A 60840-nucleotide genomic window follows, 5' to 3' on the forward strand; every position below is an offset into this window, starting at 1 on the left:
AGTTGACTGACCGGCGAGAAGACCGACCAAAGGAGGAGCCCGGGCTAAGCTTTGCCGAGATGCCGCCTAGCCCGGTCCTTCATTCGGTTATCCGGTCAGGCGCTTAAGGTATGAAGCATGGTATGACCGAGGTAGGGCAGCTCGGCTGCCGAGCTCCAGCTATGCTGGCAGGCAGTTGAGAGCAGGTGATGAACGGCATGGTTTATGCTGACAGATGGGATAGCAGAGCCACGTGTCAGGAGATAGCAGGGAGTGGATATGGGGCACAGAAGGTATATAAGCATGTCTGCGCCCCCCATACGCGACAGACGAACATCTCTGTAAGAAAATCCTTACACTAAAACACTCTCTCCCTTCTCTCTATTCCCTCTAAGGTGTGTGCTAGTTTGACCGTCGGAGGGTGTTTCCGGCCACACACCGCCGGATAGCTCACCGTTATTTGCTCGCAGGTGATCGGATATCGACGGAGCACGGAAGAAAGGAATACGGGCACGCCGAAATATTTGCTCCCCGTACAGACTCCAATTCAGTGCTTACTTTGGATTCCTCAAGAGATAAAGATAAACTCCCTAAGAGCTTTATCCTTATCTTAGCAAAGTCTTCTCTTTACTCTAGGACTCTTGCCCCTTATTCATTATCCGCTTATCTCGGATTCCGATATCTTCGGAGGCAACCTCGGCCTAGCCGAGATAACCTCGGCGTCACGACCAGGACACGTGGCACCTCGGCTGACACGTCGGCGTCACCTTGCCACGTGTTGGTATTCAGAAAATACATCCCCACAACTACCCCCTAGGTTCTATTACCTCGGCATTCTGAGGTGATAGAACCTATATCTGTATTGTCTTCTAGTACCTCGGCGTAAGAACTCTTCGGCTGAGATCATTCATGTCAAGCCGATATGTTTTGTTTTCAAGAACAAGAACTCAAATGAACTTTTCCCACGTGCATGAGCTGTCATGCATCACTTCTCAACCGTTTCCTGCACATGTTTCATCTTTATTGGCCCGTGCCTGTGACGGGCTTGTAAGCCGTCTTAATCTGTCTACGCCGTCTGACGCATGCGGTTTTTCAGGCGCAATAAATGCCTTATTTTGCCGCCGTTTCACGTTTTCAACGAAGACACTATCTTTGCTTTCGTCTTTTCACTTTTGTATCTAAGTTCTTTTGCTTTTTTCTCTCTCTAAAACTTTTTCTCTCGAATCCGCCATTGCTGAAGTTCCAAGCTCTGTATTTTTCTTCCTGGTGGAACTTTCGTCGTTCTGCCACATCTGTAACTACTGACTGACTTCGGAAGTCCTCACATCGGCTTCATTTTTCCTGGTAAGCAACTGTTCCTTCTGATTTCAATTCTTGACCATTTCTGGAATCTCCTGTTATTACTGCCTTGCTCAAATATCTATTTTATGAATCATACATCTGAATGTGTTTACTCCTGGATTTGGCCCTTGCCTATATCTTGAACACACGCACCGTTGCACCACTTCACTGTATTTTTGCCACTGATCTTGGTCCTTTATTTCTCGTATTCTTCATGTTCTTGATAGCCCATCCCTATTCTTGTTTCTGAAACTTCGCCTTTGTTTTCTGTTTTTTGTGTCTTCGCTAGATCTCTGCCTTCAATTTTTGCTTTCAATCTTTGCCTTCATAGATTTAGGTTTGGGATTTGTCTATAGAACCTATCAATTCTTAAGAAAAAACTGAAACAATCCTTACCAGCATATACCTAGGGTTTCGCCGAGGTCTTGATAACCCCTTAAGAGCATCTTTTTTCTGAAACCTAGCCCTCTGATTTTAGGCCGACGTTATGGGTATGTGGAGACATAGGGTAGACACCCCGACCAAACTTGAGTACTTTAGGCAAGAGTTCTCTATTCCTGCCGATGTCCATCTGAGGCTGGCTGAAGATAACGACTCCATCATGCCCACAGATGATTCAATGCCCTTTCCTATAGTAGCTTTTACTGAGTGCGGACTCCGGCTCCCACTTAACATTCTCTTTCGCGAAATTCTTCACTTTTACAAGTTGAACCCTATGCAACTGGCCATAAACTCTTATCGAGTGATCAATGGCATCATAGTTTTAGCTAGGCAGGAGAACGCTAGGATCACCCTTGCCGACATCCAGTACTGTTATACCATGTGCCCCCTTAACCTGAAGGAAAAAGGCTTCGTTTATTATCTTAATCCAAGGTCAACAAAATACAAAATTGTAGCCGACCTCCCAGACTCCAACAAGGGGGCTGGAGATGATTATGTTATTACTTCGGGAAATTGGGAGTTTGGCGCAGACAAGGACACCCATCTCTACCCTCTTCCCCGATCAGTTAAAGAGGGCAAGGGTAAGAGTCCAGCGTCAATACTTTAGTTGTTTCTGTTCAAGTCTTCAATATTTTATCTGTTTCTAATGTCTGTTTCTTCTTGCAGACGTTCGTAAGCCACCAAAAGACTTTCGCCAATCCTACGTCCCCAGCAAAGACTTAAAGAGGCTCCTAGATCTGCCAATCCAAAAGCGCAAGGCTTCACTAGTACTGAATTTTATTCCGACGTACAAGTCAACACTGCCCGACGTCCCGAAAAGAAAGAAGAAGAGCTTATCTCCTCCCTCTGCTACTACTCTACAAACCGCATCAACATCTCGGGCTGATCAAGGGTCAACCTCTGATCCAGCCGATCAACCATCAACTTCTGCCCCATACTTAATCCCAATACCAGAAAGAAAACGTCGGCGACGACTTGTCAAAACTGTTGAGATGGGGTTGCCCGAAGCCTGTTGCCTAAGATCTCCTAGCCGACCTTCCTACGGACGTTGATGCTCAGCCGACACAAACCATGCCCCAACCAAAGCCGAAGAGAACCAAGAAAGCCCAGCCAAAGGCTAAAGTGACTCAGGTTGATTCTGAGGACATTTTACCTATATCCAAACTGGCTGAGAGTGGGAAGACCGCTTCCGTTCCCACAAAAAGGTCTGCTGAAACACAGCCATCAGAGTCCACTCAATCAAAGAAGCCGAGGTCATCGTCTGCGACGACCTCGGGTTCCAAAATACCAAGAGTCCCCTAGGTGCCTGAAATCACCCTGGAAGATAAGTCTGTTCTAGCCTGTGACAGTGCCGATGAAATCAATGTCGGCGTGGCACTCAGTACTGCTGTTCTCCTTCCTGGCGATCTTGAGCGGAATGCCAAGATGAGCGAGTACGAGAACTACGCCCTCATGCTCCAACGTTCTATACAAGTAAGTTCCCCAATTTGGCAACTTGTCTTTCTGCCTCTTTTTCTATACTTGTAAAGTTTGTGTAATAACTTTTCCCTTGGGTTCTTTCAGGCCATTCAACATGCCCATTCTCTCTCCATGCAAGCTTTTGAAACAAGGGAGAAGTTGGCCGATATGAGGCGGGAGGTTTCTGCCCTAAAAAATGAAAACAAAACTTGTCTGGCAAAGATGAGGAAGCTTGAAGACCAGGCTGAGGCTGCCACCAAAGCCCAAACCCTAGCCGAAGAAAATGCCGAATCTGCCGAGGCTATTAAGAAGGTCACCGAGGCCGAGAAGAGAGAGGCCGAGGACAAAAAGGCCCAAGCGGAAAAGGAACTTCAAGACGCTTTATCTACTAAAGACGCCAAAATCAAAGCGGCCGATGAAAAGGCCTATGCTCAAGGAATGGCCGACGTTACAGAGGAATACAAACTACAGGTTAGGCAGGCGTGCAACAGGGGCTTCTCCCTTGGTTGGATGGCCCTTGCAAAAAAACTTAATCTTCCTGAGAATTCACCACTGCGCCAAGCCGACGCTATTCCTCTTCCGTTTCCTCCACCTCCATCTCCAAGCCAAGCTGAAGATGAATCTGAGTCTGAATCTGAGGATGAGGATAAGGATGATGATGAGGCTTTGGTAAGGAAGCCCAAGGATGCTAGTGAGACCAAGTCCCCTCCTCACGAAGATCAAGTCCTAGACTTGACTCATGAGGAGGATGAGGAGGTTATCAATGAGACCACTCCTGAGCAAGCATCATCTAATGTTCCTCCAGTTGATAGAAGTCTTGATCAAACACTTGCCGAAATTGACGCCGAGTTGGCTGCGGAAAAGATTGCCGAGGTGGTTCCACCAGAATCCTCCGAGGTTCCAGCCCATCCAGTTGTTGATGCTAAAGGAGCCTGACTCCAATGTCTTTCTTTGTTTGAACATTTTTACTTTTCTATTTTCTGGACAATGTAAGCTTCCTTTTGTGGCCGATGTGCCTATCTCTGTTACTGCCGAGCAATTTGCTTTTGGTTAGGCCATAGTGCCTTCTTTGTACACAACTGTAACTGTTTTTCTTTGAATGCTTTAGTCTTTATTTTCTCTTGATTGCTTCTGCATGGTTCTATACTTAGAATATTTGGCATGCCTTTCATACTTTGCCTCCTTTGTGCAATCTTCTCGGGGTTAAATACCTCGGGTATAGTAACTACAAGCTTTACTTCGGCAAGATACTGACCTGCAAACTTTTCATGAATTTTAACAAGTAGACACTATTCAATGCTATCTTTGAAAACATTTCTCAAGTTATAACAAGTGTTTAAACAATGATCTACTTGTAAATTGCTACAAATTTCAACAAGTGTTTAAACAATATACTTAGCTTTTATTTCAACCTGTAAATTGCTGCAAATTTCAACAGATGATCATATGTCGGCTTAACGTCATCTTGTAAATTACTACAAATTTCAACAAGTGTTAAGCATCTTCTTTAGGTTTAACCAACCCGTAGATTGCTATAAGGGTTTAAGCAACGACCTCGGCTTCACTTCAACTTGTAAATTGCTACAAATTTTAACAAGTGAAGAGAAACAGTAATATCTGCTTAGCTGCAACTTGTAAATTGCTACAAATTTTAACAAGTGAAGATAAGGAATAATCTCGGCTTAACTTCAACTTGTAAATTGCTACAAATTTCAACAAGTGAAGATAAGGAATCAGCTTAACTTCAACTTGTAAATTGCTACAAATTTTAACAAGTGAAGATAAGGAACCATCTCAGCTTAACTTCCAACTTGTAAATTGCTACAAATTTCAACAAGTGAAGATAAGGAATCATCTCAGCTTAACTTCCAACTTGTAAATTGCTACAAATTTCAACAAGTGAAGATAAGGAACCATCTCAGCTGAACTTCAACTTGTAAATTGCTACAAATTTCAATAAGTGAAGATAAGGAATCAGCTTAACTTCCACTTGTAAATTGCTACAAATTTCAACAAGTGAAGATAAGGAATCAGCTTAACTTCTACTTGTAAATTGCTACAAATTTCAACAAGTGAAGATAAGGAATCATCTCGGCTTAACTTCTAACTTGTAAATTGCTACAAATTTCAACAAGTGAATTAAGTGTCTCTGTCTTCTCTCTGCCCCCAATGTGAACCTGAGGTCTACTTGGGTTCTCATTATTCATGTCTCCAAAAACACCAATATGTAACTTTATCAATCATATGTGTTTAAAGAAAATGGAAAAGATTTTATTGATGACATCGGCCAAAAATAATGCACATCTAATGATAAAAGAATTTCAAATTACAAGTGTTCCAAGGTCTTGGCAGTGCTTTGCCCTCATTATCTTCAAGCCGATAAGCTCCATTGCCTAATACCGAAGTAATTCTGTAGGGTCCTTCCTAGTTTGGGCCAAGCTTGCCCTCTCTGGGATCTTTCTTGTTGCCGACGACTTTTCTCAAGACTAGGTCGCTGACTTGAAAATCTCTTGGATTGACCTTTTTGTTGTAAGTTCTGGCAAGCTGCTGCTGGTATATTGCGAGCCGAATTGCAGCTTTCTCTCTTCGTTCTTCCAAAAGATCCAGATCTCGGGCTAAGAGTATGTCATTTGTCCCGTTCTCAACTCCCTGGGTTTGGATCCCTGGGATGCCGACTTCCAGTAGAATGACTGCTTCTGTGCCATATGCCATGGCAAAGGGGGATTCCCCTGTTGATCTTCTCGGCGTAGTCCGATATGCCCAAAACACGTTGGGCAATTCGTCTACCCACTTTCCCTTTGCTGCCTGTAGCCTCTTCTTTATCCTTTCCAAAATTACTTTGTTGGATGCTTCTGCTTGCCCATTGCTTTGGGGAAAACTTGGTGTTGAAAAGTGATTCTTTATCTTGAATTTCACGCAGAAGTTCTTGATGAGTTTGCTGTCAAACTACGTTCCGTTGTTGACAACTATTGCTCTTGGAATGCCAAATCTGGTGATGATGTTTCTCCATATAAAGTTCTTGACGTCCACATCTCGGATTTTGGCAAGAGGTTCTGCCTCTATCCACTTCGTAAAGTAATTTGTTGCCACCAGCAAGTATTTTCTCTGCCCAGTTGCCTGGGGAAGTTGCCCAACAAGATCCATGCCCCATTAGGCAAACGGCCAAGGGCTGGATACTGGGTTTAGGTCAGCAGCTGGCTGATGTATCAAAGGTGCAAACTTTTGGCATTGTTCACACTTCTTCACGTAGGCTTCAGCATCCTTTTGCATGTAGGGCCACCAATACCCCTGGGTAATGGCCCTGTGAGCTAATGATCTGCCCCCAGCATGGCTTTCACAAATTCCTTCATAAATTTCATATAGGAAATCTTCAACCAGCAAAGGGTGTACGCACCTTAAAAGTGGTCCAGTGAAGGACCTTCTGTAGAGGTGTCCATCTGCTGTCAGACAAAATCTTGCCGATTTCAGTCTGACTTTGTGTGCCTCCTTACGATCTTCTGGAAGCTTTCCTTCTTTCAGGAATGCAACAATTGCATCCATCCAGCTTGGCCCCAAGTCCACACACATTGCTTCCTGTTCTGTGCTCCGTGGTTCTATGCTCGGGCCCGACATATAGTCGATCATAATTGTCCTTGTTTTTCCAGTCTGCATTGAACTTGCCAGGTTAGCCAACGCGTCGACGTGGGTGTTGTCATCTCGGCTAACTTGGAGTAGTCGGTAGTTCTGAAATAGGGCTGCCAATCTGATGACCTCTTTTGCATATGCCGACATCCTTTCGTCTCTGGCTGCAAATTCTCCTGTTGATTGGTTAACAATAAGTTGTGAATCACAAAAAACTATTACCTCATCTGCTTCTGCTGCTGCTGCCAGTTTTAGTCCTACAATTAATGCTTTGTATTCTGCTTCATTGTTTGAGGGCTAGAACCCCAAACGGATGGACTGTTCTATTATTTCTCCATCTGGAGATATCAGCAGTACTCCTGCCCCCGCTCCTTGTCGGTTCGAACTTCCATCGACAAACAGTCTGAATGAGTCGCCGATATAGATGCTGCAGGGTCTGAGTTTTTCCTTCATTTGCTCTTTTGCCTTGGGCTGGGATTCTCCTTGTTTGCTGGGACGATGCTCATCTTGGCTCAACGGAGCCTGATGTTCGATGGTTTTAGGCGTGAATTCTGCCACGAAGTCGGCCAAAACTTGGCCCTTTATTGCTGTTCTGGGCCTAAACTCCAGGTCATACTGGCCCAAGGCAACTGTCCATCTTGCTATTCTTCCTGTTAAGTCCCCTTGTTGCAACAGGGACTTCAGTGGGTGTTCTGTGAGTACCACAATCTTGTGTGCCTGAAAGTAATGGTTCAATTTTTTTGAGGCCATTACTAAGGCCAGCATTAATTTCTCTAGCAGTAGATACCTTATTTCTGCGTCGGCCAAGGTTTTACTTACATAATAAACAGCCTTTTGCTCCCCTTTTTCTTCTCGGATTAGTACTGCACTGACTGCGTGTTCTAAAACTGCCAAGTACAAAAACAGTTCTTCCCCTGGTTCTGGATTGGAAAGAACCGGAGTTGTGGTCAAGTACTTCTTCAGGTCGGTCAAAGCGGCTTCGCATTCTTCTGTCCACAGAAAGTTTGTGGCTTTTTTCACCAGGTTGAAGAAGGGTCTGCACTTATCTGAGCTTCTGCTAATGAATCTGTTTAGGGCTGCGGCCCTTCCAGTAAGCATCTGAACCTGTTTTGCTGATGTCGGGCTCTTCAGCTCTAGGATGGCCTTGATTTGGTCTGGGTTGGCCTCAATGCCCTTTCTTGTTACCAGATACCCTAAAAACTTACCTGATCCAACTCCAAACGCGCACTTTGATGCGTTGAGTCGGAGCCGGTATGTTTTGAGTATATCAAAGACCTCTTTTAGGTCGGCAAGATGACCCTTAGATTCCTTGGTCTTCACGACCATGTCATCGATGTAGACTTCTACCGTTTTGTCAATCAGGTGCTTGAACATCTTTATTACTAACCTTTGGTAAATTGCTCCTACGTTTTTCAACCCAAAAGGCATTACCTTGTAACAGTACAGGCCTTTAGGGGTGATGAACGTGGTCTTCTCCTCGTCTGGAGGGTACATGGCAATCTGGTGGTACCCCCTGTATGCATCCAGAAAACTCATCCTTTCATGCCCTGAAGTAGCATCTACTAGCTAGTCAATCTTGGGCAGAGGAAAGCTGTCTTTGGGGTAGGCTTTGTTGAGGCTGGTAAAGTCTACACAGACCCTCCATTTGCCGTTCTTCTTCTTCACCACTACTGTGTTGGACAGCCATGTTGGGTAGTGAACTTCTCGGATGGCGCTGGCCTCCAGAAGTCTGTCTACTTCTTCTTCTACTGCTTCGACGTGCATCAACGTCGGTCTTCTGGCTCGTTGAATCACAGGTTTTGCCAACCTGTCGACATTTAGTCTGTGGCAAGTGACCTCGGGGTCAATGCCAGGCATTTCGTAAGGTGTCCAGGCGAACACCTCAATGTTGGCTCTTAGAAAAGTTTCCAACTCTTTCTCCTCTTCTTCGGCTAAGCCTGAACCGAGAAGAAAGAAGCGTTCTTCATCCCTATCCTGGACGAGGATTTTCTTTAGCGCCTCTTCGCTCTTCTCGGGTGGTTCTTTGCCGACGTCTTCTAGGGCTTCCTCGTCCTCATCTTCAATTTCTGCCTTCTTTGGCTCTCGTACGTAGCAGTTAGACTTCATTGCTGCCATGGAGCAATTTTTTGCCTGCAGTTGATCTCCTCTGACTTCTTCAATCCCTTGCTCTGTTGGGAACCGCAGTAGTTGATGCAATGTTGAGGGAACTACCCCCATTGCATGCAACCATGGTCTTCCCAAGATGATTTTATATGGTGAAGGTGTGTCAATCACCATGAATTCTGTCCTGATCTTCTTAGTGCCAGCTTGTACTTCCAAGCTTGTGGCGTCCAGTGGCCACGTCGGCGTTCCATTGAAGCCGACCATCGGGCCATTAGATTGCTCCATGTCATCTGGGTGAAGGCCTAGCTCCCTGTAACATCTAACGTACATGATGTCACAAGAGCTGTCTTTGTAACGCCCTCAAAATAACAACATTAAACCCATCAATAAAGACATGCATTTATATATAAAAGTTCCACATTCTTCCATTTATCAGAATTTCATTACAAAAAGTATTACATGTTAACGACAAAAGCAAATGCCCTAAAGGCTTACAGCTTTCCAAGTTAACACTTGGTTACAACAAAAGAGTATTAACTCATTTACACATTAAGCCCTTGGCTTGAATTTACATGTAATACATCAAAATAAAACGACAAAGTGGGTCCGCCTCTAGCCTCCCAAGCTATGTCCTTGGAGGTGGCATGCTACCTGTACCTGAAAATGATATTCCCATATAGGGTGAGCCACAGCCCAGTAGAAACATACTAAACCAAAAATGAACAATGACTAAAAGATTAGCAGTTGATAGATGGTCAACACTGATACTTTCCCTTATCACATTTTACATTTTCATGACATACAAGTCCATATTACAACTCATTTTCCAATTCCTTTCAATGCTCAAATTACAACCATGGCTCAGAACCTGGCCAAACAACTCATATGAGACAATAACTCATATCAAACACTTCTCATTTCATATTAGATAAGCATACTAGCTATATCACACAACAACAGATAAGCATACAAGCTATATCATCACTTCCACAGATATGCATATGAGCACTATCACACTTCCAATGACAAGCATATGAGCTCTGTCAACACATTAATAGATAAGCATATGAGCTCTATCTATGGAGTCCATCCCCTATCTCCTCCCAACACATCCGGTTTAGAGGTCCATCCCCTATTCTCCCCTAAACCGTGGAGTACATCCCCTATCTCCTCCAACACAACACAATGCATATAAACAACAATTATACACATCATCACACAATACATAAATTTAATGTATTCTTTCAATCGTCAATCTCAATGACACATTCCAGTGATTAGTTACAGTTTGCCTAATCATCATGCATTGTCTACAACAATCACGACTATCCTCCACCGATAGCCCAAAGCAGTTATTTCTATACAGAAAATAAATGCAACAATGGATATATAATCAACATTTCAACTAGGTGAGTGATAAATAATCCAACTACACCCTTTAACCCCTTTCCTTTTCATTTTCCACATTCTCAATTCAATTCCTCATTCCCAACAATTAATTATACAAATTAATCAATCAATGTAATTAGGGCATTTTCCATAATTAACACTACAACCCTTAGGTTCCATTTTTATTAATGTTTTATCATTAATTTCACCTTTCCCATGCCAAACATGCATCTAGGCTTTCTTACGAATAAAACCCCAACCTTTGTAACTTTACACAAAAGCCCCAAACTTTCACCAAATTACCAAACCAACCCCAACATCTCAAAATACTAAAATTTAAAGACAAAGCTCGTAGAAAGGAGTAGGATATCCCTACCTCAAATCCGGAGCCCCAAGGGAGAAGATGACAAAACCCAACGTGCTCCAAATCCCAAAATTTTCAGATTAAAACGTAGCCCTTGACGATCAACAACTTTTTTGTAAAGGCCAAAGATGAGCAAATCACCCCTACTAGATCAAAACCTAGAGAGAAGGTAGAGTTCTAGAGTGAGAGGCTCAACAATGGTGTTTTTGGAAAAGTATGAGAGAGAAGAGAAAGTGAAAAAGTGATTTGAAAAGTCAAAACTCGGAACTTAAACCCAGTCGCCCCGCTCGAGCGTCAAACACCCCGCTCGAGCGTCACTCACAGACTCCCGCTCGAGCGTCAACAATCCCGCTCGAGCGGCGGATACACGCTCCCAGAACTTTTACAGAACCAGGTCTCCGCTCGAGCTTCCAACTCCCTGCTCGAGCGGCACTCACACAATCCCGCTCGAGCGGCCAATCCCACGCTCGAGCGTCCAACACTGCACAGGAAATACTGGATGGGTGAAAATCCCGCTCGAGCGCCAAAACCCCCGCTCGAGCGGATAGGTCAAAATCTGGGCAACTAGTTTTGGTTTCTAAATTCAACCAGCCTGCAACAAACCTGCCCAACACATCCTATAACCCAAACACGAAGTAAAAAGGATGTAAACAAGATAATATTCAACTACCAACATCCACGGACACATGTCCGGATCACTGTACAACAAGGGTAAACCCGGGATCGCTATAACTGTCTTGATCTATTATGATGAGTTTCACTTGGCACTCCCCAACCTGGAGGGATACTACCAAGGCATCATTATGCGGATGCTGGACCATCTCTAGGTCGGCTTCAGTGAAGGCTATCATCGGTCCTTGGCATTCTTCAGGCCGAGGTCTTTTATGTCCGATCTGGTTCACGTGCTGCAGGTGTTTTACTCTTTGGGTTTCTCCCCGAATGTCGCTTTCGTTCACTTTTGAGTGAATTACATTAACCACCCTAGGTCCCCCTCCCTGTGGTTGCTATGCTGGGGGAGGCGGGGCCGCTGGTGCTTGAGGCAATCTTGCCTACTCTTCTCTTGTCCTGGCTTCGTCGACAAGGTCCCTGAGATGGCCTTGCCTTACTAGGTCTTCTAAGTGTGCTTTTAAGGCTCTGCAACCCTGAGTTGGGTGTCCTTCTTCGTTGTGGTAAGCATAGCGCCTACCAACGTTTCTTCCCATAAATTTCCCTGGTGCTCTTGCCGGTGCCCTGAAATAGGGTTGGTTTCGTATTTGATCCAGGACTTTATGGATAGGGATTCGGAACACCGTCGTCACTGCCTGTTTACCCTTCAATTCTGTTTCTTGTTTGGTCGGCCCGTTGTTACCTCGGCCTCGCTTCGGCGAGCCGTTTCCCTTCTCCTGCTTCATCTCTTTGTTTCCCGACGTATCTTCCTCGGCTCTGGCGTACTTCTCGATTCTCGCCATGAGTTCTTCCATGCTCTTTGGCAATGTTTTTGCCAAAGACTTCCGTAGTGGGCAGTCATCTTTCAGGCCGTTCTTGAAAGACACGACCGCCATTTCTTGGTTGCATTCGGGTATTCGATTGAACACCTCGTAGTACCTCTTCACGTAGGCCCTAAGGCCTTCTTCCTTGGTGATTCTTAAAGCCATCAGGGCGTCGACCCTCAAGGGCTGTAGTTTGTTCGTCACAAACCTGGCCACAAACATCTCGGCCAGGCCTTCCCACGTCTTTACGCTTCCCTCCGGTAGTTTATGGAACCAATCGGATGTAATTTCCCCAAAGGATGAGGGGAATACTTTGCAGAGCAATGACTCGTTCCCACTATATAATGCCATTGAATTCAGGTATAGTCCAACATGAAAGTTGGAATCTGACTTACCATCATAAATTTGGAATCTCGGCATACTGAATCTCTTTGGCGCTTCAAATTTGTCCAGTTCCACCGAGAATGGTGTCCTCGGCTTAACTGGGGAAGTTACCTCGGCTTCAACATTTTGTTGCTTCCTTTTGAGGTAATCCCTCAAGTCTTCTTTACTCCTACCCGGAGCTCGGCTATCTCTGGACTTCAATCTTTTTGGCACACTACTTTCGGCCTCGTGGTGGGTCCGTTTCGATCTTTCCCCATAGGTTGTGTCAAAACAGAGTGCTTGCCCTTGAACATGCCGATGTTCTTTGGGTTCTGGGTCCTTCGAGTGATACGTCCTTCGGGACTCTTCTCGTCTCGGCTCCTCTCGTCTGCCTTCCTTGGAAGATCGGTGAGAGTGCCTTCCGCTCCTGGTGTGCTGAGGGACTTCGGAGATTGTTCTTCTTCCTCCCTTCTGGGTATTAATTGCTGGCATCGGCGTATCTTGCAGCGGGTATGGTGGCTGCATAACATTGTTCTGCATCATGAAGTTGACCACTGACTGTAGGTCTGTCAACTTGTTCGCCAAGTCTTTTACTTCCTCATCCCTCCGTAGGCACCTATCCCTCCATACCTGAAGGTTATCTTCGTTATAGTACTTGCCTTGGTCTGTCTTCTTCGAAGTGCCGCCCTCCTGGCCGACGTCTTCCTCTCCGTGACCCTGGTCACGGGTTTCTGCATTGTGGTTGTCTCCTTCAATGTCAAGGTCAATTGGCCTGCCACTCCCAACGGGAATGTTGTCCCCAATCTTTTCCTTCTGTCTGTTACTGGCCATCTATTCTTCCTTCTTTCCATAGACGGCGCCAAATTGTGTGGGTAATTTTCTGACCACATTGCCCGCCTAGTAATCAGCTGGAGAGCACCGGCAGAATAGATGGCTTCAGAAAACCTGTAACAGAAAGAAAGGCTCCAACGGTGGCTCTTCCACCCGAGGGTACTTCGACGATCAAGTTAGTATATTTCTCAAAGACAATCAAGTGTTAAACTCACAAGCTTAAGCATAAAACTGCGTACCTTAGACCCACGGGGGTGCCTCTCTTTTATAGTTAACTCAATCCTAGTCCCACTAGAAGCCTGACTTCTATGAACTCCAATTCAGTGCTTACTTTGGATTCCTCAAGAGATAAAGATAAACTCCCTAAGAGCTTTATCCTTATTTTAGCAAAGTCTTCTCTTTACTCTAGGACTCTTGCCCCTTATTCATTATCCGCTTATCTCGGATTCCGATATCTTCAGAGGCAACCTCGGCCTAGCCGAGATAACCTCGGTGTCACGACCAGGACACGTGGCACCTCGGCTGACACGTCGGCGTCACCTTGCCACGTGTTGGTATTCAGAAAATACATTCCCACAAAAATCATAACCAAACAAATTTTCTACACTCAAATCATAATTCCACAATATACAAACATAAAATACAACTCATACTCTCAAATCACATTTACAAAACTCTACCAAACGCTACCTTATCTCTATAGTGTCTCTCTCTTCGTCACTTTACTCTCTAATACTCTATTTCTTCTCCACCACTTATCACTGTTGCCAATGCGCCACCGTGACCACCAGTGAGCCACCTGCATCGTCTTCGTCTCCGTGCTTCTGCTACCAGGGCCGCTACTTTTGCCAAAGTTGAAACCACATCAGGTATCTTACTATCTCCATCTCTCTCTCAATCTCAATCTCAACCTCAATCTTACCCAATTTCAAAACCCTAACATCATCCAGCTTATTCTGATGATGGGTCAGATTCCGGTGTGTCATCTGTAACAGCAGAGAGTGAAGAGGAGGAACTAGATCATCATCTGCTGACTTCACCAAATGGCGATGTGGCATTTATGAAGGAAAAACCAGTGTGGCTTGCAAGAGAGCTCCTTTGATTTATTTAGGTTGCGTTTGATAGAGTTTTGTAAATATGATTTGAGAGTATGAGTTGTATTTTGAGTTTGTGAATTATGAAAATATGATTTGAGTGTAGAAAATTTATTTGGTTATGCTTTTTGAATAGAGCGTTGAATTGAGTTTTGAATTGAGCGTGAAATTGAGTTTTGAAAATTTGATTTGACATGTAAAGTAAGAATTTTTTTTTGATTATGAGTTTTAGAAAGAGTTTTCAAAACTTAATTCAAATTATTATAACTCATAACAAAACACACTACTTTTACACTATTGAAAATTCTGATCAACACTCATAACTAAATTCTTTTTAAAATTCAATTAAAAAATATTATTATTAACAGAAAATAACATTAATTAATTTTTTAATTGAAAATACTACAAAAGAAATAATTTTTTTTCAAAATAAATATTCAAAAAATTTAAATCATAAATATTTAAATAATCTAAAAAAATTAATAAGTAAAAAATTAAAATAAATGTTCAAAAAATTTAAATCGTAAAAATTTAAATAATTTTAAATGTAAATATTTTAAATTTCAAAACAATTATACACTCAAATCGTAATCAAACACATAAAACAAAATTCAATTAAGAAATTATTTTTAAAACTCATAACCAAACACATAACTCGAAACTCCATACTAGTTTCACAACTCTACACTCAAATCGTAACTAAATACATAACAAAAAAATTAAAATATTTAAAAATATTTTTATAAAATAGAGTTTGAATTTATTTTTATAAAATATTTTAAAATTTAAATTGTAATATTTTGAAATTAAAATATTTAAAAATATTTAAAAAATTAAAAAATTAAAAAAATCGTAACATATTTAAATATTAAAATATTTAAAATCTTAACAAAATTAAAATATTTTTAAAATATTTAAATATTTAAAAAATTAAAATATTGATTTGAATTGAGTTTTGAATTATGTGTTTGGTTATGAGTTTTGAAAAGTAATGATTACGTTTTGAATTGAGTTTTGAGAAATGGATGTAGAATTATGATTTGAAAGTTCCAAACAAACAATACATTCAAATCAATGGGTGAAATTATATTTTGAGATGCTTATCAAACGGAGCCTTAATTTTTTTCTTTAATTTCCTATATTGGGTCCTGCTGTTTGTAGTGTATAAAATCTCAAGTGTTTTAGTAAACATTTCATCTCAATTAAATTGTTTGAGCTCCTCAATATTTTGTTTGCTAGATCAGTGATTGTCCAAGTGACTTGTTTGTTTCCTATATTGTTCTGGTTATAGTTGGCTTTACCCTGTTCTACCATGAAAGTTTCTGACTTCTAAGTCATTGTGGACCCTTTCTGTTCATAAATTGCTAATAGCTGCTTCTGAATTAAAAATAAATAAATAAATAAATAAAAAAACATCGTCATACACTGGACTCTATCTTGAATAACAGAAGCTAAAATTATTGCAATTGGTATGTTGAATGGAGCCCACAAATTCTACTCCTGGGATTGATTTCTGGTCCAGTTGAGGAGGGTGATTTGTGTCAATTGCTTTAAATGGTTGAGATTTATCCTAGGAAGCATGAGTAGCATCTTGAGAGATTTATATATCCTAAAGTATGCTATTTGCACCTCAAGTTAGTAGAAAATGTGTGTTTTGAATTTTGGAGTCATCGACATGATACTTGATTTACTGTAGATGCATTCTCCAAGTTATATGTATTCTGGTTCTGTGAGTTTCTCAGTTAAAATCTATCTGTGTATCCCAGGAAAAAACATTATTTTAATATTGTACAAACCTTTCAAGTTTTCTTTGTCAATTCCATCACGGTATCCAAGCATTAATGACCTCCTACAAAATGTTCAATGAAATAAATATATATGGTGTGCATGCTTTAAAATTGCTGCTTTTAATGCAGGTATCTAGTCACGAGTCACGACATTTAAGATAGTTCCAAGGGGAACCGAAGGAGCTGTTAGTGTTGAGGGAACCGTTGCTGGACTTTTAGCATCAATTCTCCTTTCTTTCGTTGGTTATCTGATGGGTGAGGTATAATAAATTCTCTTTGTTTTTACAATTCTAAATATTCGACTCTCAGTCCCTCCACATTCTTTCAATCTTTTTCTCTTTTTTCACTTTGCTTGTCTCCTTTATGAACAAAACTTAAAACAGCATTAAGATGGTCGGAACTTTCATTCTGCATGTCTGTTTTTTCAAGCTTTGTGTCATTAGAATCTTTCAACAGGCACTTTTATGTTTATATCTTCATAAGATATCTGACCAAATCTGTATTTTTCCTTCTCGTGAAAAAATAATTGGAAAACAGATAAATGGACCCGAGGCTGTGATTTGTGTTGTAGCTTCCTGGATTGCTAATCTTGGTGAAAGCGTGATAGGTGCTTCCCTCCAAGAGAAAGAAGGATTCCGGTGGGTAGGTGACCAACACAAATTATCATTTCAATTCTTTACATTTTGTTGCGCCATCATATGTTTTATAGATTTTTACACAACTCAGATTCAACTGAATGAAGACTATAAACTACTAGGGATTAGTTTAATGAATCCTTTAACACCGTTCTACTCAGTCTACAATCACTTTCTTGACCTTTGAGATTACGAAGGTTTTACTCAAGGGTACATTAGTTGTTTACCTATCACAAGCTCCCTTTTCTCAGACATTTGAACCTTCGTATGAAAGATGAGGCTCTAACTTGTAACTATGTTGAGTTCTTGTTTGAGATAGCGAGTTGGTTGAGAAAGCAACTTTAGAATGGGCATTGGAAAATTTATTTATTTTTTTGGATGGGGAGGAACCCATGGTTTAGCAAACCTTGATGGAACCTCTAATCTATCGTAAACCTCCCTCAGTCACTATAATCTCCACAGACCATGCACTTCAGTTAAGTCATAGGGCTTATACCCTATTGTAGGTGGCCCCAAGACTTGAATAGGGGACCTTGGGCCTTGGGTGTCTCCCAAAGCCTTACCTGTCGAGCTAACCATTCGGGTTGGAATTGGGAAAACCACTTCCTTCTTCAAACCAATATTTTTAGTGTCACACTTAGTTTTTTTGGAGTAAAGAGAATACTGTGAAGACAGATTGCTACTCTGGATTTTACGAGTTGAGAAAGGCTTGTTGCCACAAGTGCATTATATTTATACCTGCTACTATCTGAACAGATGCATGCATTGGCTTATTCCACACTAGTTGTTCCCTTCAAACGTCTAATCTACACATTAGCCATACTTCAAATGGAAAAGTTAACATCAGACAGTGATGGCCCAATAAGAACAGGCCAGGTACAGTATGGATTGGTGATTATCATTACACATACCACATCTGGCCTATTTTTTTTTTAGGTTATGTCTGGTATTCTCCACTTCTGCAATTGTTTGTTGATTTTGAGCAGTTAAGGATGCACTGCAGTGTTGTTTGATGCAACTATAATTGGTATAGTTAGGAGGTAATATTGGGCTACCCACATTTCAATGCATTAGTTAGGTGGAGATTCAAAATTGTGTTGTGCTTTACTAGGGTGGAAGACCACGTGTTGCAGACTTCGTTCATGGTTCTGATGGATTAGGGAACATTTCCTTAGCTCCTCCAAAATCCAAGAAAATTGAGAAGACGGCATCGAAATTTTTGGTGGATATGGTTTCTAAATATCCTGGTGAAGTATCCATACTTGCGCTGGGACCATTGACAAATTTTGCTTTGGTAAGTTTTAATATCTTTCCTTTCTGTTCACTCTCACAAATAATGACATCTTCAAATTTTTCGGGTGTGTACCCTTTACACTCAAGAAGCATGCGTTTGTTTGATCAGGCAATGAAAAGAGACTCATCCTTTGCAAGCAAGGTTAAGAGAGTAGTTATTCTTGGTGGATCTTTCTTTGCATTAGGGAATGTCAATCCTGCTGCTGAAGCAAATGTAAGTGATTACCACCTCTACAATACGTTCTCCTATTCCATATGGTATGAAACAGAACATGCCTTATTTTATCATACAGTTCTCTTAGATGTATTGAATCTTTTTAGATTTGGAAGTGTAGAAAACTTAAACACCTATTGGGCACGTTCCATCTCATTAAATAAATTTGTTCAAAGCCACAACTGTTAGTTTTCAGTGGCAGTCTCGTAATCTCTCTTGGGAGGGAGTATTTTATAGAAGTTGGAATTAGAGCTATCCTAGGCAAAAATTAGTGCTAAGTGCTAACTTTATAATTGTTATTATGAAGTAATCAAATCAGTTTAATTCATGCAGGTATGAGCCACTATCTTATTTTCTTGGGAGGGAGTATTTTATCCATGCTTATGATCTAATATATGCTCTTTCTACTGATGTTGTTTCAAGCTTGGTTGCTCTAAGAAGGGAAGTTTTTGAAGACGGAATCCAAGCTTCTATGATTTTTCTAATATAAAGATATGGAGGGCACAAGCCGAGTGTTGATACAATTGAATCAACCCATGATGGTGCACTTGTAAGAAGATATTTGGGTAAGTTTTGTACCGTTTAGAACTTAAAGATAGGCTTTTTTTTTGCGGGGGGGGGGGGGGGGGGGATGATTTAGAACCTTTTGGATGATTTTGAAGTTGAGAACAATTTTTGATGTTTAGAAACATAGTTTTTGGATGATTTGTAATGTATAGACAATTTTTCGATGTTTGAAACTTACAAATAGTTTTATCGATGTTTGAAATAATATTTTGGTAGTTGATTGATACTTGTATATGTATATATATATTTGTGACTTATTTGCAATTTTTTTTAGATTGTACAGAACAGGTAAAATAGAACCTGTTGAATTAAAAAAAAAAATTAAACATATTCTACGACGGGCAGAATAGGTCGTTGTGTTAATTATTTGATGACTAGCAATGAGCGTCGTGGTTTGTCTTTTGAATTAACGTCGTGCAAAAGTAGTAGTAGAAAAATTAAACATGACGTATAGGATGTGCTGTTAAAAGTTTTAATGGTTGAAAGTGAATGACTTTCCATGACTAGTCATAATATGACGTACTTTGTGCGTCGTAGAATCGTATCTACGGCGTGCATTTGGCGATGTAAAAACCCTTTTTTGGCACCGTAATCGTTCAAAACAATAATTGTCCTTCTCACCAAATAATTTCATTAATCATATCATTTTCACTATAATGATCAATTATCTAACCTAATATCATATCCTATTATCACTCAGATACCTTTTTATATATTAAGTACATATGTTTTACACATGTACCAGAAGTCACTAGCGGAAAATTTCCTCCATTTGGTAGGTACTAAAAGAAAATAAACTTAAAAAGCAACCATTGAATTATATATTACAAGTTTACAAAATTGTTACATGGATCAAGTAATTCAAATTCTCATACGAAACCTTAAAATTATCACATGGATCAAGCAACCATCAATTCATTATATGAAACAGTACAACAAAGAACTACAATTCAAGTGAAGCCTTGCCATTACAACTAAAGCAAACTAACACCATAACAAAACCACAGAAATTAAAAGCAAGAAAAAACTCAAAGCCAAACACTAGAAGCTTTAGGGGACGCAGCAAAAGCTACATCAAACAACAACATCTGCAAAACACGAGAAACTAGAATTTCTAAATGGTTTGACTCAAACTTGCATGAGCTCATCTCCCAGAAATTTGACACTTATTTCAAGGTATCAGAAGCAACATCCTGTATCTTCAACAACATCCATTAATTCTGACTCTATGTCTTCTTTGTCATTCAATTGTTGAGATGCATTTTTCTCCAACATTTTTGTTGCACCCAAGTGCTTAAGTAGAAGCCAGACGTGTGAGAAACTGTCCACCATGCCTAAGCTCTTGAACATGGTGATTCACCGGGCAGCAGCTCGCAGCATAGCACAACATCTCTACCCATATATTACTCATGATCTCCCATTTGTCCTGCTTCTCCATTAAACTAGGGGCAAGTTTTTCTCCATTAAACTGTGCTTCTTCAAAAAATTTCTCCACATTAGGATAAGCTTGCTTAAATTTTCACTGTTGTTACAGAAAGGTAAAGTAGGACAAAAAAGCAGAAGATGCATCATGTAATATGACAATATTTTGGTTGTTTCCACTTTGTTTGGGACTGACTTTGCAATTTCTGTTTCTGAACGATAGCAAATGTCTGTAGCAACGTGCCAAACTGGCAATAGTTTTTCCAAATTCTAGCTTGATACTCCAATTAGCATCCAATCCATATTTTTCAAGGGTCCACTCACCTCTTTTAATGGTATAAGCCTGTGGAGTTTCAACTTCCAAATCTTTCTGTGATATCTTACCAAGCTGACAGATGATAAGTTCTTTGATACTAAGGTGGACTCTATGCGATGGTAGGCTGAACTTTGTCGGTTTATATTTGTTGCAAAAGTTTAACCCAGATTGTCCCATAACCTTAGACCATCTTTTGTTTTTAGAGCTCACAAATTCGTGAAGATGAAAAACCGGAGTGACAAACTTACTTGGGTAATGCTTACATGCCCAAACAATTGCCCAATCTGAACCAAGTTGCACAAAAGCTCCACCTATTTCTAAACAAATGGCTCCAACTAGCATAATTATGGTTATCGGAAGATCACCTTTCAAATGCCCATCAGGCTTTTTAATTAAGAAAAAGCCCACAACACGTTGACATTGCAAGAGATGCAAATGAGTCTAAGAATGCTTCCACATACTGTAAAAATTGTGCCTACATTAGTAAAGAGCATGTCATACATCAACCCCAACTCAATCTCAATCAACTTGAAAGTATTGTGAGCAGCATTATCTTTCTTCATCAATTTACGAAATTTTTTTGTCAATTCACTACAAGAAAATTAGGCTATAACAACGTTTTTGCTATGGCTTTTTTTCAAAAAACATTGTTTCAAAAGTTTTCAAAAATACTTTACAAGCAACTCATTTTGAAAAACACGTGCTACTTGTACCAAAATATTTTCCCTTTCAAGGCCCATGCGTTTTTCATTTTTTCATTTCTCTCAGTCCTAAGATAGATCTAGGGTTCTGTCTCTTTATCACTCTCCTCTTTCTTATGGTGAAAGTTCACTAGATCGAGCATCGTAGGCTCCGATTTACGATCTCTCTATCCGACTCTCTCCATCTTGGCTCAAAGCTCTCGATCAATCCGATTTGAAGATTAATTTTGTGAGTCTCATTCTCTGATTTTTTTGATTTTTTTTATATACGAACACAGATCTGTATCTACGATCTCAGATCTGTGTGATATCTATATACTAATTTATGTTAAAGAGAACACAGATCGATTGATTTTTAGTCTATTGATTGATATCGAACAGTCTCTCTCTCTGGATTTGATCGATTGATTGCTTTTGTTCAGATCTGTAAGTTTTAGTCCCTATGCACATATTAACATCCTCAAATGCTTAGTAGTGTATATTTAGGATCTCTCTCTGTAAGTTTTGGTTCAGATCTGTAATTATTTAGGATTTTTTTTATGTTTTTGAATTGTTTTTTTGTTGGGTTGTGGATTTGAATAGGCTACCTTCTTTGATTTTTGACTAAAATTTTGAATGGTTTGTATTGTTCTCTAAATCACTCCCAGTACGTAAATCTCTATTGTTCGATCCAAATCTTGGTCCTAGGATTTGATTTTGTTCATTGTTGTGTGTCAAGTACTGAGTCGATTGAATTATGTTGAGATCTTTAACATTTGAAACTTCAATTTTTTCTCAGTAACCAAGCAGTGTTTTTGTTTACTTTTCTATGTAATTTTCTTTGTTACTTCATAGCTGCCTAATCGATTGTTAGTACGAGGTTGTAGATCAAGCTTCAAAAAAGATCCCAAGTTATTATTTTTCTCACTTGTCTATGTATTTTGATCCTCTTGAATTCTGATTATTGTGTGTGTTTCTTATTCAAAGATACCTATGAAGTTCTTTGAAAGTTCAGATTGGATTCGAAACCTGGTTGTTTGATTTATATGTTATGGAATTCCTTTAAATGGTGTTTGGTTATAGAGATTTGGAATTGAGTGCTGGATCCTGGGATTTTGTAGTCCTTGGGAGTTGAGGCTTACACATCATGGCAAGGATTAAACCTTAAGCTCTGCTACAACAAAGCAAGAAGAAGAAGGATCCAAGTTGTATCGGTGCCACTACAGTTATTTTATACAGCTTAAGTATAGTTGTGATGGTGTTTTTCCTGTTTTCTACTTACAGACATTGGACTCAGGTTTGTTGGAATCTTCTTTGATGAATTAATACTTGTTATTTTGATAAAGTGGGATTCAAAGGGACTAGCATGATACCTTGTATCTTGTTAACCAAATTTAATTTTTAGTTTGATTATTAATTCATATGTTTTGAATCTTGTGGGTTTGTTGAAAGACCTGTATTGGTTTTCTTGGAATGATTTCTGAATTCTAAATTTAGCAACAACCCATGTATTTAATATGTGATAAAAAGAATTTTAATTCAATTCTGGACCTGGTGCTTTCAAATATTTCAGGTCTGTGGTCTGTTGCAGTGGTATCTACATTTGTTTAATATCAAAATAGAACCGCAGAAAATTCAACAATTGGATTGATGTTTCTTCACCCAATTCCCCAGTTGTTGTAGCCGCTTTGGCTGCTGAAGCAGAGCTTGCAGAAGAAACTGAACAACTCCAAGAGGGTGTTCTGGAAAGTGGTGTTGTTGTTACCCCAACTAAGCCCAAGAAAGGCAAAGCTACATTGCCTCTAAAAAGTGACAGAGTATGCATAAACTCATTCCTTATTTCCCTTTCTCTTGAATTGTGGACACATTAGTGATTTAATTTATTGTGTTTCTTTGATTTTCCAATTTATTTTAATTGTGATTGTAAAATTTTAAGTTTCAAGAATCTTATACTTGAGTTGGGATAGATTGTCCTAATTAAGATCTACTTTAATTGGTATTTGTTTTGTTTTTCTTGGATTGTGGATGTGTGTAGTGAATTACATATTGAATTTTGTTTGATTTCTGTTTATTTTGCAATTTTAGTTATAGGAAACCAATATGAGAGATTGAAACCATGTATTGTGGGTGTATTATAGTTGTTTATTTACTTGTTTTTGCTTGAGTTTTATCTTAATGATGACTTATGCACTTCAATCCCTTAGAATCCTCCATTGTAGCATCTGAAAAAGACTGAATGCCATATTTTTGTTTCTTCATTTCTTCATCTTTTGATTATCTACAAACTTTGTCATAGTTCATGCTCATTTGAGAAGAATGCCTTTTATATAAACTGATCTCGAATATTAACAATAATTCTGCAATTTTCTATGAATTCTCAAATTATTCAAAATGATTAAAAGACCTCGTGATAGTCACCGTTGGCAGGCTTGAAAGGGCAAATGGGGTCGGGGCATGTGGGAAGTCTACTCCAGAAATGGAGGCTTTGAAATTGGCCCCTTGTGCAATGGCAAAACAGGATGAGAAATCTGATGTCCCCGACAACAGCTGCCAGCAGGTGAAGAAATTAGGGCAGAACCCGGGCTGCCTTTGTGCTGTTATGCTTTCTGACACTGCCAAGTTTCTTTCAAATCTGTAAGTTTTGTTTAGACACCGGATTTCCACTCTGGTGAGTCTTCTTTGATTCCCTTCTTTTATGGATAAATAATCATGGTTTTGATTTAGGCATATCCAATGTAACCATGCTCAATAGAACTAGTAAACTATGTTTTCTAATTGTTTTGGTTAATCAGAGGACCTATGTTCAAAAATACATGAAAACCAAGAGAGCGTGCGCGTGAGTGTTTTTATTTTTTATTTTTAAAAGCAGGTTTTGGGAATGTGGGTCCTCTTGAATTTTGTTCTCTTCCCCCGTGTCCATGTTTTATTTTGCACTTATTTGAGCTTTGGTACTTAACTTGTGTACCTTTGAAGATGTAGCAGTGTGTATACCATTAATTAATCTTCATCTTCTTTCTTAATGTTTTGCTTTTCCCTTCTAACATTTTTTCTCTTTACCCAATCAAATCTCTAAATATCTTTGTTTTTGCCATAAGCAGATTTGGCGTGCCTTGCAAGTCCTACATTGGGTTGAGGTTAGATCTTTTGGTTGGTTTATTTTATGCTTTGATTATCAAGTTTGTGTTTGCTTTTGGAAATGGACAGAAACTTGGAGTTTTCGTGTCCATGTTCTCCGTATAGTTGTTAGTTAGCAGTAATTTTTTTACGACTTGCACTCATGGTGGTGTGCCAGGATGGGATTATTGTTCATGAACAACCTTTGTCTTATGAGGAGCCTGATGTGCATGAAAATATGCGTCTTGATGTAGACGATATGTCTTACGAGGTAACACTAATAAATTGAAATAATAATTTACATGGCTCTTTTTTTGTCATTGCCATTATTGAAGTTTGGCTCATAAATGATTGACTTTGGATTAGGAGTTGTTGGCTGGAGGATCAAATTGGAAATGTGAGCACTGGATTGAGTGAGGAAGCTATTTTGGCAGCTGTGAGGCAGCATTGTTATCTGTCAATGAAATTAGGACCTCCAGTGGAAGAGGAACCGTGCTGTATTTGTCAGGTAAGGGACACTTAAATTCTTTGTCTTGCAACTTATCTATTTGGGATCGGCTAAAAAAGTCACATATTATTCCAATTTTTTTGTCTTTAGTGAATTTTTTTTAGATTCGTGTAAAAAAAATTTATTTTTATGTCTGACTAGTCTAGAGGGATCTAAAAAGAAGAAAAAAAAATTGAAAAAATTAATCACCTTGTCTGGTTTTGATTGATTTTCTAAGAATTGAGTTTTTTATTTTTTTGTTTTTAGTGAATTTTTTTATTTGCTTAAGCAAATTTTTTACTTTCTAGATGCACCTAACCTATATACACCTAAAAAGTAAAATACTTGTGAAAAAATATTTTAAAAATCAATAAAGACACAATAATACGTAAACGTATTGAATTTTTATAGTTACGTATTTTTGGTATTTAGTGAAATTTTTGAAGATTTTTTTTCCCACAAATATTTTACTTTTTAAGTGTATTTATTACCAATCTCCATTCAACTCACCATCTCTCCCCACACCCAGTTCTGGCAGTTGGGAGGAAGGGAGTTACCAATTCATGGGGTCTATTTTTTCTCAAGTTAAAGCTCCCTATTAAACCAGATGCTTCCATTTATTGAATCAAATTCCAGGAGGATTATGTTGATGGAAAGGAGCTTGGTAAGTTGAATTGTGGGCATGAGTTTCACTTCAATTGCATCAAACAATGGCTCGTGCAGAAGAATAACTGTCCCATTTGCAGAAAGACTGCAGTGGTTGTTTGAGAGATCATCAGTTTCAAGGAACTCTTATCCCAAATCAGAGATCATTTGCCAATCAGTTGTCCCTGTAAACTTCTCTCCGGTCCCTTTGCCATCTGAACTTATACCATAGGCTTGCCGTTTCCTTTTGTTTGTTTCTTCTTTTTTTTTTTGCCTTTTCTTAGCTGAGAAAGTTTTCGTTTCAGTCATGTGCAAGTTTGAGCTAATATGTGTTCTTTTATATAAATTCTCAGTTAATTCTCTCTCTCTAGTTAATTTTTCAATCTCAGTTCCTAGTTAAATTCTCAATTAATTGGGCTTTGTGTTATTAAAAAAAAAATGGTGTTTTTTTGGAAAACAAAAGTCACTAAATGATGTCATCATGACATCATATGCGAGGCAAGTATGAAAATGAAGAAAGGTGGCGTTTGGAAAAATGCCACTAAATGATGTCATCATTACGTAGTGGTTGTTGAAGATTTTGTGACGTTTTTAAAAACGCCGCCTAATGTTTTTAGCGACGTTTTTGAGACGTTGCTAAGGTAGTGTGGCGGCGGTATCTGCGACGAAAATTTAAAACATCATAAAAACCTATTGCGGCGTTTCTTAGGTCTATAGCAGCATTTTTGAAACTCCGCTAAAAGTCAATTTTCCAGCAGTGATTTGTTCGCTTTGGACCTATCACACTCATAATTGGAAATATGAGGATTTAGGTCTGGAAATAAGAATAGGCTTGGAGCACTAGCTCCGCATTAGGTTGTGCACCTACTTATTTTGCCAATTGTGTTTTCATCAATTCGAACAAAACCCACATACTTTTTCTTGGATATTGACTTGATTGCCCACACTCTCTCTCCATACTTGATAAGTCCAGGAAAGAGCATTAACAAGGCCAAAAGAGAACCTCAAGGTAGAAGTCCAAGTTAGAATTAGGATGTAAATTGTTCTTAGACCTTGCGTAAATAGTCCTATAGCGTGCCTCAACCACATTTGATTTTCTTCCAAGCAGTCATGATATCTGGACCTCCAAGATAAAACAAGATTATTGGTGCCCATAAACCCCTCAATAGACTCATTGGACTGATATCATCGTCGTTGGCCCATATTTACAGGTCCTGATGCATGGCATGATTCTATCTTCTATGCCTACAAAGATGGATGAGAAAAATAATTAAATAAAAATAATGCAATATGACCAATATCTCATGTTATCAGTGTTGCACTTAATATCTAATCATATTCAAGATATCTTTAAACCAATTGTTAGCTTTTTCATAATATTCCATAAATGGCCAAGTATAAAAGGTCGCTACGATATATAAGAGTTTTAACGATCAAATTTATGTTTCTTAAAGTGAAAATTTTATTTAAAAAAAATGGGGACTAATTTCTATTATCATAAGAATAGTCACTAAAATATTTTTCCGAAAAGTTAAAAAATGACTTTATTGACAAAATTTTGAAAATGTCGATAATAAATTCCCTTTCGGGGACAAACTAATTTGGTCACCTAAAAGGTTTATTTTTTAAGACAAAAATTTTAGTTCCAAAATGGTGGAGTTCATCATTAAATGTTCAATTTCGTTACTAAAAATACAACAATGACACTTTTGGTAACTAAAATATTTTGTATCTAAAAAATGATTTGGTCCCTAAATTTTTTTCTTTAAAACCTTAATTTGTTATAATGACGTCTATCATATGCAAATTATGCCTTAAAGTGGTGTTGGTTATGACTTGAATTGGTGGTGAGATCTATCAAATCAAAGTATCGTTAGCTTTGCATATATACAAACCAAATTATGGCCCAAAACGATCTTGGGATTATGCATGAAAATGACATAGAAGCCTACTCTTTAAACCCAGTGATATGTAAAAGGTATGATTAATTAATAATTAGAGAATATATGAGAGAGGAAGAAAGTTGCATTAGATATTTTAATAGACTGTCATATTGGTTGATTGGTTTGGAGAGGTCGACTGAGACATCTTTTTTACAAGTGTTGGTGCTCTTGATGCTAATGCTAGTTCTCTTTGTCTATTCTGTGAGGCTCATGAGGAAAATGTGTTACATGTAATGCTTCATTTTCAATTTGCGTGGAAAATCTGGGCTAATTTTCTATCATGGTGGGGAATGCAATGGGTTGTTCTAGGTTCCATTGAGGGGCCACTGCAGTGGTGGAAAGGATTCAAGTTCGAAAACGTGGAAGACAAACTTTGGAAGACATTTCCATGTGCTATATGTGGTCATTGTGGAAGGCAAGGAATGAATGCAAGTTCCAAGGCTCTACTGTTTCTAGGGAGGATTTGAAGGGGCTAATTAAAGTGAGGCTAGCTCTTTGGGCAAAATATAAAGTTCTGAACTTCAACTACTCTGTTAATGATTTAGTTTTCAGATTTAGGTCCATTAGGGGTGGTTAGTACCTTGTATTTGGTTGGGCTTTATTCATTTGTATCACCCCTGTTTTGAGTAAGTTGGGGGTCTCTGATTTGGTTGTTTTGGTGGATTATTCTTTAAGCATTTCTGTTTGATAGTGTTGCAAATGATTGGACTTAGGGGTTGTTTGGGATGACCTAAATAAGTGTATTTTTTGTCTTTTTACGAAAAGATGTGTAGAAAAGTAAAGAGGTGATGTGATGGAAAAAAGATAAAAAGATGGATTGTTTCCAACTTTCCCAAACTTGGCCTTAGCCTCTAGTACCAACTTAGTTGAGATTAAAGTTCTTTACTATGATACTTATAGCACGATTCCTTTTCTTTTGTCTTTTCTTTATTGATACTCGATGTATAATTAATCTTTAATTTTATATTAATAAAGGATTATCATTGCTGATAAAAAAAAAATAAGCGAGTCAAAATTTTGAGTTATGCTACATTCGGATGTACTAAACATCTAGTTATGAACTTATATCCTTTTATATCATAACTCATAATATTTAGATTATAACCATTATTGTATTGGCTCACAATTTAGTTATATTCAATTATACATACATACCATATTCCTTCATAACCGCATCATAACTCAACTATTTAGATAATGAAAAATGATTGAGGCCTCCAATTTGAGGCTTGAATTTGCCTCGAAATCAATTTTTTTTTTTTTCAAAAGCTGTTTTAGTTTGTTTTTTTTTTATAATTTTTTTTCTCTCTCTTTTCTTTATAGGGGTGATTATGTATAAGGGCGTACTAAAAAATTAGACATTTTGTAAGTGAGTTGGGTTGGACTGATTGGGTAATAAAATTGACTGATTATTTTTTTTTAAATTAAATTAAATTTAATTTGTTAGGTTGTGTTGCTTTATTTTTTTTAATTTTTTTTTAAAGGTGGTTATGTGTAGGGGTATGCCAAAAAACTAGACATCCTATACTAATTCATCGTACAAAATTATATGGAATTAACAAATTTTAACCAACAGTCTAACTGATCAGTCAATTAAGTTGGACTGGTTAAGTGATAAAATTGACTGATTAATTAAACTGTTGATTAAATTTTGTTAATTTCATATGATTTTATATGATGAGTTGGTGAAAAATGTATAATATTTTATATTAGACTTACAAAAAAAAAAAAAAAACTAACAAAGCAGCCCCCTCTCAAAAAAAAAAAAACGCTATTTGAGCCAAATTCGAGGCCTCTATCACTATCACTGTCACTATTGTTAAATAATATAATTTTTAATTAGCCAGTTACCAAAGAAAGAACAGGGGAGTCAGTCGGGTCCAAGGGAGAAAGATCTGCCTCTTCTAGTTTGCTCTTTTATTTCCTCTCTCTCTTCCGCCATAGCTCAAGACCAGCATCCCCGTCGGCAATCCAGTGTTCTCCATCATGGGTTTGTGAGCAAAGACCTCCTAGCCGGTGTCTTTTATCTTCCCGTCGAGTGGAGTCGTTTATCTTCCCGTCGACTCGAATCGAATCTTTCCAAGAGCTCTTTTCCGTAGCTCAGGTTTGTTTCTAACTCTAAGCTTCATTTACAATAGTTGTGCGATTGGGTCTCTGATTTCAAAACCCTAACCCTAAGTTAAAATTAACATCAGTTGTCAGTCGTATTCACATTTTTTTGATTACATTCTCCTTGCTTTCTTTTTTGTTTTTTAGCCAGGCCATTAGAGAGATTGTTGGAATTGAATTGAGGACACATTTTTGTTTTTAATTGATCGGTGTCTTGAGTAATCTTTCTTTGTTGTTTTCTTGATGTTTCTTTTGTCAGGAAATTCAAACAATTCATGCATTTTCTATGTTGACTATTGTAGGTATGTTTATGATTTTTTTGTTTGTCTTTGTTAAAAATCTTGATATTGATACTGAGTATTTGCGTAGTCAAGTTTTCAACTTCTCTGAAAATTTATCTACGATTTTGTACTTTGTGATGACTCCTTGATCATGCTAGATATGTAGATGTACACGATAATTAAATGGCTAATTTTGAATGCAATCTTTGCCGTTAGTTTTATTCAGTTTTTTTTTTTTTTTTTTAGTTAGAGAAAAAAGACAAAAACTTAAATTATTTCCTAAATTGTATGCATAATTCAACTGTCAATAGTGCTATATTTGTTTCTTTGAGGATACTTCAAATATATGTGCGAGATTACTGATGCATTGTAGTTAGATGGAGAAGTCATTCCATTTTGTTGTTCATTAGTAATTTGGATGCTTCTCGCTACATGTTAAATTTCTTTTGACCATTGAAAATTTTCATGAAAGCAAAATATGGTGCAATAATATTATTTCAAGTTTAGAAAAAGTTGGGGTTTTGGTGGTATTGTGTGGGCAGTTTAATTAGTTATTATGAACCATCAATTATGAATGCTCTAATCAAAAATATATTATCATTCAGCAAAAGGAATATAAAAACAAGAACCTTCCTGCTAATTGTATTTGGCTTTCTAAATACTGGAGAATGATCCCTATATTTTGTTTTTCAATAATGCAAAGAAAACATTTATCAATTTGTAAATTAATTTCATTTTTTGTTTTAGTTACCTATACCAATGATTACATATAATGAATCCATTTCCTTTTTCAGCTACAAATTTAAAATTGAAACACAGTTAGGTAGGCTTCTAAATAGAGATTTCTACAATATGACTTTAAAATTCGCCCCTAATGATGTCATAGGGGTTGGATCTTACGTAATTGATTTCTACAATATGATTTTATATGATGTTGATTGTTACATTGAATAATGAATAGATTGTACGTACACATATAACATCGACAAAACTCAATTTAAATATTTAACAATTGAATTTCACAAGTCCCGTGCATCGCACGCGGATCAATGCTAGTGAATAATTGAAGCAACTTTTAGTTGATTTAAAAAGAGGAATTCTCATAGTCATGGGAGTTTGAAAAGATAAGTTGTTGTTTTGTGTATTACATGGCCATTTGATTTTTTATTTTGCCCTTTCAAATCAACAAAGTTGGAACTTAATTAAATAGGGTGAATTCTATGAAGCATGGGTACTTCGAAAAATATGCCGTACCCGTACCGGACACTTACCGGCGTACCGTACCTCATATGGTACTTCTGCATATGTACCGGGTACACAAAACACGTACCTAAGTTTTTTCTTCTTAATTTTTGACGTACCTAGTATATATCCAAGCCGTACTGTACATCAGTTGAAACAATATTTTCCTTCTACTACAGAGATAAATATCATTTTACTAGATTTCTTTTTTAGTTTTTGTTTTATTTTTAGCATGATTTTAAAATTAAACTATGGTTTGTAAGTTATTTAATATATTAGCATTTAATTTTGATTTATACTTTTCCTTTTGACATTAAATGTTAATTATAGGTTGGACCTTAACAAATTAAACCATTTAATTAATTTTTGCATTACTTTAAATTAAAAATAAATATTTTTTTACAAGCGTACCAAGCCGTACCCGTATCCTATTTTTTTGAACTTTACCGTATGTACGTACCCGTATCGTACCAGTACCAGTACCAGTACCAGTACTCGTACCCGTACCTGTACCTGTGCTTCATAGGGTAAAATGCATTTGTTGTAGGATTACTTTGTTATTGGAGATAGTTAAAAGAAGATAAATTCAGAGTAACCAATTTGTCTTATGCTTTTATATAGTAGTATAGATGTTTGAGATTAATTTATTTTGTTTTGGGATTTTGCTAAATTGGATTTTACATTAAAAAACTTTAGTTGGGTTTGCATGGCCCAATATAAATGTTGTTATATTTTGATTTTCACCGCCCAATTATTTTTTATTTGTTTACATTTTTTGTTTGAGTTTTGAAATATAAGTAGTTTTATTCATATACAATTTGTAATGTCCTCAGTTGTTAGTTGCCATTTGTAGGTAGTTGTATTGGTTGCATTATCATTGATTATCGTGATACATGGAGGACATGATAATGTTCATATAGATGTCAATCATAGTAAAATTGAAAAATGCTTCCCTCCAAAAATCTGTTTGGATTTGCTCCTTGTGGCCTTGCTCGTTGTTAGTGGCAGAGTCAATCAATGTTACACGCTATGAAGCACAGACACCTCTCCGAAGGTAGAGTATGGGTGTTCAACATGTGGGTGTTCAACATATGTTTGACACTATAGGAGATGCCCCCTTTTTTTTTTTTTTTTTTTTGCGCAGTCGGACATGTTCGGGACACGATTCTGAACAAAAACCCTAGCCTATTGGCCGACAAAGAGAGAGAAGAGAAAGAAGGTGAAGAAGAACCTGAACATGTTGAAGCTCAAGAGGGTGAAGTTGAAGCCTTAGATCGAGGTATGCTCTCCTTCTTCTTTGCTTTGTTTTTCTTCTTCTTTCATCACTTCGAAGGTTGTCTCTCTCGCAGTTCATCTCTCTTGCAGTTCGTCTCTCTCTCTCTCTCTCTCTCTCAGATCCTCTCTGTGTTTTTCGTTGTCTCCCCCTCTCTGTTTTTCGTCTCTTGCTAATCGTCTCCCTCTCTGTTTTTCGTCTCTGTCTCTCCCTTTTTATTTATTTTTTTCTTTTCTTTCTCATGAAAGACTCTCTCTCCCCTTTTTATTTATTTATTTCTTTTTATTCTCATGAAAGATTGAAAATACTTTTTTTTTATAACAAAAACTCTACTTTTTTTATTTATTTATACCCGAGACCCCCCCTCTTTTTTTCCCTCTTTTTATTTTTTCTAATTTTTATTTTTAATTTTTTTAATTTTATACATACAATAAATAAATAATATTATATATATGGAACGTGTCCCTAGCGTGTCGTGTCTCCCGTTTTTTGAAATTTTGCGTGTCTACATTTCCGTGTCGTGTCCAGTGTCCGTGTCTGTGCCCGTGCTTCATAGGTTACACAGATGCGGGTGTCGGATATGGGTATGTGTCTAGGTGTCAGATTTGCCTATTCATAAAAATGAGGATACAGGGACTCGGCTAAAAAGTGTCCAAAAAATAGATACGGATACGGGGACACGGCACATAAAATATTAATAGAATTTTTTTATTGCACTAACTAACTATATAATCTATGCATCATGATGATCAATACCCAGATAGTTAAGTCTAAAAAAATACAAAGAAGAAGAAGAAAGTAATTTATTAGGAAATGAATGTATGACCTAGGCACATACATGATTGATTAGGGCTTCCAACCTCCCACAATTCACATGTTCTTTCACCATTTTAGCTGCATAATTCCTTATCACCATCAGTTTAGGCAAGAAATAAAAAAAATCATTGTGTAAAATATAAATTAAGCAAAAAAAGACAAGAAAATGATATGGATGCTTACTTGATAAAGTTTAAAATGTGTATAACTTTCACACCTATAATATTCTATATCATTATAATTGTAGCATATTATAAATTCAAATTGTGAATGATGTCACAAATATAAACATTAAACCAAACCAAACCAAACCAAGCCTTAAGTCTCATCAAATGGGGTTAGCTACATGAATCATTTTTCTCCACGCGGCCCTATCAAAGGCTATTTCGTTATTCAAATTAAGTAGATCCATATCTCTATTTACAACGCTAACCAACGTTAATCTAGGCCTATCCCGTCCCCTAACACTTCCATCTACCGTTACAGCATCGCATTTCTTCATTACTGCCTCGGTTGGTCTCCATTGAATATGACCAAACCATCTTAATCGATTCTCTCTTAACTTATCTTCTATCGGTGTTATTCCTACCCATTCTTGAATGCACTCATCTTATCTACATGTTGTTTATTGGTTGCCCAACACTTCGTCCCATACAACATCGTTGGTCTAATAGCCATTCTATAGAACTTACTTTTAAGTCTAGTGGGTATTCGTTTATCGCACAAAACCCCAGACACACTTCTTCATTTACACCATCCCGCCTTAATCCTATGGGCCATATCCGCATCAATCTCCCCCACTATTGTGATAATCGACCCTAAATAACGAAAATGTTCACTCTTAGGCAGTTCTTGGTTCTCAATCTTCACTTTTCCTCTGCTTTCATTGTTACTGTTACTAAATTTACACTCCATGTACTCTGTCTTAGTTCTGCTTATCCGGAATCCTTTAAATTCAAGAGCTTTTCTCCAAATCTCCAACTTTATATTAATTCCTTCTCTAGTCTCATCCACTAGCACTTTATCGTCTGTAAAAAGCATATACCATGGCACATCATCCTGGATATTTCTCGTCAACTCATTCATAACTAAAGCAAAAAGATAAGGACTTAAGGTAGATCCTTGGTGTAACCCTACAGTGACAGGAAATTCATTTGCCTCTCCAGCAGGCGATCTAATAATGGTCACCACCCCTTTATACATGTCGCTAATCATATCAATGTAACATTTTGTCACCCCTTTCTTCGCTAACACCCACCATATTATATCTCGGGGTACTCCATCATATGCTTTCTCAAGGTTGATAAACACCATATGAATGTTTCTTTTCTTTTCTTTTCTCTATACTTTTCTATTACTCTCCTCAAAAGATAGATCGCTTCCATTGTTGACCTGCCAGGCATAAACCCAAATTGATTCTCTGATCATCTCCACCACACCACAAAATGTCAAAAAATAAAAAATAAAGTAGATTATAGTCTTTACATAAACATCAATATACGGAAAGGCAAAAGATCAAATCAAGCTAGTCCAAAAGTTAAGCATCTAAGTCTTAAGCATCATGATCAACATCATCAGGCTGAACCTCCTCCATTGCATCATCAAAAGTCACAAGCTCCAACTCAGGTTCATTGATGGAAAGTTCTGCCAACTCAATTGGAGATCCATCAATGTCAAACCTATCTCCACCTACAATCATGCAAAAGTCGATAACTAATCTAGGAGAAAAAAAAGTGTTGTAGAAGAAATAAAACAACATTAATGAATTAGAAAACTTACATAAATCCCAATACTTTGATGGCCCTTCCTTGTACTCTTTTTTCTTTCTGGATAACATCCTTATGTTGCAATGTACAAAGACTAGATCTTTAGCCTTGCTACTTGCCAACCTATTTCTTTTGATGTTATGAATATGACCATACGTGCTCCAATTTCTCTCACAACATGATGAAGAAGCTGGTTGTGACAGCAACTTAAATGCTAACCCTTGCAACAATGGTGTTGAAGCAACCATGATTATCCCACCAAGAAATTGGCTCCTCATACATTCTTGCTTCAATAACATGTGGCTGATTGAAATAGCCCGATCCACTTGAAAAAGCACCATATTCAACATAAACATTTTGCATATGAGTTGTATTTTTTTGGAACAGTTGCTCAAAACACTTGCTCCGGTTAGTAGACACTTCTTCATCTTCATGTGGTGCCAATCGCCAAATGCCATTACTTTCACCTTGAAGCCAAGTCTCATGATAATACTTAGGGACCAAGGAATGAGCTATGCAATGCATGGGTGTGTTGCTTTTGGTCCATCTAGCTTCTAAAATTTCATGAATGGTGTCAAAGAAATTTGATTGTCCTGTGATATAATCTTTGTCTTCATGCTCAAATATAATTGCTTTCACATTTTCTATCATAGTGTCCCACATATCATATGTAGAATGTAACACAGGAGCATCAGTGTCTGCAGCCCTTAGCATGTCAACAATAGGCTCTGTAAAACTCAAAAGGTAATCCTAGTCATCCCACCAAACATCATTCACTATGAGTTGTTTCACCTCACGAGCTTTAGCATCCAATGGATTCTTTCCATCTCCTTTGTAAATCTTCCATCACCATTTTCTCCAATGCTGGCTTCACTTCTTTCAAATATTTAGCTATGATGCAAACCTTGTTTTTGCAATCCTTAGTAATTCCAAATTTGAGTAACTTTTGAAAATGGCATTTGGCAAGCTATGATTCATTATGAAATTTCTTATATTATGAACATCAGTGACCAAGTTGGCTATCCATTTACATTCAGAATGTTGAGACGAAAATTTTTTTTTGGGGGGGGGGTTCACACATACTCTTTAATGCCAAATTCAGACTATGCACTACACATGGTGTCCAGAAAATGTGAGGATACTTATTTTCAATTGTCAACCTAGTAGCCTTATAATTAGATCCATTATCTGTAACAATCTGAACAATATTCTGTTTTCCAATTTCTTCAATCACTAATAGAAATATGTTCGCAACATAATCTGCACCTTATATATTTCCACTTGCATCAATTGCTTCCACAAACATTGCTCCACCAACAGATGCTGCCATTATGTTTATGAGTGGTCTCTTCTGTCTATTTGACCATCCATCAGAACATATGGATACTCCTTTCTTTTTTCATGAATCTTTTATGGGCTGAAGCTTTCTATTCACATGTGCCTTTTCTTGTACAAGCAATGTTGTCCGCAGCCTATCATATGTTGGGGGACAATAACCAGGTAGTTTATAGTTTGTTGTTTGCCAAGGTCTGTGAATATTTTCTAAAATAAGGACACCTTGCTAAATTGAATGACAAAGCAGAGGCATAGAACATACGAGCATCTTGTTTATCAGCAATTTTCTTTCTGTCACGTTAAATGCAGCTGCCAAAGGTCCTGAAATTGAACTCTTTTTCTTTTCTTTTTTTTTTTGTTTTGAAGCAAGTCTGATCCTTCAGGTAGAGACACATAATCTGCTCTTTTTCTTGCATCCCATTGTTGTTAATCTCTTCTTTTTTCTGCCACTTCATGCTCCTTTTTGAGTGTTTCAAAAACCTCATCCTTTGTAGCTTTGCAGGCTTCCACTCCATAGTTAGGAAGCTTCAACAAATGAGCCTTGACTTTTGAATATGAGCTTGTTACTTTCTGATTGTAATAGTTGCAGGACCAACATATATTTACTCCCCCACCTAATGGTATACTAAGAATCTTCACATGATTCCACAATGGTTTATCATCAAATTCAATTCCTTGAGGTTTTGCTAGATATAGTACATCAGCTTTTCCTTTTCCCTTCTGCTTTTCCTGGCCAGTAGATTTCGAGGATGACATTATTTATACCTGTAGGAGCATATGTATGTACAAAAAATTAGGTGACAATAGTTATGATTATTATGTGATTCTAGTTCTTTGTAAAAACTTTGTTTATTGTAGTTTTTAGAATCTAATTTTTGAAATAATTTTTTTTAGTGTTAATTTTTGGTGAAATTAGCTGAAAAATAAAAACAAATTTCCAAAAATTCAAACAGAGCCTTTATTATTATTATATGAAAAATATATGATTGTTATGTGAAAGAAAAGTAACAGTACTTCGTCGGTGTTGTTAAACTTGAGGGGAAAGAAATAAATAAGAGAAAGAGAGAATTAAAACATGTTTTGGCTTGATTTTTCTGATGTACCTTTAAATTTTTTGTAGGTAGTTGAGGGAGCTTTAAAATGAATTCATTTTTAATGTTGTTTTATTTGAAATCAAAGTCCAGAATGAACTACATTATTATATATATATTTGCTTATATAACATTAATCATTAATTATAATGATTACTGATTTGGTTTTTTCAATTTGAATTGCCAAGCTATTTGATACAGACTAGACAATACCCCTACAATAGAGTAGTTGCCTCAACCATAATGAGTTTTTTAAGTGAAAATTGTAATAAATAGGATAATATTAAAATAATTATTAAAATTTGTACTAATACAAATTAGATATGGAGTAAAAATTTATATGTCGAATATAGAAAAGATAGAAAAACTAAAGAATAAGCATAAGAGAATATGATAAAAATAATTTATCTTTCTTAAAAAAATTATACGCAATTACAAATTAGAAAAACTAAAGAATAAGCATAAGAGACCAAAATTAATTATAAATTTATGCTTAATAGGTAATGTCATATATTATGAATAAATTTATTATTTGCATATTATTTTTATTTACTATCATTACCAAAGTATTTTTTAAAAAATAAGTGAAAAGTAATATTGGCTTGAGAATAGGTTATTTTAATAATTTTTAAATTTTTTAGTTAAAATATAAGGTAAAAAAAATTGTATGTTTGAAATAACTTTTTAATTTCTTATCAAAAAATATGTAAAAAATAGAGAGAGAAATATTTGATGTGATGTTTTTGGCTATTTTACTAGGCTAAAATATTTGTATTTGGGAAGATGTTTGATTTTTTTGTAGTTAGATGCGATATTTGTGAGAGAAAAAATAAAATGATTATGGGTTTGATGTGACATTTTGTCTTATTGGTTATTTTAACTTATTTTGTCTGCTGTGAATTTTAGCCCAAAATGCAAAAAGGTAGCCTTTGCCAAATAAGGCCATTACCTGTATACCCATCTATCATAATTGTACATACTTTTCAATTATCTTGAGTCCCGTGCAGACCTAATAAGACCATCATTTTTAAATAAAATCTTTATTTTTTTCTTTATTTCAATTGAATTCTATTGTAAATAAAAAAATTAAAAAAAATCACAATATAAAATTAAAAAATAAAATGTATTAAAAATACTTAATAGATTAGTAATGCTATAAATAAAAAATTCATGCATACTTTTGTTAGACAAATACTAATAAGTGTTCCCATGGCACTTGCTAATATTGAGAATGTGTAAAAAAAATATATTGTGAAAATAACTAAATTAGAAAATATATATTAAATTTAATAATAAATTTTTTAGAATTAACATATTTTGTATCCTTGTTATTCCTTAACAAGTGTCCCATTCACTTCAAAATAAAAAATTATTGAAAATGCATTTATTTATAATAATGATTTTACCATATAATTTTTATATAATTTTATGCATGAATACAATTTTTTAATTAATATTTTATTTTTTTATTCACATTTTCATATTTTGTAGGTCGAGAACATCATAGAAATTAGAAATAAAGGATTTAATAAAAAAATAAAAATAAATTAAATCTATTTGTGATATGTCAAGAAGATGATTGGTTGATAATTAAAAAATATTTAATTATCAACTAATCATTTTTTTGATATATATAAAAAGTATATCTAATTTTTAAATCTGAATAACAATACTCATATATATATATAGAAAATGCTAGACATCCCAAAAGTTTTACCAAATTTTGTACCAAATCTCATGAGTGTGAGGCCCACATCATGTGGATTCCATGTGGGTCCTACACCCATGTAAGACATTTGGTAAAAATTTTGAGATCTCTAATATTACTCATATATATTATTTGTATATCCATCTCCTCTTATCATAATTATGCACACTGTCTGTACAATCTTCCTCTCAGATTTGGAATTGAATAACTTCCCTTACTAGAGATAAGCCAGTATATCTTCGCCTTCTTTCTGGACTTCTCGCCCAAGTGTGAGGGGAGTGACTTTTTCTTGGACTTGGAAGAACTTCGTATGAAACTTGTTCACCATCTTCTCCCAACTCTTGATCGAGTTGGGGCCAAGTTCACATACCAGCTGTAAGCCCTTTTAGTGAGCGATTTGGAAAACTCTCGAAGGCGCAGAAGGTGGTCATTGCCATAGACACCAAGGGTTTCAATGAACTTCACCATATGTTCTCTGGCGTTGCCTTGCTTCCCGTCGAACTTCACAAACTTGGGTACCGTATACCCAGCTAGATATGGCATGGCCAGTATCTCCTGAGGATATGGGGGCTTCACATCTGGGTCTGGGAGAGATGGCAGTTTCTTCCCACTACGCTCTTGCTCGATCATAGCCTGGACATCGGCTATAGTAACGAAGTGAGTAAGCTGGTAAGGGTCAGTCTGCCCTTGTGTAGTTGAACCAGTAGCCTTGCCATTCACCTGAGGTACTACCGGAGGCACCTGGATTGGAGCTCGATTCTCAGGGAGTGGGCTAGGCACTGGGTTTGGGATTGCTATAGGCAGAGGCGCCTGTGCTGGAAGTAGCCTTGACACCATGGCCATAATAGCTTCGGTGAGAGTTTGCAAAGCTGTCAGGATTTCCCTCTGCATGTCCTGAAGTGACTGGAATGCTTTGACTACAACACTGTGGTCATGGTCCTCAGCATGTGCTGCTTTGCCATTAAAAGAACCTTGCTGCCGTAGTTGCTGCTGAACTTCATCTTCTACAATTTTTTCCAGTGAAGTGTGAAAGCCTCTGTGAGTATGAACCATTAACAAAGCAGCCTCCCCAGCATAATCGCCAGAAATGTAGGGGGGTTCAAGGTTAGGAAGATGATTAGAGAGGTAAAACTATGTTAATGGTCCAAGAATGGTGGAATGGCTGGAGAATGAGTACCAACAACTATTTGGGAAGTTGGAGAATGAGTAGCTGGGTGAGGGTGAAGCAGGTAGCTCAAGAGACAATAATGACAGTGCACATATGGACAGCATCTCCCCCAAATCCCCAATTCATTGTCTCTCTTGGGCTGGGAAATGAGTCCTATTTATAAGCTTTTCCTAGTACCAAGAGGATACCAAATGGCCAAATAGAGAGAAAACATGTGTCCTAGAGGATCACATGGAATATTCTGCCTTGAGCCACCAGGCTGAAGGTGTGACGTGTCCCTCTACATGTACTGTGTACTATCTGTTTGCCTCCGCAGCTACCTTTTTTCAGCCTCAGCAAGTGTAGTTGCGACGGGAGTGTTTGGTGCTACAACTCCCTTTTGAGCCTCAGCAAGTGCACTTGCGGCAAGAGTGTTTGCCGCTGCACTTGCCTTCTCAGCTCGAACCTTAACAAGTGCACTTGCAGCGGTAAACCTTGCTGCTGCACTTGCCTTCTCAGTTCTATTTAGCCAGTACATGCATTCTCAAGACTTCATAGCCTGCTATCAGCCATGTTTTCGTGTTCACCTCAGCGAAGCCTCCACCCTTAGCCACCTAACCACAAACTCCCCAACTTCCCAGGGCGAAGGCCACAGCCAAGCCTACTATCAGCCATGCTGTGCCTTAGTACCAAGCCCAAGGGGGCTTCCTTAGTCCTGGCTGTGCAACCAAGCAAGATCCATGACCTGGGTAATGGAAAGGGAGTCCCTTACACTCGGGCTACCTTGCTCCCATCTTTGTGGGATCGTTGCGGTAAACTGGTGTCTTTGCGCCTGCTATCAGCTCCAACCAGTAAGCCTTGGAACCTGTTATCAGTGCCAAGCTAGTGAGCTTTGGGGCCTACTATTAGTGCCTAGTTAAAAATGAGTTTGGGGCCTACTATCAGCCCTAGGCTAGTAATGCCTTGGGGCCTGATATCAGCACCAAGCATTAGCCTCTACTTATGGAGGGGAAGCTTCTCCCAAAGGCTGCTATCACCTTGGCGTGGTGTTCCCTCTGCAAGTTAGTTGCTGCGGCCGTAGTTGTTGCGGCATTCATTTCCCGTGGCAAGTTCAAATGGTAGAATAATATTAGGAATGGCGGTGCTGAGACAAAGTACCTCCGCAACTTGACCACTGCAAGTGTTGCCTCCGCAACATAATTGCTTCGGTTTTCTCTTTCCCTTAGCAATTTCATATGGCGGCGGAACCGACAATAGTAGGAATAGCAGTTGTATCAACAATACTTGGAATGGCGGCGCTGACAAACTACCTCCACAACTTGACCGCTGCAAGTGTTGCCTCCGCAACTTAGTTGCTTCAGTTTTCTCTTTCCTTCAGCAACTTCTAATGGCGGCGGAACTGACAATATTGGGAATGGTGGCTCTAACGCCTCAGCAACATGACTGCTGCAAGTGTTGCCTCTACAACTGCACTTAGGCATTTTCCTTCATGGAGTCTATTCGGACCCTTGGCAGGTCGAACTTGCTTCGACCTACTATTGGCCCACTTTCTTGGGCTTTTAGCCCATGCTCCTTTAGTCATTCCTGGTTGCCTTAAAGGGGCGACCTCACCACTTAGGTCCATACTTAATTTGGAGTTTAATTTCTGACCCTCTACAGTGATCAACCCTTATCTCCTATTAACAAACAATGTTGTGGTCCTACTGCAAATCAAAAATACTCATTGGATGGTGATACTTATCACATAATAACAATGTTACATCCAATATTTACTTAGACTCAGGCCAACATTGTTAGATTTGGTTTGGAAGACCCATATTCTATCTGAAATAACAGCAAAGCTCACAACTTTTCCATTACCTAAGGCGGTTTTCGTGCCAATTCCATCGTTAAAACTTTCGAATGTGCATTTTTTTCATTTTTTTTAAAAAATTTCATTTGACAATAATATTATTTAGAAATTTCAGTTTTTGATGTCATTTGTTTTGAGAAGTTTATATTACTTTCTTGTATCAAATTTGAGCCTAAATCCTCTTTTTTTTTTTTTTTTTTTTTTGGAGGTAATTTTTCATCCAACTAGCCACTAAATGGGTGGATACCAACTTGAGCACCTTACTCGATTTGATAATAGTCTTGGATAGAGATTCAAACTGTGTTTAGATCATAAATTTTAGTAAGAATCTGAAAAGCGAAAGAGAAAAGATAGATGAAATGTAACTATATTTTATTCACATTTCACATAACTTTTCTCTTTTTTTTTTTTTTGGGTAAAATTCATTTACCTCCTTGTGATTTCGGAGCACTTTACCTCCTTATGGTTTAAATATAATCAAAATGTCCCCATGTAATTTTGGATTAAAATGTCATCGTTAATTTTTCCATTCAAACTAACAAAAAGCGTATGACACACACCATTCTTTAAAGTGAGCTTAATTTTCTTTAAAAAAAAAAAAAAAAAAACAAAGGTTGAAAGTAACACAATAAAAAGACAATTTTATCCCCCATTTTCTCCCAACCTAAAATTAGATTAAGATGTTAATTAAAATTAAATTAAACTAAAATATAATTAAAATTTGATCTAAAATATAAAATATAATTAAGGATTTATTTAAAATTTAATTAAATTAAAATATATATTAAATAATAATTAGAATTGATCTAAAAAATAATTAAATTAAAATTAGATTAAGATGTTAGGAATTACAATAAATAATTAAGAATTTATGATTAATTGTGATCTATAAAACATAATTCGATTAAAATTTTAACAATTATTATAAATAATTAAGGATTTAGGATTAATTGTGATCTTAAAAATAATTAAATTAAAATTAGCTTAAAAAGTTAAGAATTACATTAAATAATTAAGAATTTATAATTAATTGTGATTTAATTGAATTAATATTAGAAATTAAAAATTACGTATATGAGAGAAAAGAGAGAAAATAACAAAAAAAAGCATAGAGTTTGAGGATATTATAATCGTTTCACATCTATAGTTAATAGTGTTAAAGGTTAAACTTTCGTTCGAAATCACATTGGGCTTTTCTGACTATATTGAGCCATAGAAGGGTAAAATGTTTCAGGCTCAAACCATATGGGTTATAATGATATTTTCTACTCAAATCCATGATCCAAACACAGACTTTGGAGGTTATGAAACTAATAGACTTAAGATGGTAAATGCACCATTTAGGCTATATTTAGATCATGGATTTAAGTAGAGATTTGAAAATAAAAGCAAAAATGTGAATAAAATGTACATATAATTATATTTCATTCACATTTCACTTACATTTTTGTTCTTTTCAAATTTTTATTCAAATTTATAATCAAAACAAAGTGCCGAAATTGGCAAATAACAAGATGAATGGGAAATCGAAACAAGCAACCATGCTCAAGACTCAAAAAACTTGCTAGGAAAACTTGTAAGGCAAGAGGTGATAGAAATGTAACTTAACTTAATCACAAAATTTTGAAGGCAAATGCTAGCAAATGTTTTCATGACATTAATATTGAGAATGTATAAAAAGTGTAATGAAAAAGTGGAAAAAGTTGTAAATTATTTTAAAATTCATAAAAAGTATATTGAATTAATAATAAATGTTTCAGGATCTACATATATTTTGTTTTTTCTTATATCTTAGGAGTACTTGTTAGACCCAACTTTAAATTGGAATGTTGAACAAGATTTTTTGGAACATTTTTGGGATGGAACTAATATTTTTAAATGATGAGAACATCTCAAAACAGCCAACCAAATCATTGAAAAAATCAAACAACATTCCTATATATGAACTCAACCAGTATCAAAGGAGAAAATCTAGACTAGAGTTGTCATAGACCTTTGCTAATTTGATCATAACATAATATTATCGTTATATTATTGTGTAGATGGAATAACTCTATTGTCATAAATGTCATATATATATATATATACACACACTCCAACAAAAAAGATCTATGGCGATGAAAACGCATGATGAAAAAATATTGTCTCCAAATGTACTTGTTTTAGTGATGAAAATAAGATTTCGCCTCCAATTGTATTATTTTTAGAGACGAAAATCAAATTTCGTCACCAAATGCTTAAAAACAAATAAAATAATAGGTGACGAAAATTTTATTCGTCTCTAAATTTTATTTTTTCACAAAACAATTTCCCACCCTTGGAAAATCTGGAGGAAGATTTGGCGCCATTTTGGAGACGAAATTTTTCATCACCATTGTAAAAAATTTTAGAGAGGAAATAACTTCGTCTCCAAATGTATTTTTTTAGAAAGGAAAACTAAATTTCGTCACCAAATGCTTAAAATCAATAAAAAAATAAAATTGAACCAAGAGATAGATATCTCTCTATTTAGATGCATCTATTTTACTTTCTATATGTCTCTCTGTCACTCCCTCACTCATCTATCTCCGTCACACCGTCTGCCATCTTTGTCGCACCGGCTAACCCGCACGTCACCCAACCATCTGTGTGATTATATATATTTATTTTCATCACAATTTCAATTGTGATTGTATATAGTTTTTCAATTTAATTTTCATATAAAATAATTATTCTCATATTCGCGCCTCTTCTCCACGATTGAGATGGCTACGACTCTTTGAAACACCTACCAAGATTGAATTTGCTAAACACATATAGGTCTCTTCTCCAATTAATTTGGAATAAATTACAAATACACCCCTTGAAGTTTACTTAAATTATGAATTGTCCCATATAGTTTGGAAAATTATAAATACCTCCCTGTCAGAATTTTTTATTTAACATAATTAATTAAAAAAGTGAAATTTGTAACTGTTCACCTATACAATAATAAAATTATTTAAATTATTAATATTATTAAAAATTATTAATTAACTTTATGATTTATTAATAAAAAATATATTTATTATGAAAATAGAAACTTGAGAAGGTATAATGTAATTTTTAAAATTATAAAAAATATTTTATAATTTAAGCAGAGAGTGTGTTTGTAATTTACCCATTAATTTGCTTTGCCTTTTCCTTTTGAAACAAAGCCCTAGCTAATTCGTTCTTATTTTACATATCTCTCTCTCTCTCTCACACAAATAGGAATGGCAACGGGGCGGGGCGGGGTCGGGGATTACCCTCCCCGTCCCCGATCCCCGATTGAGAAAGTCTCCCCGTCCTTGGCCCCGATCCCCGACGGGGATCCTATCACCGTTCCCATCCCCGTCCCCTAACGGGGATCGGGGTTCCCCGACCCCGAAAATTCCCCGGCCCAAATCTGTTATGGTCAACAATACCATCAACAACAGCATAATCGTTCCAAAAAAAAAAAAAAAAATCTGTTTCAACACATGCTGTGTAATATATATACATAGAAAAATCTGTTTCAACACCATACATAAAAAAATCTGTTTCAACACCATACATGTACAAATCTATATACAACACCATACTGTGTATATATTTATACCTGTGTAATAAAAATAAAAAATCTGTATATATACATACTGTCTAAACACATGTAACATACACATACAAAAATCTGTTTGAACGACGAAAGAGGATCGGCGTCGCGGAGAGGACGATCGGCGTCGCGGAGGAGGATCGGCGTTGAGGACGACTCTCGGCATCCCAGACGCAGATCGGAAGGAGGCAATGACGGAGATCGGGGTGAGGTAGTGAGGTCGGAAGGAGGGAGATCGGAGGGAGGGAGGGAGGGAAGGCTTAGAGAGAGAGAGAGAGATGAGAGACAGACAGACCAAAATGAGTCTGAGTCCATCCAGAGGTCCTAAACATATAATATAATATATATATTATAATAACCCTAACCCTAAACATATAATATATATATTATAATAATTATACGGGGGGTCAGTCGGGGATCAGTCGGGGCGGGGCCGGGGCTGGGGTTGGAAAATTTATCCCCGTCCCCGGCCCAAAAATCATCGGGGATCAGATTTTTAATACCATCCCCGGCCCTATAGGGATAAATTTCGGAGAAAAACCGTCCCAATCGGGGTCGGGGGATCGGGTTCCCATCGGACCGGGTTTAAATTGCCATCCCTACACACAAACCCTCATCCCATGGCTCCAAAAGCCTTTCATCTTTGATATCGAAACTTGCCCCCACATCTTATCCTCCATCTCCGGCACCAAGGACCTCCAAATGGTTAACCTAACCCTCTGTGTCCTCTCTCGCCCCGAGTTCTCTCAACTCCCCCGAATCTTCCAAACCCTAGGCCTCGAAGACGACGATAAAGTCCTTCCTTCGATCGGCAACGAAGTTCTCAAGGCCGTCGTCGTTCAATTCAGCGCCGATCAGCTCCTCACTGAGCGTCCCAGCGTCTCTGCATTGGTTCGCGAGAGCTTGGTTCGTCGTGCTAAGGATTTCAACATCATTCTTGATGACGTTGCGATCACGCACTTGTTGTATGGGGCTAAGTTCTCCAAGGCCGTGGAGCAGAAGTAGGTGGCGCAGCAGGAGGCTGAGTTCTCTCTCTCTCTCTCTCTCTATAAAGACATCTGAATCGAACCTTTTCATTTGTGAATTGATCAAGTATTTTTATTCTATTTTGTTAAAAATGTTAAAACCTACCACTACCACCTACTACCACCTACTCCACCTACTACACACCTACCTACCTACTACCACCTACTCCACCTACTACTCCACCTACTACATACCTACCTCCTCTAATCTTCTATATATAGGACTCATTGTAAACATAACATATCAATCAATAATACAATTCTCTATTTTTCTTTATACATTCAACTTTGCCTTTGCTGCCCGCTGGAATTTTCTACACATACCTTCCACTCTCCACAGCCGTAACTCTGCAAGAAGAGAACTCTAAGCTCTCTCTCTCTCTTCACTCGCAAAGCTTCTTGCTTTTCGGAAGATCGCTCGTACTCTAAGATCCGATATCAAAAAGCGATCGTTTTTTCCTTAAGAAATGGCGTTGATCTTGCATGCAGGGAAAACAAACAAAAATGCTTTCAAGACACTCATTGCTGCAGAGTACAGTGGTGTCCAAGTTGAACTTGCCCAGAATTTTGAGATGGGTGTGTCAAATAAAACCCCAAAGTTTATTAAGATGAACCCTATTGGGAAGGTTCCTGTGCTGGAAACTCCTGATGGGCCCATCTTTAAGAGCAATGCCATAGCACGATATGTTGCTCGCTTGAAGTCTGACAATCCTCTTTGTGGCTCTTCGTTAACAGAATGTGCCCATGTTGAGCAGTGGATTGACTTTGCATCACTGGAGGTTGACGCTAATATTTTGAACTGGTTTAGACCAAGAATGGGACACACTGTTTACCTTCCTCCAGTTGAGGAAGCTGCTATTTCTGCATTGAAGAGAGGTCTTGGTGCTTTGAATACATATTCGGCTTCAAACACTTACCTGGTTGGGCATGTTGTGACCCTGGCTGATATTATCATGACATGCAATTTGTATTTGGGATTCACTCGGCTCATGACTACGAGCTTCACCTCTGAGTTCACCGACCCAGTAAACATCCTTCACGTGTACGACACAGTCTTCCATGGCTTCTCTGCTGCTCTCACTACTTCTCAAGCCGGTTACGTCCTTCAACACCCTTCTATTCTGGCCACGTTCGCAGATCGCCGGAGACAACTCCACACAACTCGGTCACCCCAATTTCTCGACCTGAGAAACCAGCGAGGTCTCTGGTCCGAATCTGATTATGGGTCCTATGTGATTATTGGGTTGTTTGATACTGGAATTTGGCCTGAGCGAAGAAGCTTTTCGGATCTGAATCTCGGCCCTGTTCCGAGTCGGTGGAAAGGGGTTTGTCAGATCGGAGATACATTCAGTTCGAGGAGTTGTAATAGGAAGATTGTTGGAGTGAGATTCTTCTCCAAAGGTCATGATGCTGCGGGGTTGTATCTTAATATTATTTCTTTCTTTATTTATTTTTCTTTCACCTTAGTTTTAGCACCACCCAAAACCATCATCACATTTTCCACCGCCCAAACATATTTTATCTTATATATATATATATATTTTTTTTTTCTTTTTCTTCTTTCCACCGCCCAACTTTTCCTTGAACCTCAACTTTTTATCTTTTCTTTAAAATAATAAAAAAAAAAAAAAAAAAAACGCAGGTTTTCACAAAACCGTGGGCCAAGACACCCACGTGGGCTTGTCCTCTCTCTCTCCTCCGTTTGATTTCAAAATCTATTATTTTTATTTATTTTCTCCAAACCACTTTTAATCTCTTTCAAATACCCACTTTTATTTTATTATATAATCAACATACCCATCATTCTTTTCCCTACTCAAATATATTATACTAGCCTTCATTGATTCCACTGGCTTCCAACACTTCATTTTATTTATTATTATTATTATTATTATTTTCACCAAAAAAAAAAAAAAAAAAAAAACTACATTCATTCCAGTTGATTTTTCTGCCTTACCACACCTCCCATTCGAATTTGCAAAACACACTTGTTTTATTCATATCAGGGATTCGCCCCGCTCACCATTCTACACCCAAAAAAAAAAAAAAAAAACAAACAAACAAACAAAACCACAACACTACAATTACACCCACAGTGGGATTTTTCTTCTCTACTCTGCCGCCGGTCTTTTCTTCTTGCCTCCGTCCTGGGCAGCCCTTGACGGTGCTGCCTCTGTGTTTCCCGCGCCGCCGAGCACGTTCACTCCCTCCTGCTCCTCCACTGCAGCATACGGCGGACCTCCAAATCGGAACATAACGGTGGCCTTCCGCTTCAGTTCCTTGTTTTCCGCTTTTAGCACACATATCTCTGCTCGCGCATCCTTATACATGCGTTGGAGCAGAGCCAGTTGGGCGTTTAACTGCTGCACCTCATTTGTCCTACTCTGAAGCCGGTGCGACAAGTTTGTGACCGCAGTCATGGTCTCCACACGACTTCAATGTATACTGATTGGCCTCCACATCAGATTGCACTGCCATTTTTTGCTCCACAGACCGCATAGGAAAGTTCAACGGAGCAAAACCAGAGGCGCTTGGTTGGGGTTCCAGGGCCACCGCGCCAGTTATCTCTCTTGTGGACTCATTGAGGTCGGGAAAGAGCGTGAGCAGACCACGGGAAGAGGATGCCATGTTTTGGGTTGCTGAGTGTTTCAGAGAAGGGTTGGATACAGAGTATTTACAGAGTGTTTCAGAATGACAATGTTCAGAGGTTTCAGCCTGGTTTGGTTTCCACAGCCTCCGCATTGGTTTATATCGACACTGACGACGCGACCGACACGCCGCTCTGTCGTTCACGTGCCTCGCCGCGTGTCCGGCTCACCTTTTGATGGCTCGACGCTTTCTGTCGGGCACGACTTTTGATGAAGTGGGCGCGCCTTTTGAGGGCGCGACTTTTGAGGGCTCGATATATATATCCATGTATATATATATTTGGGCAGCCTATATACACCATCATAAGTAGCTTTTCCAACAGTCCGACATGACCCCATAAACTGTCCCGACATTGATTCCGGTTAGCTTCTCCAACGGTCCGACATGACCCCATAAACTGCTCCCGACATTTGATTCCGATTAGCTTCTACAACGGTCCGACATGACCCCATAAACTGCTCCCGACATTTGATTCCGGTTAGCTTCTACAACGGTCTGCCACAACCATCCAGTGTCCTCTACAACGTTATGACACAACCATCCAGTGTCCTCTACAACGTTATGACACAACCATCCAGTGTCTTCACCAATGGTCTGACATGACCATACAGTGTCTCCTATCCTTTTTTATTTTATGTATTATTTTCTTGTTTTGTTACTCTCTCCAAACTCAAGTTAAAACCTACCACTACCACCTACTACCACCCACTCCACCTACTACACACCTACCTACCTACTACCACCTACTCCACCTACTACTCCACCTACTACATACCTACCTCCTCTAATCTTCTATATATAGGACTCATTGTAAACATAACATATCAATCAATAATACAATTCTCTATTTCTCTTTATACATTCAACTTTAACATATTTGATTCTTAATTGTTTTATATATCTATGTATAAAATATGCGACTCTATATGTACATCTAAATTTACGTCTTTTGAATTTTGGTGTTCTACTTCAAAATTAGAAAACCTATTTTATTGATTTTTATTTATTTATGCCTGTATTTTAGGAAATTTAGTCAATCTCCTCTTGTATGAATCTATAGTTTTTGCTTTTGATTCACAGATAAGAGGAATTGAAGCTAGGGTTTCATAAACTCTTAGTCTGATTACCACTGTTTAGATTCAAAATTATAGGTGTAAAATGGAATTGAATAATCGATGGGATTAAAAACACAGTTCAATTGTTATCGAAATAGGAAGTCTATCAGATATTCTGGATGGTTCTAGAACTTCCATTCTGCTAATGTATCCCTTGTGCACTTGATGCTAAATTCCTATTCTTCTAATGTATCCCATTCTGCTTATGTATATTACCCTATTTTGTTTATTTTATAGGCTGCTATTGTTCCAATTGGTTTGCTGCTTGGTTCAACCTAAACTTTATCTATATTCTTCCATGGTCACAGGTTGTGACACTTCATGAATTAAATTCTCTGATTTGTGGCACACAGAACACAAACTTTGGTTTATTGTAAGGGTCTTTGTTTGAGTGAGCTTTTTGAATTTTTTATTTTATTTTTTAAATTTTTTTCACATATGGTGAAATAAATGGGGAAAAGTTTCATTAATTTTTGATGATTTTCTCTTTTGGGGGGTGGAAGTAATTTTTGAAAATTCAAAATTATATTTTGTGGTGTTTTTTATTTATTTATCAAGCTACTCTGTTAATATGCTAATAAGTCCCTTGTTTGGTTATGGTATAGATGTATTTGTCCCAAAATGCAGGTTGCTGAATTTGTTCATAGCAGTGACAGATTTTCTTGTTGGAAATAAGCTCTCTGGCTAATTTTGTGCAGTCATATTTTTGGTTATCTTTACCTTTTGGCAGATTTGGTACTCCGTTCCTAAGCCAGAAGCTCACAAGGAAACTCCCTTAAGTGAATTTTTTAATGTAAGATTTCACAGTCCTACTCAAAAAAGAGCTTAGGTATGTTTCTATCTATTTGTTGAGAACGAATTATTATGCAAGTATATAATTTTATATCTATTTGTTGAGAATGAATGATTATGCATCTGTATAAAATTCTTATCATTGATTTAATTGCAGGTTGAAGTTGTGGCTCTTTCTAGTTATGAAGAGAAAGAAGAGCAATTTAAAGAGCAGGTACACTTGTGCAGAGTACCAGACTGATGTAAAATTATGTCGCTTATTATTATGAGTAAAGAATATAGAATTATAGAAGAACTCTGGCACACTAGACAAAATCATGTGTTTACCTGTTTTATAGCTTTATGTAATACAAAATTATAGAAGTTCAAAATTTTTATTTTTATATTTTTTTGAAATAATCCCATTTCAAATCTTATTTATTTATTTATTTATTTGTTTTTGCATTTCAGTACATTTTTTTTAAAAAAATTTCTTGGAAATTCAAATTGAATTAGTTCATATTTTCTAAATACCTTATTCTGCAGCATTGAATTCTCTTAATTATTTCTTTACTATCCTTGTGAGAGGCTAAAAGACAAAAAAAGGGAGTGTGAATATCAATTTACTACACAATATCGAACTCTTGTTGTGAATTGAATTGCCTAAATCATTTTTCTTATCTTCTGCTTCTTTATGCAATTGACATGATAAGCTGATGACAAATCAATTATTGTACAATCTGTAGCATAACCAAGGACTCAGCATCCAGATTCTTCTGATGTACAGGTAAATCATCTTGGAACACCAAAGAGCTATTTACGATGATCATATCATTCTTCCTTACCATTGCATCTATAAGCCTTTGTTGGGCCAATTTAGTGAAGATATGTATGCTTGAACATAAACAATAGATTAGATCCTCGATTGCTTTTGGGAAAGATTTGAACCTGTCTTGGTCCTCATGTTCCTCTTGGAAATTATGCTACATTTATCCTACAGTTTTACGAGTTTTCAAGGAACTCCGTTGCTTTGCTTGTAAAATTTCTATATCTAAACGGTCCTACATTGGTTTTGCTGTTACCTCATGTGCACTTGAACTTGAAAGTCCTTTCAAAAGTTTGAGTTGATTCCTAGTGCATCATGAAGCTTGGTTTAACACTATAGGTCTTTGAACATGTTTACCTTTGGCCTAAGCACAACTTTAAGTAAAAAATAATAGGACAAATGCTACTTAATCATCAAGTATATGACTGAACCTTGAAGTACACATGTCAAGTCAACGTTAAAAATTTCATGAGGTTTCATTTAGCAGTATTGTTAGATTTGGTTCAACTTGGCTTTCTAGTACTACACTTAAAAAAAGAAAAAAAGAAAGAAAAAAAAAATAAGAAGGTTGTGGTACATGGGCATTAAACGATGGGGATCAGTAGAGCATTTGAAAACCGAATGGTGTTAATAGATTGATTAAATTAAAAGCTTGAATTGTCCACATGGTTCAATAAAAGTGATGTGATCTAGTTAGTGCCTATTGAAATGTAGACATCAGTTTTAGATTGAGGAAAGTGCTACACCTAAATATTTGGTTTTGTAGGCTCAAGCTTTTAACTGATGCAATGTATGTCTTCATTAGAAAACCTATTTCAATTGTGCAAGAACAATCACTAACTAATGTGAATAATAGGATGCAAATGAAAACAAAACATCGATGTAAATCAAAATCAATCCCGGTTAGGGTATACAACTCGGTGCCTGGGGAACATCTCAAACATCTCAGAAGGGACTATTGTAACTTGTAAAAACTTACAGAACTAGCACGGGACTCCCGGTTGAAAACTAAGTCAAAAAATGCACTTTTCTAATACTTAGGCTTGAAAACAGGCTATCCGGGGGCCAAAATCGTGTAACAGCCATGAGAAGGCCCAGGGAACACCCTGAACACCTCAGGAGGGACTAATGTAAATTGTGAAAACTTACGGAACTAGTACGTGACTCCCGGTTTGAAAACTAAGTCGAAAAATACATTTTTCTAACACTTAAGCTTGAAAATAGGACATCGGGGGGCCAAAATAGTGTAACAGCCACGAGAAGGTCTGGGGAACACCTCAAACATCTCGGGAGGGACCAATGTAAGTTGTGAAAACTTACGGAACTAGCACGAGATTCCCGGTTTGAAAACTAAGTCAAAAAATGTACTTTTCCAACATTTAGTCTTGAAAATAGACCATCGGGGGCCAAATCCGTGTAACAGCCATGAGAAGGCCTAAGGAACACCTTAAACATCTCAGGAGGGATCAATGTAAGTTGTGAAACTTACGGGACTAGCACGGGATTCCTAGTTTGAAAACTAAGTCAAAAAATGCACTTTTCCAACACTTAGGCTTGAAAATAGGCCATCGGGGGCCAAAATCGTGTAACAGCCATGAGAAGGCCTAGGGACACCTCAAACACCTCGGGAGGGACCAATGTAAGTTGTGAAAACTTACGGAACTAGCACGGGACTTCCGGTTTGAAAACTAAGTCAAAAAAATGCACTTTTCCAACACTTAAACTTGAAAATAGGTCATCGGGCTCCAAAATCGTGAAACAACCGCGAGAAAGCCCGAGGAACACCTCAAACATCTCGGAAGGGACCATTGTAACTTGTGTAAACTTACGAAACTAGCACGGGGCTGCTGGTTTGAAAACTAAGTCGAAAAATTTATTTTTTCAATACTTAGGCTTGAAAATAGGCATTCGAGGGTCAAAATTATGTAACAGCCACGAGAAAGCCCAGGGAACACCTCAAACACTACGGGAGGGATCAATGTAAGTTGTGAAAACTTATGGAACTAGCACGAGACTCCCGACTTGAAAACTAAGTCAACAAATGCACTTTTTCAGCACTCAAGCTTGAAAATAGGTTATCGGGGGCTAAAATCGTTAAACAACCACGAGAAGGCCCGGGGAACACCTCAAACACTTTGGAAGCGACCATTATAACTTGTGTAAACTTACGGAACTAGCATAGGACTCTCGGTTTGAAAACTAAGTCCAAAAATTCATTTTTCCAACACTAAAGCTTGTAAATAGACCATCGGGGGCCAAAATTGTGTAACAGGCTCGGGAAGGCCCGGGGAACACCTCAAGCATCTCGGGAGGGACCAATGTAAGTTGTGAAAACTTACGGAACTAGCATGGGGACTCCCAATTTGAAAACTATGTCGAAAAATGAATGTTAAATTGTATATTTAATTAATAAGATTATAATTGTCTTAACTTTTTTTTTTTTGTATGTTTTGTTTTGTTGCAGATTCGAGATTAGATATGGACATGTTTGCTAATCTGGAGAGCAGAAACTAGCTCATTTTGTGTTTTTGTTCATATTACCTTACATGTATTTTGGTTGCATTGTAAATTTTATATTTTTGTGGGTATTACAGGACATGTTTGGTAATTCGCGGTTGATATTATATTTTTGTGGATCTTAGTAGACATGTTTTTTGTGGATATTAGGAGACGTGTTTGGTAATCTGCATGCGGTTGATGTTGTATTTTTGTGAATATTAGGAGACATGTTTTTTGTGGATATTAGGAGACATGTTTGGTAATTCGCATGCAGTTGATATTGTATTTTTGTGGATGTTGTACTGAAATTTGACCGTGGTTTTTATGAAAATGAACAGATTTTTTTATTGATTTGTAATAGATATTTTATTGAACATGTTATGGAAATACGCTGAGAATTTTTAGTGAAAAGAAAATTTTTAAATTGAAAATAGTACTCCCATTTAAAAAAAATTTAATTATTATTAGTGATGAAAAAAAAAATGTCGCTATTAGTTTTCAAGCATCATGACGAATAATTTTGTCATTAATAATATAGTAACAAACAAATAATTTCATCATATTTGTTGAATATTTCGTCGTTAAATTGAAATATTGGGTGACAATGTTTTGTTATCGAAGAATTTTTTTTTGTGCTCATAGTGACGAATTTTTGTCACCTTAATTTATATTGTTGGTGAGGAAAAATTTCGTCACTAAAATCTATTTAGTGATGAAATATTTCGTCGCCAAAACAATTAAAATAAAATATTATCTAATTCTAGTGACGAAATTGATATTATAGAGGGTGAAAAATGCAACATTTGGAAATGAAAAATTTCGTTGCTAAAAATGAAAAATAGGTGACAAATATTTTTTGCCACCAGGTACTTTCAGCGACAATGTATATGCGACAATCGTGGTGAAAAAAAATTTCGTCACAAATCACTTTGGTGACGAAAATTTAATGTTCGAAAACAATGCATTTTTTGTTGTAGTGATAAATTCAATAAACAAAAAAATTACCAATTTTGATGATATCTTACCAAGGTTTAAGTGATAATTTCTAGATTTGTTTTATAGAACAAAGACTAGGAATTGGCATTTTACCTGCCGTGCCTATGATGTTTGTGGTCGAGTTTTGCTAATTTCCACCTTTCACTTCCGTTGTCAAAAGAATAAATAAATTAAATTTAAAAATATTCCCCCCCCCCCAAAAAAAAAAATTTACATGTTATTTAATGGTTTTCTCAATAATTTCTTGAAATTTTAAATGAAGAATATTGGGGATAAAAAGTAGGAAACATTACATTTCAGTCCTAGTTTAAAAAAAATAAAAAAATTACGAATTCATAAAAAAAGTTTATGGTTAAAATTTATAAAATTTATCAATGATTGGTAATTATTAATTATTTATGACTGATGTAATATTTTTCCCAAATAGTAAATAGTGTGAAATGTGGTTGTAATTCCGGATGGTCATTTTAACTTGTTCCGTGAGGACTTGTCCCTACTAGATGTACCCAATCTATTGAAGAGATGGGGCGGGAGCGTGTTTTTTTTCCCATCCGAAGTGAAGGTAGGGTTGAGGCTGGGGTGGGAGATCCACCATCCAATCCAAACCCGACCCTATAATTAATATTTATTATATATAATAAAAGATTATAAGTTTAACTATTCAACTTAAAATTGGGACTTATCACAAATTAGAAAATGCATTCTATTACGTATTTTTGTGATGAATATTACGTATTTTTCTGATAGAAGTTATGATAATTTGTGATTCAGAAATAAAATTAAGCATTTTATGATAGTGTTACACATTTTTTTATACAAATATTTTCTAAGTACAAAATGTGTAACAATATCATAAAATATATTATATTATCACAAAAATGCATAACTCCATTTTTTAATCATAATTTTTTATCAAAAAAATATAATATTTATCACAGAAATACATTATAACCAGGGGCAGAGATAGAGAGGAGCCGCGGGGGGGGGGGGGGTTCATGTGCCCCCTTGGTTTGGGCTTCTTTTTTTGTTTTATTTATACCAAATATAAAGAAAAAAAATATTTTTTAAATTATAAAAATATTATTTAGTGTGAAATGTCAATGGCATTTTTAAAATTATGAGAACAATAATGGTTGTTTTGATTAAAAATTAAAAGATTACGATAAGTCATATTATTATCTATGAAAAATTTATAATTTTTTTTAATGTAACGGTGATATCTATTATTGTTGGCATGCAAGTATAATTAATCTTACTATGAAGATATATAATTTATTGGGTTGTTAGTTACTGTTAGGTTTTTTTTTCTTGGCAATCCCGTTTGACAAAACTCCTTTCAGTTGTATTTATTTTCGCACTTTTATTTCAGTGAGGCTATGAGTGTTTAGATGCGAATCCAACCCGAATTGTGCCATTCAGAGAAGTTTGTGATGCTAATGTTTTCAAGATTGCCACTTCGCTGATTATGACGGGGATCGAGCTGCCCGGTCAGCTCGCGGGGGTCCAGGGGCAGCGCCCCTTGGCGGGTCCGGGGCAGCGCCACGGCGGGGTTGAGGGGCAGCGCCCCTGAAGCAAAATGCAAAAATGCATTCAAAGTTGCCTGTCCGAGCATGTTATATTTTTCCAGTTTTTCCAGTTTTGGCCTTCCCGCTCGAGCGGGGAAACGGGCGCTCGAGCGGAGATTGGAAGCTCTCAGCATCTCTGTAGTCGCCTGTAAAAATACTGGAATGTGTGATTTTACGCTCGAGCGGATTATCCTACGCTCGAGCGCATCTCAGTTTGTTCGCACGCAGTTTTTGGTCAGTCCGCTCGAGCGGGCTGTGGTGAGCTCGAGCGGAGATCGCGGATCCAGATTTCCAGATTTGTTTAAAGAGTTGGTTTTCTTCTGAAATTTGGTTTACTTTTGGTTCTCTATAAATACTTGGTTTTCTCCCAAAACTAGGTGATTGATTGAACTTCTCCAGATCTTCTTTTTGGTTTTCTAGGGTTTATATCTGGGGATACTTTGGGAGTTTTCTTTGATGTTTTTATTGAGTATTCAACTCATGATCTAAAGAGAGTACATCAAAGGTTTGTTTGTTATATACAAAAGAGAGAGAGTTATTCTTCAGTTGTGGATTCTGAAGAATTCGAGCCTGAAGCTTTGGTGGAATCCGGAGTGGCTCATCAGAAAGACAATTCCGTGGTGAAGATGGGGTTGGAAGAGGCACATAAAGGTTGGTTCAATTAGGCGTTGTGGATTCGCTAGGTAATTGAGAGTATACCTGTGTAATTCCTTTAATTCTTCTTAGTGGATTGTCTTGTGGCTGTTGCCCGTGGTTTTTTGATCACAGTTGGAGGTGTCCAATTGTGGTTTTTTCCACGTTAAATCGTTGTGTCTCTTTGTCTTGATTGTTTGATTGGAATTGTTATATTCTGCTTAAAATTGTTACATAATCACAAATCAACATCTAGGGGATTTCTAGATTTTTCAATTGGTATCAGAGCGGGTCGTTCTATTTTTTTAAAAAAAAAAATATTTTCTTTTAGAACGAGATCTTGTTTGATTTGTGATAATGGATACAATTCGTGAAGGAAATTCTATGGTTCGACCACCCCTACTTGACGGATCCAATTATCCTTTTTGGAAAGCTCGGATGAGATCTTTTTTAAAATCTATTGATGAAAAAGTTTGGCAATCCGTCATGAATGGGTGGACTGAACCAACAATTACTGTTGATGGAGTTACAATCCCCAAACCAATTGATCAGTGGGACACAACTGATTACCAAAATAGTAGCTGGAATAGTAAAGCTATCAATTCTCTCTTTTGCGCTGTCACACCTGAAGAATTTAGTCGTATTTGTAATTGTGAAGTCGCAAAAGAGGCTTGGGATATCTTACAAACTATTCATGAGGGCACTCCTTCTGTTAAACGCTCAAAACTTCAAAGGCTCACATCTAGTTTCGAAAACCTTTCAATGAAAGATAATGAGACCTTTGATGAATTTTATGCGAAGTTGAGTGACATTGTAAATTCCAGCTTCAATTTAGGTGAAAAAATTCCAGAATCCAAAGTTGTGGGAAAAATTTTGAGATCCTTGCCCGATCGGTTCCAACCAAAAGTTACGGCTATTGAGGAGGCTCAAGATGTTGACAACCTCAAGCTGGATCAGTTGGTTGGAAACCTTCAAACTTATGAAGCACATAGGAATTTCAAAAAGAAACAAAAAGATATTGCTTTTGGTAGTGCTCATAAAGTTAGAGAGGATTCTGATGAGGATTGTGATATTGATTCCAAGATTATGGCTGCTTTTGTTAAACAATTTAAAAAATCTTTTTTGAAAAAGAATCCTAATCTTTTGGAATCTACTCATTCTCATAAATCTAAAGGCAAAGATAAACTCAAAATTAATTCTATAGCCAAGAAGGAGAAAGGAATGATACAAGGAAACTCTGAAAGACTCCAATGCTATGAATGCCAAGGATTTGGCCATTTTGCTCAAGAATGCCCCACTCGTTTGAAGAAGAAGAAAGCCCTTGCCATCACTTGGGATGATGAATCTGAATCTGATGAAGATGAAAGTGACAATGAAGGTCAAGGCGAAGAGGGTCATAAACAATTTCTTGCTTTCATGGCGGCTTCCGAAGCTGAAGGACAAACAGATTCTCCAAAGAGGCCAGTTGAGAATATCACTGATGATGAATCCTCGGAGAGCGATCATGAAGAGCTTGAGCAAGCCTATGAAAAGTTGTATAAGGAGTCTCTTAAGTTATTCAAATTGAATGACAAACTCACAAAGAAACTCAAAGCATGTGAATGTGAGAATGTCAAACTTAAGGAGGAGATTTCCGAGGCCAGGATTAATGCCATCAAGGTAGCTGATGATCGACAAGTTCTTTGTGCAAAATTGTTGACTTGTGAGACAGAGAGGAATGAGCTACTGCAAACCCATGCCATGTATGAAGAAAAGATTGAATCTCTCGAGATGTCACAAGTTGCTTTGGAAGAACTAATGATCAAGAAAGAGGAAGAGCTCAAGTGTGCTATGGCTACAATTGGTCTTTGGAACAAAGGATCAAAGACTTTGGAGGATATCATTGGGTCTCAACAAATGAGTTGTGACAAGAGTGGTATTGGCTTTGGTGGTAAGAAAGAGCAAAAACAGATTGCTTCCTCATCTTATGATACAAGAACTCAAGGAAAGGGAGGACAAAAGATTCAACAAGATGAAAGACTTCTCAAACTCCCTAGAGTTGGTAAGGTAAAAGAAAAGAAGGTACACCCTGTTTTTATTTGTCATCATTGTGGTATGCATGGTCATATTCGCCCTTATTGTTATAAATTGCATGGGAGAGTGCCTCAAAAGGGTAGAGATTCGACTTACATGTCTAGGCGGAATACCAAGATTCATGAGGGTGTTCACTACACCACGACACTTACCAAGACCGCTAGACCTGATTTTGTTAAGACCAAAAAGATTTGGGTGAGAAAAGTTGACTTGTGTTAATTTGTTTGGTCGTTTTAGTTTATAGGTTTTTGTGTGTTTTTTTTTTCGGGTCTTTTAATGTGTGCTTGTTTGTTTTTTATCTTGCTTTGGTTAAGAAAAAAAATTGAAAAAAAAAAAAAAAAAAAAAATCCCAAAAAGATTTTCTTAGTATGGTTTTGCAAGCTTGAAATTTTTGAGTGGTCTTTGGTGCATATTGGAATTGATGAGAATATCCATTACATGTTAATATATGTGTGCTTTCTGTGGTCCTTACTCATTTTGGAGTGTGTGTTTTTTGATTAGTATGTCTCATTCTGTACACACTCTTGGATTAGCAAATTTTGGAGTCTTCCACCTTAGTGATTATTTTTTTTGGACTTCTGGCATTGATCTTTTGCATCTGTAAAGGAATTGACCTATACTAGCATATCTTGGGTGATGTTGAGTCTCTTAACCACCTACCATCTTTTTTGCACCTCCATGGCTTTCCCCTTAATTCTTTGCAGTCTAGCCATGAGGAAAAGGCTACCTCAGAGTCACCAACCAGGCCATCCTTATTATATCCATGCTTCTCTGGTTCGGTTTCCATACTCTTGAGCGTGTCAGCCACCAATGATTGTGCAAAAGAAAAAAAAAAAAATATGCACAAGAAAGAAAAGAAAAAATGTGCAAAAGAAAGAAAAGAAAAAGTGTGTGAAAAAAAAAAAATTCATTGATTGAGG

The 60840-nt window shown here is 37.2% G+C and overlaps 2 protein-coding genes and 3 long non-coding RNA genes across 12 annotated transcripts; all 5 read left to right on the top strand.

Moving 5' to 3' along the window:
• Positions 1 to 15872: 15872 nt before the first annotated feature.
• LOC114282823 (uridine nucleosidase 1-like) lies at positions 15873 to 19179 on the top strand. Of its 5 annotated transcripts, none has more exons than XR_014351278.1 (5): positions 15873 to 16500; positions 16778 to 16878; positions 17987 to 18169; positions 18278 to 18382; positions 18716 to 19179. XR_014351278.1 is itself a non-coding variant. In XM_082906835.1 (5 exons), exons 1-5 carry the CDS (start codon positions 16492 to 16494, stop codon positions 18719 to 18721), a joined length of 408 nt encoding a protein of 135 aa, XP_082762961.1. In that variant the 5' UTR covers positions 15878 to 16491; the 3' UTR covers positions 18722 to 19179. The 5 variants fall into 5 exon arrangements, 4 of the variants coding, with proteins under 4 accessions (XP_082762961.1, XP_082762957.1, XP_082762953.1 ...); XM_082906835.1 differs by having other exon boundaries at positions 15878 to 16500; positions 16778 to 16882; XM_082906831.1 differs by having other exon boundaries at positions 15878 to 16500; positions 16778 to 16882; positions 18806 to 19179.
• Positions 19180 to 22488: 3309 nt separating this feature from the next.
• LOC114284517 (uncharacterized) lies at positions 22489 to 24852 on the top strand. 3 transcript variants are annotated; one of them, XR_014351388.1, is made up of 5 exons: positions 22489 to 22664; positions 23042 to 23184; positions 23782 to 24001; positions 24466 to 24501; positions 24660 to 24848. It is a non-coding gene; the product is annotated as an uncharacterized LOC114284517 (long non-coding RNA). The 3 variants fall into 3 exon arrangements; XR_014351389.1 differs by lacking the exon at positions 22489 to 22664 and having other exon boundaries at positions 22941 to 23184; positions 23795 to 24001; positions 24660 to 24852; XR_014351390.1 differs by lacking the exon at positions 22489 to 22664 and having other exon boundaries at positions 22941 to 23184; positions 23795 to 24035; positions 24660 to 24753.
• On the top strand, positions 24848 to 26025 carry LOC145807962 (uncharacterized). Its single transcript, XR_014351409.1, has 2 exons — positions 24848 to 24989; positions 25605 to 26025. It is a non-coding gene; the product is annotated as an uncharacterized LOC145807962 (long non-coding RNA).
• A 3495-nt stretch (positions 26026 to 29520) lies between these two features.
• On the top strand, positions 29521 to 55000 carry LOC145807961 (uncharacterized). Of its 2 annotated transcripts, none has more exons than XR_014351408.1 (6): positions 29521 to 29660; positions 29925 to 29967; positions 51288 to 51386; positions 51507 to 51563; positions 52042 to 52115; positions 54619 to 55000. It is a non-coding gene; the product is annotated as an uncharacterized LOC145807961 (long non-coding RNA). The 2 variants fall into 2 exon arrangements; XR_014351406.1 differs by having other exon boundaries at positions 52075 to 52115.
• Positions 47169 to 48415, top strand: LOC114295161 (uncharacterized). The gene has a single exon (XM_028239356.2). The coding sequence runs from the start codon at positions 47261 to 47263 to the stop codon at positions 48407 to 48409; it is 1149 nt and encodes a 382-aa protein (XP_028095157.2). The 5' UTR covers positions 47169 to 47260; the 3' UTR covers positions 48410 to 48415.
• Positions 55001 to 60840: the final 5840 nt, after the last annotated feature.

The sequence above is a fragment of the Camellia sinensis genome, chromosome 2 (assembly GCF_055761805.1).
Source record: "Camellia sinensis isolate YWXY chromosome 2, ASM5576180v1, whole genome shotgun sequence".
NCBI classification, from domain to species: Eukaryota; Viridiplantae; Streptophyta; class Magnoliopsida; order Ericales; family Theaceae; genus Camellia; species Camellia sinensis.

What these genes read in the sequence shown, in the direction of transcription:
- LOC114295161 (XM_028239356.2), top strand. Translation starts at nt 47,261, where the DNA reads ATGGCGTTGATCTTGCATGCAGGGAAAACAAACAAAAATGCTTTCAAG.
- LOC114282823 (XM_082906824.1), top strand. An exon ending in AGAAAGAAGGATTCCGGTGG is followed by an intron (nt 16,883 to 17,986) that starts GTAGGTGACCAA and finishes GTGCTTTACTAG; the next exon opens with GGTGGAAGACCACGTGTTGC. An exon ending in CATTGACAAATTTTGCTTTG is followed by an intron (nt 18,170 to 18,277) that starts GTAAGTTTTAAT and finishes TTGTTTGATCAG; the next exon opens with GCAATGAAAAGAGACTCATC.